Below are 72,089 nucleotides of genomic sequence, written 5' to 3'. Positions count from 1 at the left end.
GAACTAGATACATGCTGGTGGTGTAGTGCTTAATCCCAGAGGAGGGATGGTAATTTGACAGCTTGCTTTAACCCTAGTCAATAATGTTGACTCTTCTGTCATCTGTTTGTTGAGAATGTGGCTTCTCACATTTTATAGTAAAAATAAGGATTTCTCTTCCTGGTTTGTTTTTCTTTTTTTCTGGCTCGGATTAGAAGAGAGAAGTATTTGAATGTAGCATTAGTGTGTTTGATTTCTAAGCTTTATTTGGAAACTTTGAAAAAGTGAAAATATATAAGCCTTATTGAAGGAAGGAAATATTATTGTTTGATGTATTAAACTGTTACCCTGTTTCTAAAAATCTGTGTTTTTAAAGATACCAGACCATACTTTTTCCTTTAGCAGTAACAAGTCCTGCTGCCTGTCTCAAGAGAAGGCAAAAAAGGCAAGATAAGAGCTGTTCAGATAAAATAGGTGACATTTCTATCAGTTCTCAATAGCTGGAGAACCAGATGACGAGCTGCACAAAACTGAAAACAAACAAGCAGTGTTGCTCTGTCCCTGTCCCCCAAGTCCAAAAAATCTTCTCAATGCCCTCAAGCTGCTGTCTTTGTGAAGGAAATATTTTCTCTTGAGAGGAAATTTAGAAAATGTTTTGTTGTACTGGTTATGTTAATTAAAATGATCTTTGTTTCACAAGACAGGAATTCAGAGGGCTGTCCTGCTCTGCATAATTACCTGTCACAACAAAGAGAATCTATTAAGATGGAAAACTGAGATTGGTGTAATATTCTGTCTTATCTGATCTGCAAGGTATATCAGCAGTGCATTTCATGGAACTTAATTGTATCCAAGATTTCAGGGGGATCCTGGTGTCATGTGTGAAGATTTCTTTATGGACAGTACTCAGTCTTTTCCTCTTTGTATTGGTGAGCCAACAATGCTGCTTTTTGTTGCTTCCTGTAGCAAACCAAGTATGAAATGTGCATGTAAGAGTAGTGCCTAAGCCTCTCTGGCAGCCTCACACAGCAGCCTGCTTTTCATAGTGCTTGGTAAGGTGACAGCATTTTGCTGCCAGTCTGTCAGGAATCCATGTAAGGTCGGTTAGTTTGAACCCCATGGATGGGCCCTGATCTGGGTTATCTTTGCTGATGTACATGGATAGCTGTTACTGCAAGAGGTGCAAATCATGCATTCAAGAATTTGGGACATCTGGGGCATTTTATCTTGCTCCTGGGGAAAAAGGTCAACTGCTTCCAGCCTGTTTCTCTTAAACAGCAGGAAACCCCAGCCTGGACTGAAGATTTGACCCCCATTAAAATGCATCAATTGAGATCTAACATAGCTATGAAGTACATCAATACATAACTGTGGATAGATATTTAAGTACTCCTAGTGTAAATATCACACACACGCTACACACTATGTATGCATACCTACTGCTGCAGAGAAAATGTATAGCAGGCAAAGGACTTTCTGATACAGTGAGATGAATTATTAAGATCTTAGTTCCTTATTAAAAAAAATACTGAGAAGCAGAAGAACTTGTATGAAAGACTTGAGCTAGGATTTCAAATAAATGTGTATGGATAGTCAGTATGAACTCAATTCTGAAACACAAGAGTCTCTATCAAGAGCCACTGAACTTTGTTCATATATATCAGTTTTTTTCCCAGGTGTTTTTTTTTAATTAGGGCTTGTCATTGTGCAGTTTTAAGAAGGTTAGTATTTAATGCAATTTAGAAGTCTTAAGGAAAATAGTTTTTTTAATAGAAGGGATTTTTTTTCCATTCTTTTAGAGGAAAAAATTGTCTTGCATCAATGGTATGGACTCTAATGCTCCTTCTTCATTATCCAATTATTTTGGTTTTTCTGAATCTTCAGCATCACTTGCATGTGAATTGTTTTCTTAAATTAAGTGATAGATACTATTTTGAGTTTTTTATTTTTAAGTAATATTTATCATTCAGCTTCTGTTGGCTTGGCTGGGTCTGTATACAAGTGCATGAACTGAAGTGTTGTTATTATTAGCAAGTTCTTGTTCAGTTTTCCCCTTTCTAGTGTTCGTGGCCTCTGAGTTTGGCTTGCCTGCTGTCTTCACAAACGAGTTTTTCTGCAGGATCACATTAAATCACCCAGCACCAAAACCTGAGTATTACAAATGTATGCACTGAGGAATGTGTCTTGCTTGTTGTGGCCATCAAAGTAGATTTCATGTATTAGAAATTGAACAGTATATCTACAGTTCTCAAATCTTGCTTTTGCCAGTGTCCTTGAGTTCAGTTTTTCAAAGTCACAATGAGTTACTGACTAGCTGCCTTTTGATAAATGTGACCCTTTATCCTCACAGGCCACTGTAGGCTTTGTTTTGATAAATACTTGTCCAAACATCCCCATTATTTATTCTTCCAGTCATTAAATGTGACACAGGATGCTGTGCCTATTATATCTCAGACTTGTTTGGTTTTTTCCTTTGACCATTTTATTCTCTGATCTGGTAAACACTTTATCATTGTATTAAAGTCCTTTTATTTGTGGTTTTTTTTTTTATTTCAAATCAATGATTTATATGTTTGATACTACTTTAGAAGAAAGCTTAATTGTTGAATAAATTTTTGAGTTGCAGTTTTCTGATTTTTGAGTGGTCTTGCTAAGTCTTGAGCAGAAACTTGCTGAAGAGCTGCAGGATTGAAGAAGGGCAGAACTGACACAGTAAAGCTCTCTTGGGAGATCTTACTGTAGTTAAGCAAGTGCTGCAGGATTGGAGCAATGCTGCTTGTCCATTTGTTTGTGTTTGGATCTCAGGGTACATGAGATTGGACCTGATTTTTTAGATTGTTTAGAGATGTGTCTGTAAGAGAAGCCAACTTCAGTTTTCTGGTGACTTTAAAGGTACCTGGTTCAGTGTTAGCCCTGTCTTGTACTAAAGCAAACTATCAGTTAGCCAAAAACATGTTGCTGCTTTGAAGAACTCCAAATTTCAGGGAATAGTGAGACTGTCATTAAGAAAAAGATGCAATGTGCTATTGCAAGTACTTTATCTTGGTTTTAAGTGCTGATTTCATGTGGGCCTTTTTTGGCTAAGAGTAGGAGAGTTTCATCTAAGTCTTGAAACTGCTGGTGGTTGATAGGCTTTTGTTTGTTTAATCAGGGCAGTGCACGGTTCAGAGCTGATAGCAGAGGGATCAGGGCTGGGAATTTTTTTACTGGAGCTCAACAGGCTGCTGTACTGTTGGGACAAAGTGGAGATTGCTTTGCCAGCACCATCTGGGAACATCTGCTTGGCTATATAGCAGACAGACCTTTTGTGAATCAGGGGAGAACTGCCTGTATAATAAAGCCTCTTGGTGGCAGGTTTTTTTAATCTACTGCACTGACAGAATTGCTCCATCTTGTCCTCTTAATGCAACTGTGTGTGCCAAAACTGCCTGAAGGGATTTGTATCCAGTAGAGAAGGAAATGGTGATGCCTCTGAAAGGTGCTTACTGTGTTTTGTGAGACTAAATAAACCTTTCGTGGCTTTGTGGGGCTGAAGCTGGCAATCTTGGGTTATGTATTCTTGTTATATAAATGTAATGCACACTTGGAATTTATCATTAGAGAAAATAATGGAAATCTTGGCTATAAATTGCAGAGTCAAATGGTGTGTGTATAATTGTTGGTTAATGTTTTAGAGTCTGTTGCTCTTAAAGATGATGGCAGAGATACCAGAACCCTCCTGGTGGGCTTCAGGGGTGGAGGGATGAATGCCACGTTTTCCTGTGGTCTGACACCCACCAGAAAAGGTGGGGTGATGAATGTACTGAATTGCATGAAATAGCATTTACAGAACTTGCAAAGAGGAGCTTAAGTTGTCATTTAGTCTCTCTCTTCTCTGTAGAGTTCTTAAGTGCTTTTTTTCCTGTGTGGGGAAAGATGTTGAAGAAAGGAGATATGAAGGGGGCAAATTGAGCAGCCAATATTGCCAATGGCAAGTAACATCTTCAAAGTTTACTTGCAGCTTGTAAATTAAAAATGCCAACTCTTCCTTGTGCTGAAGTCAAGCAAGCAACCACTAAACATAAACCTGGTGACTGTAAGGAGAGATGGCAAACATTCTGACTTTGTCTTGAATTAATATATTTTGAATGGTCCAGGAATGTTTGTACACAAGCCCTGAAGACAATCTGCAGTTGCTTAAAGTATTTCCAGTGTTTTTCTTCACCACAGCTCCAAGTTGGTTGGAACTGGTATTCTATCTGCCTCTGAAAAAAATGTAGTGGATTCTAGAATAAACTAAATTTCTCTATGGAAATATGAGTGAGGAAATTGAGGCCTGAAAACACTCAGATTCAATTGTGAAATTCAGTCACAATCTGAGCAATTAGTAACACACTGGAATGTTCACATCTAAGCAGAGTCTGATCCTGGAGTGCATGAAACATGTCAGGTAACATGTTAGGGAAGACTTGAGTGGAATCCAAATATTAAACATTTTTGGACACTGACATTATTCGGAGGGAGTTTTAGAGTCTCTTAGCCACCAGTAGTACCCTAGTAAAGTTCCTGCAGGCAGTGGTCTTGTTTCGAACACATCAGAACTTCATTTGCCCTACTGAATATAGAGCAGTGTACTATGAAAATAAGTGGGTGTTTTTTGAAATATTCTTCTTGTATTTGTGGAAGTTAAGCATTGTGCTGTGGAAGACCCACCAAAAGAACTGTTGGACAAATACTGAAAATAAGCAATGAGATGAGGTGTAGATTTTTGCTGTAGGTTGTCTCCCTTTTGAGGTAGAGAAATATTTTCAGATAATGTGGAGATTCTCTTGCTGCTGAACTGCTCTATGCCTGCAATTGCCTTCAGAGCACAGTTCTGACCCAGATCATCAGTGCTATCTTTGTAGCCTCTAGTTGGTAATCCAAGTTTCTTGTTTCCAAGTGATTGCTGAGGAAAGTGTGCCTGAATTCCTTTAAATATTCATGGTGACCAGTAGTTAAACAGGAGACTGTGCACTGAAAAACAGCTGAAGAAAATCAATTGTATGATGATGGTGGGTGTGTTGTGAATATTGTGGAGTACAGTAAGTCACTGGCAAGAAGACCAGGTTCTGTGATACATGGGCCAAAACTTTACTTGTATTTCTAAATTCTAGCTTGTGCCAGCTGTTGTTTAGTGTCCTGTGGCCTTCCCCAAAGGGTGTTTGGCACAGCTTATAATTTCATGGAGCTTCTGCTGAGACCAAGTGGGGAGGTAAACAATAGCTTCTCTTGAGGTTTTATATAATTTCCAGTGCTTATTATTAGAAAGATGTAATTCTATGCATTGTCTTTTGTTTAGACTAAAGGCAGGATAGATAGAGATAAGTGTGCAAGCAATTTAAAGCAAGTTGCTGAGGAGCAGTATTGCTTTAAGCAGGTTCAGGTGAGGCAGGCATTCATGTTCCCATTATATTTTGGAAGAAGGGCAAAGATGATGCTGATAACTGGGGGCAAATCAGCTGTGTTATGCACTGTGAAGTGTAGAGAAAATAAAACTGAAATGTAGCAAGTAGTTTTCAATTTACAGTTCCACAAAATGACATGAGATGGCTGTAGGTCCATCAGTCATGTGGCTGTTATGGTGTTAATGATTTTTCAATTGCATTGCTCTACAACTTCAGTCAATGAGACAAAAACTAAGCTGGAGCAGGTAGTGAACATCCCATAAAGGTGCTCTGTACTTTACAAATGTGCTTTAGAGAGCAGCTATGGAAAATTTCTTAGAAATAATACAAAGATTATATGCCTCTTTATTCTGCCCTTTCTCCTAATTTTTTTTAGGCTGCTTTTATGTGTACATGCCTAAATATAAATTGTCTTGTGCATATGTATTATACAGGTGATATGGTCTTGGGTTCCTCATGGTAAATGGAATTAGTGGGTATCTTATTCAAAATTTTTTTATGTATGTACACGATCCCAGAGCTTTTTATGCTCTCTGTACTTTCAAGAAAGATAGTGAGTTGATGCAGGTGTAAATTGCACATGAATATAGCAATGGATTTAAAGAGTGCTTTATGCATGATATGCTTGAGAAGTCTTAGGCTGAGTGAAAATTTGTCATTTAACTCCTACTAGAGGGTTTTAACTTGTATTTTAACTGAGGATTGGATTTGGATGGCTGAAAAATTTGTGTTGCAGCATCACCCCTCTCAAGGCATTAGGAACAGGGAGAGCAGACTGCACTGTGTGTCCATCTCAAGAAGTTCAAGTTCAATGCTAATCTATTAAACTTGGGTTTGCCTCACAGTCACCCAAATTTATGGCTCCAGGCTGAATGTGTCCTGTTTAGACCATTTGGCTGAGTTTAGTGGTACTCTCAGCTGGGCTATCAAGAACAATTAGTAACTTCCTGGAGTTCTTTTTAGCCTTGTGCATTTTGGTTTCTTTTTTTTCCCTGGACCATCTTTGCTAGATTATACACGTGTAATACCATTGCTTGTAAATCCATGTTAACTGCAGGGTGAAAGGAGTTTAAATACTACTGTCTTAACTTCTTCTGTATTTTGCATTGACTGTTTAATTTTAAAAGAGATATATATCTCTGTTCTAGGAACAAAAGTTCTGACTCTCCTTTATGTGTACATACAAACTTCTACAGAAAGCAAATGCTTTTCTGAAAGTGTTTGATTCATGTGTTCCTGTATTTACTGATGTGAGTGAGCATCTGAAGTATGACTTGTGTTGGTGTGAACGAATTAGGGGTTTGTTGGCTCTTTTGCAGTTCAAGAGAGACCCAGTCCCACTCTGTGTCATCCCAGTGAAAGAAAAGAATCAAAGACTGAAACTTTCTGGAGGTGTGGCACAAAGGGTTTTGTGGTTTGGTTTCTTGTTAAGCTTACTGAGTTCCACTGCTTTCAAGAGAGGTTGGAAACATGTATATATGGATGTGTCAACTGGAAAAACTCGATATTAAGGAAATTGAAAATAAATACAAATATGGAGCTTGGAACTTGAAGTGCTGCAAAAAGCATTAAATGTTGGGAGTATTTAGAAGACATGAATGTGTTGGGAGTTAGGAGCAGTGGAAAATGTCCCTGTGGCTTGTGAGAGCCTCAACAATGAACAGGAATGTATAGGGGATGACTGAATATTATGAGTGATGGGGAGGTATTGTACCTTGTGTGCTTTGTTTTAATAGCCATGAGAACACTATCAGTACTAAGGAAATATTCAAGTTGGAATAGCTGTTCCAGCTGAAAGCACTACTGGAATAGTTTCAGAAATTAATAGTCAGAACAGATGATGATCCTTAACCTTTCAAATCCCATTTGTTGTACGATACCTCTTTGCTTGTTTGGACAGGTTTTGTTACTTTTGTGTAGTTAAGAGCAATTTTAATACACTTGCATCCAAACTCCATGTATTTTATGAAAAAAACATCCCCCTATAAATAGAAGCCTCCCATCAAAGGGGTGAGAATGTTAGGATGAAGAATTCTCCCATGTGGAATAGCATTTCCAGTAACAAGAACTAATTGCTTAGAGCACCAAACAAATAATTAGTTTGTAAACAGAATCTAGAAATTCAGATCATTATGTGCTGTGTCTTTGAAGCTGAGTAGGATTATCTGATCATTAAAAGCATATACACAAGCTATTTATACAGCTGGTACTAATGACTTAACCTAAACTTGTAATCAGTCAGACTTTTCTTTGGCAGTGTATCTGGTTTGAGGATAAATGAGTACAGGTGGTTTCAGAGTTAGAGCTGAAGGAGCAGAGCATTAATAAGTGTGCAGCTGGTCCTGATTGAGCCACAGTCAGCAACAAAAGACCCCTATGACTAATTGCAGAAGTATTGTTTAATAATTTAGAATCACTAAATTAATCCTAACTCTGGTAGATAAACTGTGCTTAACTGTTTATGGTAACACAGAATTGGTTCTGTTGTCTGTGATTGGGTAGCCTTAAAATATAATCCAGAAGCTTTGTAAAATTTAGGTTTTTTTGTTGACTGTGACCTCTGTAAACCTTGTTTATGGGTCAACTTCTGTAAGAAGCCTTCTTAAATGGTTATAAGTTTGTCCAGACTATATGAAGGATAATGTTAGACTTAAAAAATTCATACAAATAGCATTTCAAGTGAATTTAATATTTTAAATATGTGTACAGAACCACATCAAGTTTGTGTGGGATTTCTTTTTAGGCGTGATAAATTTATTCAGCGTACATTTTACCTGGTGAATGAGGTTTCTCTTTTTAGTGATGGACCTCATTAGTGCTCAATGAGCAATTTTAGAGCAAGGTCACCCTAGTAGCAAAGTTTAAATTTTTCCATGATTTGTCCTTTCTGTGCTGTTCCTCCATTTTTGTGTGCACTGGGTTGAGTCCTGTGTATGTTGCTGCTGCACCAGCTGTCCATAACATAAGAAGTGTCAAGTTCTACATGGGTATTAAATCTTTTGGGCAGCCTACTCTCCCTTCTGATTGCTGATTTGTTATCTTTGGATTTCCAGCCCCTGGTTTTCTCTTTTTTGAGAGCATTCCATCTCCATCCTAGGTCCATGAAGAAATCAAAACATGTTAAATGCCAGAGAACTGAAAAGCAAAGGACAAAAATGTTCATGGGCACATCTAACTCCTGCAACAGAAGATCATGATATAGTTGCTTTTCTGTTTTGAATGAGACTAGAAATGGGGTGGATAGCAATCCCCTGTACTCCAAAATGTTGTCTTAGTGTTGTATTGATAAGGGTGAATTTTGCTGTATCAAAGGGTTATGTACTAGAGTTCTTCCTGATTTTTCTGACTTTTCCTGTGACTGAAAGCACAAGTAGGTGGTATGTTTGCCAAATAATTTCCTGGTCTCTTAAACAAGTGAAACAGAAAACAATTCTGTAACACAGGTTATAGAACTGTGAGTCAAATTAGGGTGTTCATGTGGTGAACAGACTCTGCTTAACTTCAGAACAAATACTGAAGTATCTCTGCCTTGCTGTTTTTGTGTCTGAGGAAGGGTTCATAGGTTGTAGTTCTCAAGCAGAGAAATGTGTTTTTAAGAAGTCTAGACAATGTCTGAGTAGACTGAAGCCTGACAGAATCCATGATCTCCTTGGTGACTGACAGTAAGAGTGACAATTAACTCCAGCTGTGTCTGCTTTTGTGAAATTGATACCTTCTCACTAAAGACTGAGAATGAGATCATCACTGTATTTTCTTAGGCTTTCAAATAGCAACTACTAAAGGTCAGTACTGTGCTGGATTATGTTTGAATCACTCATGATCTAATGCCTTGCATCCAATTCCCAATTTCTTAAAAACCTTTTCCATGCAGTCCTGAATTACTCTGTTTTTATAAGCACTGCTATTAAATGCTTATGCTGCTTGCAGGGAGCACTACTATGAAAAGATTAATTTTTCTTCTCTGTACCCTGGTTCATGTAGTCCTATTTAGAGTCCTGGAAGACTTGGCTTTTGCCTAATCAATAACTACTTCCAATTTTCTAAGTGCCTAAAAATCTGTCAGCATCCACTGTGACTTGTGCATGAACTCTTTGAGAGGGCTGGTATGCAATAATAAATGTTTCTAGGGTTACTTAGTAATTAAAATTTGGTGGAAAACCCCACCCAAACCAGCAAACAGTAGCAGTAGAATGTTGGTTGATTTTTACTTTTTAATTAATCAAAAATTAATTCTCCCTTGTTCTGTGGCTAAAGATCTCTGAAAAATTGGGCAGTGATGATGTAGAACACCAAGAGTAATTAAATCAAAGTAAAATTCAGAAATTGAGGAAAGGAATGGTTTAAACTGACAAGAATTATTCTCTTGTGCTCCTGATTACAGGAGAATTTCCAGAGGATATTAAAATGTAATGCACTCTCTTCAGCATAGTGGCAACTCAATTTCAAATCAACAGTGATGGACGGGGGAATACTAAAAGGTATTTTAGTCTTAGTTTCTAAGTGATGGTAGATTGGAACACTGGATTAGTTGCCCCAAGTAGGAATTGAATTAGAGGACATGGAAAGTTGGTTTTTGGCTTGCTGAGGCTTTTTTCTGTTTACCTTGTGCCTGATGTGACTCCTCTCTTCCAGTTTTTAATGTGGCTGCTTTAAATATGCTACTGGCAAGACCACTGCAGGATTCAAATGTAGTGATTTTACAAGTGCTTTTACCTTTTAGCTGTCCCTTATCATACTGCTTGTGTTTTTGGAAGACATGATTTTTTTAAATGAAATTTTTCATGTTCTTATTTCTCTGGCTCTTATGTGTCTCTCTTGCTGTGAGTAGATTTGGTTTGCTGTTTGAGTTTGGGATGTAGAGAAGTTAAGGGTGTGTTTTTAAAAACTATTCATTTTTACAGATGTCTAATTCTGTGGGATGCCTTGCATGCTTGCACTACTTTACTGTTTCCAAACTTCACATTAGTTATAAGCTTTGATGGAAGTCTCTTCCTTTTTTTACTGATCAATAAGCCATGAGCTGATGCAAAATGCTTGTTCAGCTGTATTTCTAGCTCGAAATGGTACAATGGTGCTTTGAATGTAAATTGAATTTTACTGTGGAGAAAGCTAGTGGATTGACAACTATCCTTCATTGAGACTATAGATTAAATAACATAGTTTTTAGAGAGTTTTTTATTTCTTTCTACAGTTGACCTTGCACAATTATGTTGCTGTACTCAATTAGACAATAACAGAAGAATTTGGGACAGCTTTTTATACTGCTTGACTATCATAAAAGTGCTGATGTATCTGTGAGAGAGAGGATTTCAGTGCACAGAAAGGAAAAGCTTTTAACTTCTCAGCTTTCTGGTACAATTTATCTATCTTGATAGCATTGTAAAAAAGGAGGATGGGATTCTTTTGATAAAGACAAATATTGAGGGAGTGCTGATGCCTGGCATGTACCTTTGTACCTTTATCCAGTGGCAATCTTTCTTCTCCCCACACTTTACCTGGTCTCTAGGCCAGGTGGTTATTCAGAAGGGCTCATATGCATTACAATGGAAAGGCTGGTTTTCCCCTATTCCAGTGTGTTTTGAATCCCAGTGGCAGCACTCAAAGTATGTGCCTCCATACAAGACCTGCTATTGTGCATGGAGGTTTTGATTCTGATTAGCTTTTCATGGCTTAAACATAGCTGTTTAAGGTGAGCAGCCTTTTGACTAACATTTCTCTTCTGTCACATTTTATTCTGAGAATTTTTTTGCCCAGTAAACTTTACTTTTGTCAAATCATTTCATTGCCCTGTGAGTGTCAGGTGCCAGAGTGGAGCTATTGTCATCTTTTACATTGATGCTGTTGGCAAAGTGTAACTTGAAGTAGAAAATGTATCAATTGAAACTTGTAAGGTCTGAACTTGAAACAGAAAGTAGTTATTTGGAAAGAAGAAATTTGCATTTACCAGCTACGAAATATTCCCTAGCTTTAGAGGGATTAGGATATTGCACTGATTTTTTTTCTTTTTTTTTAGGAAAATGGTCTGCTCTTAACTATTGTTAACTGTGTAACTATTGTCTGCTTTAAGCGCTCAAGTCTGAGCAGATACCTAAACTGGGTAATCTCCAGAACTGCTCTGTGATTCTGTGGCTGCCAGGTACAGAGACTGTCTGCTTATAGTTCTATATGGATTTATTATTCATAGCTTAATAAGCCAATGAATGCATTTCTCAGTTCTCAAACTTCCAATGTCTGGCAGGCTTTCAAGTAGGAATAAAGCTGGAGTTTGTGGCAGTTTTCTTGCCAGTAAGTTAATCCCTAGTTCTGCTTAATGAAATACTTCTCTAGACCCCATTTTTCAGTGGCCTGGTAAACTAAAGTGACTAGGAGGGGACAACAGATATTCAGAAGAGGGTCAACCTCACCTAGTACTGTTGATGGCTTGAAATTTAAACTCCTCTAAATTCTTTGGTCATCCTATTCCAGTGTCTCTTGCTTCTGGGTCTCTGCTAGGCACTTGGTCATCAGTGTCTCTTGGAATACTGGTACAGTGCTGTGGCTTTCTTTCAGCCCCAAACCAAATCAGGAGAACTGAAGAAGTCAAACTGCATCTTGCCAGAAGATGTCAGCCTTGTGTGTGTAATGTGTGCAAGAGACAGTGGCAGTAAATCTCCCACAGATTTGTTGTTTCTCTGCTAACCCCACAGAGTTGTTTCTGGTGCTCTGTGAAAGGCAACACTTGGATGAAGCTTTGTCTTGAGGCTGCCAGGCACTGGGGAATGACTCCAGGCATTGGCCTAGATGTTGCTGCCTCTTTGTGCTGCCTGAAACAGAAAATGCAAACTCCCTGGCAAGGTACTTAGATAAACTGCCTTGTGTGGTCCTAACAGTGGGCTGATAATCTGATACAAAATCTTTGTCATGTCCTGATCTGTTGCGTGTCACCAGTGACCTTTTAATAGTCATAATTTAAGAGAAAGCAAATTATTCCTCCTTAGCACTTCCAGAGGCTTAATAATTTCTCATAAAGCTGAGACAGAAATGTGCACCAAGCAACTTAATTTTTCGATACTGAATTTGTTGCTTGTAGTAAAATTCTTCTTGGAGGGGAGGGTAAGATTTTGTTTGGAGTCTCTGTCAGCTTGAGTGACAAAGCAGCTGGCATTTGTGTCAGGAGGGGGATCTCTAAAAAGTTACAGATGCTGAACCTTGTAGAGTTTGATTACTCAAACAGCATTATTTTATGGTACTCTGTCTGAAAATGTTAATTTTTGGTGAATATAAGATTTCTTAATATAACCTTGATCTGAGAGATAAAACAACCTCTCCCTGAAAAATATGCCTGCCTATGCAGTCTGCCCTTTATGCATGTAATAATAAATTGAAGGTCATTTTACAGCAGTGTGGTTCATCCCTTTGATCTTCACATTTTCTGGTAATGGCAGATTCAGAGGGGTGGCTGTCACTGCATGGCAGGCTGAACAAAATGGATGTGTACCATGTGATATGGCAAAAATATGGCTACAAAAGCATCTATTGACCTCCAAGTTGAGCAGGTTCTGTATTTTATGACCTATGCAATCATTAGCTTCGAAGATGCATTATGGTATGGAGAAGCACTTCAGAATATTAACCACTAGGACCCAGGATATCCTGTGCTCTCTATTGCTCTCTTGATGTACATGAGTGACTCTGGTGAGCATTAGCTTTTGGGGAAGGAGAAAATTGTGTGTTGAGGAAACTTGAGCAACTTAAAAACTCGTGGGCTGTTAGTTGCCTTTTTTTTTTTTTTTAACCTTAAAAGCTGTCTTGTCAAAATCACACAAAATTGAGATTTATTTTCTTTAGTTGCATATGTAACAAACTCTGGACTGACTGATGTTTGCATGACTTTGAGGGAGAAAGGGAAAGAGAGAGGGCAAAGAGGAAAAATCTCTCAGGGGGCACAAAGGGGTCTGTGCACTAATGAAAAATGATGTAAAACACAGTCTAACCTCCCTATAGTAAAATGGGAGATCCTTGCTTGCAATTTGTTAATATATAAATTTTAAAACAGGAAGCTATAATTAGGCTTCTCTGCAGTTCAAGTGACAAACTCTTGCAGTTCATTTTAAGCACTTTAAGCACTCTAGAACTAAGATTTAGGAGTAACAAGGGCTAATAAGAAGAGAAGGCATAAATGATTCTGTTTCTTTTTTGTCTGATTTCTCTGAGTCTCTGTTGGATACAAGATGATAGGCCAGACTTGCCAACTGTGAAATCTAGGCTGAGACTGAATTATAAACTGTTGTGCTTGTAGTGCCAGAACCTTCTTAGAGCATCTCTACCTTGTGATTGGGTAATAACATTTGTGCTGGGCACCCTCATGGCCAAGTTACTGAGGGAAAAATGAAACACTAACAAAGTGGATGTGGCTCTGCAGGCATTTTCTCAGTGTAATTATACCATTTTCATTCAAGGCATGTCACTTGAGGATGGTGACCTCAACTAAAGCTTCTCAAGAACTTTATTTTCAGCACAAACTTTCATCCAAGAGCAGAGGGACTTTGGAGAGGTGGGAGGCTGATCACTCCTGATTTTTATACTCTTTGCTACTAGCTTTTCCTTCCCAAATAACCAGATCCAATTGAGGTTGCTGTCATTTGCTGCCTCCATGCCACAGGTTTATATTGTATCCAATTTTGTGAAAATTGCCCTTGTGCTCTCTGTGTCAATGATTAAGTTCTCCCTCAAGTTTGCTGTATTACTCCTTTATTCCTTGCTAAATGACACAAGGACTACCAAGTGGGTCTGTGTGACACAAGGTCAGTCAGTGCCTTGTTACAACAGTTGTTTTAAATGAGTGAAGCAGTGATAGTGTAGGCTCTGTTCAAGTTCTGCTGCTGCTTGAAATGGGATGTTATCCTGCCTCTAGATGTTACTCCTCCTCTACTTAAATTCTTCTGTATAAGATCTGCGACAAATTTCATTCTATTTCTGAAGACTATTGGTATTTCTGCAAAACAAATACTTTTTCTCCAAAGCACACCCGTTGTACCAGGGTCATGGCTTCCTGTTGCCCATAAAGAGCTATAGGGATGCTGTGTGGTTTAAAGGATTTGTGTTGCTTCATGTGGTATTCTTGTTTTCCAGCATAAGTGGTGTAAGAAATGGACTGTCCTTCTATTTAATCCCAATGCACGTGGTGTATTTTGAGCCACTGTATTGGCTGAATTCTCTGGTGGGGTAAACCTGAATTAAGTTGGTATTAGGAAGGCATGTAGACTTGACATAATGGGTTAGACCTTTGATCTTCTCTATTAGATGACAATGTCTCTAGCTATAGCTGAGACTTCACAGGGCAGTGATGTCAGACAGGTTCTTTAAAGTCTTTTGCAACCCCAATGCATGCTTTACTGCCATTGGTATGGGAAATGGAATATGCCAGTTGCTCAGAATTTAAAAGAAATAGATGAGAAATACTTGTTTGAGATTTCCAATAATTTTTATTTAGTGGTATTGGAGATGTACTTGAACAAAACTTAACTGTAGCCTATGTAAAGCTGTAAAATAAGTACTACACATTTCTGGCAACTATTGCAGATATTTTTGCTGTCTCGTGATTGCATTTGGAATTTACTGTATTCATTCATTTAATCAATTATTCTTCAGTTATTTTGAGTATTATTCTGCACTGGTAACATTGTACTTTCTTCAGTAAGTTTGTCTAATTTGTCTTATTTACATTGTCTACTGAAACATTCTGTTTTGGGTTTTTTAGAGAAATGGGACAGAATGGTGCTAATGGCAAAACATTGATTTTCAGAGCAGTTTTAATTTTTTTTAAAAATTGGTTTATGTACAGTAATCGATATGGTTGGAAAGATTTAATGTATAATGGCTAGACTGCTCTGAATGTGTTCTTAGTCTTGGATTAAATGCAAATGTGTACACAGAATGTATGCAGATACAGAACTATAGAATTTATAATTTAAGTAGAAAGTGGGAGATGATGGTGAACTCTGAATAGTATTTGTTTGTCCTGGCAACATAAGCATAATTTTGGAGCAAAATAAATTAAGATTAATGAATTTTACCTTTTTGTTTCCTTCTGTAGTAATTGAATACATTGCACTTTCATAGGATAAATGCAGTCATTCAGTATAAATTTGGGTTTATCCAATGAAAGCTACTTTAAGAAATAACTGTATTAGGCAGTTTTAAGCAGTTTGCTATATGGGTGTACTTATGTAAATCCCTAAGTTAGAAAAATACAGTTATTCTAGTTCTCATGAATTGGAACTGAAGTAGCTTCCATTGGGTAGAAAGAATTACTGTGTGCTCTCAACAGTCACATGTAGGGGTAAGCAGCTGTGTTTTGAGGAAATCACACATATTGTTGACTAATGTAACAGTAGGAGGCACTTGAAAGTAGAATTGTGATTTTAGGCGAATAAATTTGCAGAAAAGTGATTTGCATTAGAGACAAATGATATTCAGTTGGATTTTGAGTGGCTAATGGTAGTTTTCCTTTGTTTGAACACCATGGTCTTGCTTAGTGAATGTGCTTCATCAGTTGGCTGGACAGCAAGCCATTCCTTCAGAAATGGCATTGTATTTGAAACATGAGGGGAAAATCCATTGGAAGTGATGGTACTTGAATAGATGCTCAACTATCCTTGTTTGCAGCAACCTTTCATCACATTTCACCGAAAGGAGTGAAACTGAAAAGATGGGTTGCTGCCACTGAAATCAAGATGCCAGTTTCCATTCAGTCAACAGTAGCAATCCTATTTGCTTTCTTTTTACTTTGTCCTTCATAGCTCCCTTCCTGTCATCAAGAATGAAAGGCCCAGGGAAAAATGTTCTTTCCTTTTTCTTGGAGATTTGAGTTCAATGTGCGAATAAGTTGAAGCTTGAACTTTTAAACTTACCTTTGGACTTCTGTGCTTTTTGTAGATTGTTCTTAACAGCAAATGTTAAGCAGAAATATCACCACGTGATGAATGAAACAAGACTCGAATAATAAAGAAGGATCAGATTGTGAAATTTTTAATAGCTCTGCTGAACTCTGAGAATAAACTAGATATATGTTTTCTCTTGTTATATACAAGAAAGTAAAAATATGTTGAAGTCATTATAGAAAGACTAGATAAGTAATCACTAATGAATACATCCTTTATTTCCTGTTTGACTTGTTCAAAGGATAACTTTGTATTTACTTTTTCCTTGAATTAATTATCTTCAAGCTGTTGACTAAGCTTTTATGAACACCTTGCAATGCAGAGTTTACTGTGAGCAGTTGGCTGGGACTCCATTTGTTATGCATTACACAGGCTGGGTTGATTTAAAATGTAGCAGATTATGTAACTTTCACCAGAAACCTGAGAATTGCTGTCTGCAGAGTTGGTAGACTGAGTAGGGAAAAGATGCTTCAATCAAGTCACCAGGGTGCACCATATCAAACATGGCTTGTTATGATGCTCAGAAAAGTAGCCCTTATAATATTAAGTATGTAGGGTTACCTGCTTACCACAGCTCTTCTACTGGACAGGATTGCAATGTGCCTGATTGCTACCTGGCTGTGGAAAATAGAAATCTTCAACCAGAGCAGTTCTTGCGGCTTTGATTCTTAAATGCTGCTTCAGTACAATGTGAGTCATGGGGGAGAAGCTCCTCGCTCTGTTGTCTCTGGTTTCTCTAGGAGATAGGGTGTGTACATTGTGATCTGTCACTGTGGGCATTTCCTGCCTGTAATAACAGAAAATTCTATCCCTGTTTCTTCCCCTTCCCCCATTTTATGACATTGTGCCATGTCTTAGGCCATTCTCCTCTGAGATTATGTAAGTTATCTCACCTTAAAGCTGGAGTTTGAATGTAATCTCTTGTTTAGACTGTCCTTGCTTGGATGCTTTTATTTTTGCCAACCCCCTTAATTTTTACATGGAAACAGAATGCAACCTTAAAACTGGCCAATGTGTCTTAATCATATCTGGTTTACCCTGTGATCATCAGTGTAACCACTAACTGAGGTATTTCAGCTTCTAAGCAGATTTATGCAAACTTCTTTAGAAGGAAAATCCTCATGAGGTGGAAATCTTCCCAGGATAAATTATGTCACAGCTAATGGAACAGACAGCTGGGAGAAGTCAGTGAGTCTCAAACAAATGGCAGAATTCTAAAGCTCTGAAATGGTCTGGAGGGCCTTGAACCACACAGACTTTTTGCAGGAGAAAGCAAGATGTGGCAACTACTCTGACAACTTGTGTATTGCTTTTTCTCATTTCTCTAATTGTGAAATAATGCAAGATAGGAGAGAAAAGTAGTTCCTTTCAATTATATGAAAAGGTTGCCACCCTTGACATTTTTCTGTCTTTGAAATGTTGGTTGAATGGATTATGTAATCAATGTTTTGTATTAGTCATCAACTAGGATATTAAGTTTGTTTGTGCTGTAGGATATGTAACTCAATGCAAAGACTAGTGATGAGAAACAGTAACTCAGTTGTGGTAACATGCACTTTTTCATTTCAATCCCTGTTTGTCTTTCATTGCAGTAATCCTCAGTATTGTTTCCAATAATCTTCTTTCCAATGGCAGAGTATTGCTTTCAGTCTGAGTGCAATTCTTGCTATCATATTTGATCAGGGATTGGCCTCCTGTTATTTTCTATTACCAACCACATTCTGTCCAGAAGATGTACTGGCAATGTGCACTTTGTGTGTCTGGCAGAAAAAAACAGCCAAGCATTTGTTAAGCTTTGTGGTTACTCAGTTGTACTTCATAGTTTTAATGGAATAACCAAGCAGATTGTGGGTAAAGATACATTTGGTTTGAGGTTGTTATACAATTTAATGAAAAAAATGTGATACTTCCTTATTTCTAATATATTAAAAGCTTAGAGCTTTTTTTAGTAGAAATTTAATTAAATCCATAAGACACTCCTGGCTGAATTAACAAAGTCAAAGTTATGCATCACCACTACTGCTGTCCATTTATGTCTTATAATAAATGCAAAAAGAAAGTGGTCACTATTATTCAGAATGCTATGAATAGAAATATAACAATAACCTGGCTGGTGTAAGCATTTATAGTTCTAAAATAGTGGAAATAAATTTAAATCCTACTACAGATTTAATTACCAGGGAAATATAGGGTAAAGTAAAGCTTAGAAAGTTGTCATAAGTTGAGCTTTGTTGGATCTTTTTAGGTCCTGAATGCCTTTTAAAGATTAAATCACAGGTAGTTATGGTTTCTTGTAGCTGAAGCACATGCAATAAGAAAATAAGTTTGTTTTTTGGTTTTTGTTTTTTTCGTTTTTTGGTTTTTTGGTTTTTTTTTGTTTTGTTTTTTGCTTGTTTGGAACTATGTAGGTTAAGAGATATCTGTTGCTAATGGGAGATGTTAATTGCTGCTTTTTGCTGGCTTGCCCACATACTCTTGCAATGGTGTGGGTAAATAGAAAGTAATGGTTCTGTTCTATGAGCTCAGAACTCTGAGACTGCTTGTAGCTATACGCCCTTAAATCCTGTCTGCTGACTCCCAAATTCAAACCTTACATTTGTGTGGACTGGCTTAACCCATGAATAGCACAGTAAATGAGCATTCAGGCTCAAATACTGTCTGCTTTTCTCTAGCTCTAGGGGCAGATTAGGCAGCACTGAAAGTAATTTCTCTGGTTCCAGTCCTTCCACTCCTCTGAAATTCACTCTCTGTTCAAGCTGGCCACTTTGTTAACGATTATATTGGAATTAAAGCTGTCTTGTGGCTGCAATGAATTACAGTATCTTCAAAGCATGGAATATGGGTTTTTTTTGTCTTGATAAGTGTTTCAGAAAACACATTGACCCAAGTAAACTTATTGCCATCAGTGAGATGAGAGATAATGGTAAGCTTGCAAAAGTAAACAGTGCTCAAATTTGGTACTTTTTAGTAGGTGCTTTCTGCAATTGCCTTCTCCCAACTGGCCAAGGATCAGAAGAGAGTTCCTGACCTTGTGCAGTTTTGCAATTCATGGATGTCCAGCATGATTTAGATTTTTGGAATTAAATGGCATGAGTTTGCTAAGTTGTAATTGAGCTGTTAGATTTCATTCACTAAACATAGTCTGGTCAAACAACTGACCCGTATTTTGGTGGGTTATTTGATGTTCTGAATAACAACCTGCCTTGTGAAATGGAAAATTGAGGTCAAGCCTTTTATGTGCCTCATTCAAAGGAACTTTTCACTCAGAATCACTTGAATTGAGCCATGTCTTGGTACTGTGGGGGTTTTGTCTAGAGCTAAGGGTTAGGTTTATCATCTTTGAAACTTATTTGAAATATATTTTACTGTTAAAATATCATTGAATACCCTAATCTGAAAGTGTTTGTGGTAGCGGTATTTACTGTAAAATTTCTACTACTTTTTCAAAAGGTCTGCCTTGCCTGAACTTCTCTATCTGGCTTTGACAAAGTTTGCCTTTTTGTCTGAAAAGATCCTTCATAGCATTTGGTTAGGTATTGTCTCTTCCCCATTCCAATACAAGCTTGCAAAAAAAAAAAAGTCTGTTTGCCATACCACCTCTCAGGAGGTCACAGAAAGCTTTTGGAGCTGTACTGATATTTCTTCTCCCTTGTACTACAACCTTGAGAGCAGTTTTGCATGTTTTGCTTCATTGCAAAGAGATACTCCTTTGGGTAGGCAGGGGGTTACTTACAGTGTGTAAAACCTTCCTTCACTTCCAGTTGTAACTATGTAAGGAAAGAACAATGAAAGCAGCCCTGTTCAGCTCATGTTTTGGAGTGTTAATCAGCACTGACAGTGTGCCTCATGCAGATACTCACTGAGCTGATGGGTTTGGGTACCAAAGCACTGCATCTCTCATCCTTAAACTGATGGTGTGACTGAACTGCTCCCTGCTCTGGCTGTGCATTTGCTTGCTTGATAAATATCCCCTGCTCAGGAAAATGGGTACTTGTGATGGAGCTGCTGCTGAAAAAATAACTTCAATTGCTTGTCTTTTTGAAGTAAGATTTCTTTAGAACTTTAAGAAAACAGTCTAATTTTTATCTCATTGTCGACAGTAATGTTTAGTGGAGAGAAATATTTCAGCCAGATGCCCAGGTGGTAGTTTAGCCTGTAAATTCATGCACATCATGCCAAAACATGTGCTCTGTATTGGTCATGTTGATACAATTGCTGGTTTCTAAAAAAATATTTGTATTTCTTCATAAAGAAATACCTTCTATGAAAGTTGACTTAGCTGATTTAGAAACGTTGTTTTGCTTCCTTTTGGATTCCCTGGGTGTTTTAGAAGCTCTTAGGAAGGGTTATGGTACCAACTGGTCATGCTTCTAAATAAATAGTCACTATAGTTCAGGTATAGAAGCTGGAGAATCATGTCCCTCTTTGAAGAGTTCACCTGATTTTTGTATCAGGAGGTAAAAATATTCTGATGAGTGTGTTGCTTATATTAAAATGAAGTGTGTAGCCCTGTAATGGAAAGATTGCTGTTACAACATCTTCAGATCAGCCTTCCATATTTCTGGGTGAGATAAAGCAATTTAATAGTGATTTATGCACCTTGAGAAAAAGTAGATGTTGAAAAAGTACCAGTAATATTATGTTACCTAGCAATCAGCAGTAATGAGGTAGAAAACCAATTTGTGGTGCATTTTGTGGTCACAGTTTTTTGCAAATGAGCCTTCAGTAAAAGAGCTAGGACCATTTCTGTCAGTGTCTTGGGCTTGGGATTTGTGAAGTTTTATCTTTGGTGGTTTTTGTTACTGTTTTCTTACTGCCTCTGGTAACTTTTGTTGAGATTCTGTGGTACTCTAGAAGAGAGCACGGTTATCCCTATGTTTTCCAATGAACCAAGGGGCTTTTAGTTCATTTTTGAAGGGTTACAGTAAAATGAATTTAATAAGATTTTTCAGGTTTTGTTTGTATGCCTGATTCACTAAAAAAGCTCTTGGTAATTAATTGCTATTTCTGATCCACAGGCTGTTTTTCTCAAGGCAGACAGTAGATCAATACATGCTTTAGATGTGTACAAATCACTATATTAATGACACTCAATTGTGCATTTACTCTCACTGGAGCAGTGACTATTCCTACAGAAATGCCCAGGAGAAATACTCAGCACAGAGCAAGCAAGACTAAATGTCACTGGTCAGAAAAGAGGAACGCTTGAGAAACTGCTCAAGGCATTCTCTCCTGTGCCTTAAAGTGTGGGAGCTGCCTTCCTGTCCTTTCCCAAATTCCTTGGCTGTTTCAGATGTTATTGGAATCACTGATTTGGATTTCGTGGTGAGTGATGGATTTAAACCTCCTGCAAACTAAACCTAAATGTCAGTCTCAGGTAATGCAAAGAACAAAGCAAGTAAATTGGAGGGACAGCCTCAAATTGCTGATGCCCAACAACAGAACTAGCCAGAGGGAGTGTTCATTAGTGAAAAATAAGTAATTCTAAAAATGTCTAATTCTAAAGCCAGCCTTTGAGATAGGACAATTACTAGGATGCACAACAAAAACAACACTAGAAATAATTGTCTAATGTAGCAATTGCACTTAGGGTAAAATGCAGTTTTCTCTCATCCTGTCAGCATACCGAATTTAGGAGGAACAGTGAAATGTGGGAAATTTTAAGTTATTCACATTAGCAAAGATAGTTTTTTTTTACACCCAAACAGAGGAATTTGCAATGCTGCATGAAATACATGAGGGATTTTGCTACCAAGTACTTCCTCTTCTTGAAATGGATGTAGATATTGGGCAATATGGATATTTAAAATACTGCCTGGGTAAATCAACACACTCTGCACAGAGCAGTTGTCTCGTGGGAAGGGTCAATGAGAATCTACTGCCCTTTGTTCTTCATAGTTTCTGTGCTCTGGAGCTGCTGATGTGCAGATCAGCTTGTCTAGTTTTCTGTGAAATTCTTGGGATCTTAGACATGGATCTTGTGGGTTGGGATTACAAAAATAGCTCGTTCCTTAAAGCCATGGCACAGCTGATTTAAAACTTGACTGCTATCCTACATTAACATGATTGTAAGGAAGCTGTATAGAGTACACTGAGCAGGCAGAAGTGACACCCAACTACAAAACTGCCATTGCTATGCCCAATGTCATGCATGTTCAGATGCATAAATATAGACAGGGTACAGCAGATAGTTTTCCATCTTGCTTTCCTATGGTATGAAAAATATAGTTTCTGGTTGTGACTGAGACACTTGAAAGCATACATGTGATTGCTGGAAATCAACAGTAGCTTTAATGATTAAACTACTTGGATACTTTACTAACATTTTATAACCATTTTGAGTCCACTCCTCTTTATGAGAGTTGGGAAGGAAAGTAAAATTCAGGTGTATATTTTTCCTCAGTAAATGCCTTTTACAAACATCAAACCAGGAGTGTTTCAGATGGAGTATGAAATAACTCAGTCACAATTATGTGCTGGTAAATTAATGTCTCATCTTCAAAAAAGGAGCAGTTGGCTTTTGTCATTTATTTATTGGTAGCACTTGAGCACTGTGTAATCCTGAAGTTGTGACACCATTTGGAAATCAATCTTTAGTGGACCTAGAGGTAGGACAGACTGCATGAATTGTAGGACAGATTAGCTCAACTGAAAATAATTTTTTTTTTTTTTTTTTAATTATGTAACATGACCAAAGTTTTCTAGTTTTTGCACTAGGTCACCTGGAGATATCTTGCTTGCAGCCATAATCACAGAAATAAATTGTGATTTAACTGAAGGGGGAGCAGCTTTTAGTGTAGCTTAAAGGTACCTGCAATTCTTGTGTTTGGTAAAAATACACAGGTACAACCAAGCCCCTTTCAAGTTACTGCAAATTGCACTGCATAATTCTGTGTCTGTGGCTCTGCTATACTATCCTACCACTTGTCATGTTAGTCTTGAAATAAAAAATACTTGTGAAATGGATGTAGAAAAGTTGTCTTATCACTGAATTTGTTTTCTCTTTAAGCCTTTGACCTTTGGCACTGATATTTTATCATAGGGGAAGGTGTTTTCCAGTAGGCAGTGCTGGTGTGGCTGTGCATGTAGGTGTGTGCACACAGCCTGGTGTGGACCCTGGCTTGTTTTGCAGGTTCCTCTTAGGTTGGCTCTTTCATCCTTCTTCAACTGTAGGGCTGAATTCTCCTGTTGGTTTGTTCCCCCCTTGAACTGTCTTTCTCCCTCCTTTGAGATGTTACTTCTTCCAACCACTGTGCTGCAGTCTCCTTGTTTAGATTTGACAGTCTATAACTAGCCCAGGCACAGAAATCGGAGTTTTCTGGGGCAGCATGATTTCCATGATGAAAAGGCACAATAATTCCTCCTCAGTTTATCTGCACTTAGTGCTGTTTGATCCTGAGACTCAACCAAGAGTGTATAACATAGCTGTGTTTTCCTGTTCACTTTGCTTGATTAAAGACTGATCTGATTTCCCCCATGTTGTAATTAAATTTTGCACAAAAATGTGCTTAGGTTTATAGCTTAAAGAATAAGTGATGGTGACTTGTGTTACTGTTTACATGTTTTAATCCTTTTCCATGTCTAGGTGGACTAAACAAATATAGTTCTTGCATGTGCCCTGCTGTGATGATTACTGCAGTGAAGCCACAATTTTTTTTCTTTTTATAAGCTGCTGTTTTATTTTGCAATAAGTTATTGTATTAATCCTCCGGAAGGCTACTAAGTAAGAGGTTTATGGCTTGTGTTGTCCTTCTGTTATAAGAACAGTTTATGGAAAAGTAAGCACAAAGCATTGAAAACTTGGGTTCTAATGTAAAAATGGCATCAAACGCAGCCTTTTCTGAATACAATTATTAAAAAAAAAAAAAATTAAACAAGCATTAAAACCCAAAGCAAAATCCCCCAAGTCACAAGTAGATACAGAAGATAGAAGTGAAGGCAGTTAATATTTGGGAAAGCCAGTGAATGCAGCATGATGAGTGTGACAAAGTCTCCTGGGCAATTAGGGGTGTGTGTGCCAAATCTGTGCCAGTGATTTATACTCTGAGTTTTTTGGATGAACTGGGAAAGAAAGAAGACATTCTTGTTGGGAAATGTTAATTGCTGTATTTCATTTCTCTCCAAGGGAAAACTTGTCTCTCAGGAATTTCCCACTCAGTATTTACAGCTGATTCTATCACTTCTGAGTCAAGTTACTTTCCAAATTGTCTTAATATTGAATATTTTTTTATAAAGTTGGCTTTTTGCTATAGTAATTGAAAATATGATGCTGTTTTGTCTGGTCAAAGACAATTATAGTTATGCTTGTACTAGAAATTATTTCATTTCCAAGGAAAACTTGTTGCAGGAGTATTTGAGAGTGAAATGGTTCTTTAAAGTTACTTGTCACAGGAGGAATTAACTAGAGATTAACCTGTTGGGATAACACCTTGTGTTTTTTTTCTTTTTTTATTTTTCAACTTCCATTTAGACCTCAATTTTATTATTCCTTTTTTTGGCATGACTTCATTTTCTTGTGTGCTTGCAGATAATAGTGATGTCTGATTTCTTTCAAGGCACTTAACCTGCTGTGTTAGAAGGAAAGATAAAGCTCTCCTGTTTCCACAAATATTGTATAGCTGATGAAGAAAGAACAGTGGATATGCTATATTGGGAATACGTATTTTTGTTTATCGGGGATAATTTGATTGGCACAAATACTGAACACTGCTTTGGTGGCTCCTCTACCTCCCAATGGGTTTCTGTACCTTGTCATATAAACAAGGTCAAGCTGTGAGTTACCCTGGTATATCTGGAGTGCTGATCAAACTTAACAGGCTTCAGTCACAGCATTTGAGTTGAAAATAATTATTTCTTTCTTAAAATGCCCCATTCCATTTCATAAGTGGTGAGAACAAGTCTGATTAAAAATATATAGTACTTAAAACTCTGGAAAGAAGTTCCTTTGGAAGTTGAGTTCTTTTATGTGGATCAGGATTTACAAAATCAGGATTTACCTGCTCCCTTTTTTGATTTATTTTTCTGTGTTTAGAAATTATCCTGATTTTGTCACTTTAGTCAACACAGTGCAGTATTGTGGGTTAGGTGCTTTTGCTATTAAAATCTTGGTTTTAATGTGTTGTATTTAATAAAATAAAGTAGCTGGCTTTCAGCAGTAATGTCAATAACAAATAATATAGATAAAGAAAGTACAAGTTCATGAATATTTTTAGGGACCTCTCATCCTTTATAATCCATTGTAACTAAGCAGTTTTCGAATCATTTCAAAAATTGAATTTTTAAAATGCTGCAGTAATTAATGATTATTAAAACACCAGCGCTGCTTGGTTTTCAGCATTCTCCTTTCCTCGGGAAGCTTTTCATGTTGGAACTAGAGGCAACCAGTTTCCAGATGAAACAAAGCATCCTCTCTAAAGCTGCTGCACTGGGGGGGATGGCAGGATAAGATGCAGTTTGGAAAGAGCCATTTGACAGGAGCAAGCAGAGCGTGTGGCTTGTGCTGCAGCTGGCCATGGGGCTCAGGAGCGATCCTCCCAGCCGTGGCAGCCCTGGCAGCAGGGCTGCAGCACATTCCTGCTGCTCATTTCCTGCAGGGCCATGTTTATGTTGGAGGCGGGCATCACATTATTCTATTGGTTTGAGGATTAATGAGGTTAAATTAGCTCAGTCATTTGCTGCACATTTTATTGAAGTTCAAGCTGTTTGGGCTGTTGCAGTTAATATAAGCAGCCCAGAATGTTGCCGGTTAAATGTAAGTTACTCACCAGGGATCCAGAGCTCATTATTGGAAGGAATAGGACAAGTTTACTTGTGATAAAGTTAAACTTGTTGGGAATAGTCTTCCCTGTGTTATTTGAGAGGCACAATTGATCAGCAGCATGGCAAGATGCCTCGATGATACATTTTGGGGGGATGCATTGCTCTCTTTATACCTGTTGTACAGAAGTTCACTAATGAAAGAATATTCAGAGCTAGAGGGAAGTGAAGAGCTAGGAATGAGCATCTGTGCTCAAAAAAACTAAATCCACCAGGCAAAAGAGTTGCTGTGAGGGCCCTGGCCCCATCTTGGCTTCAGATTTAAGATTGGTCTATCTTAGAGGTTTTTTCTGCCAAAGCACAATTTTAGGAGAGGTAAGGGAAGAAAATAATGAGTAAAACTTTTGATCTAAAATAAACTCTTGTGTTTTTACTTTGGGTTTCTAAAATTCCATCTAACTTTCAATGGGTTTTGGTACCTTGTCAGAAGGGGTAATGCTGTGTGTCCCATGGTATGTGTGGGATACCACTGAAAGGTAAAAGCAAGCAGGCTTGGCTCATGGAATTCATGCTCTGAAGGGAGCCTGCTCTTCACCTGCCTGGTTTGCAGTGCTTTCCATTTTGAAGAATTGCCCTGTCACTGATGAGATGTCATGTAAATGTTTGGGGTAGTTTTGGAAAGTGTGGAATCGTTTTCCTTATTGAGGAAAATTTCTAGTGGGCTGTGGGTCTTGCAGCAGTACTAAAGGTGTACCTGTTGGGGATCATGGGGAAAAATCAGGTCTAACTTAGAATACTAGTTAGTAACTATTTGCCATGCTTAACTAAGACAAAGAATTGTTTTCTCCTAAAGTCAACAGATTCTTTAAAATAATCCTTATAAATTAAAAAACAAAGGTTTTGAGAGAAGCAGGAGTGCAATTTTAGATCCAGAGGCTGAATGTGTGTGGTTTTTCAGAAACCAAATTCAATATATCAATTACTTTCTTTTGGTGGGTGAAGGGGACAGCTGCTTTGGTGGCACCACAGCAGTGTACAGCAATCCTCTTGAAAACTGTAGGCAGAATTGGATTTTGCTGAAACTTGGCCTGATCCTGAATGCAGGCATGCCCTTCCTTGGGTCACAGAAGCAGTGAGTTTGAGCAGTAGACAGCAGGACAATGCAGGTATTTCTGTGGCCATGGCTGCAAGCAAGGTATCTCCAGGTGACCTAGTACAAAGGAGGGAGAACTTCAATTGTGTTACACATTATGAAAAAAATCAAGATAAATTATTTTGAGTTGAGCTAATCTGTAAACGTGTTTAACCAACACTATAGTGTATTTTCACAGACTAGTAAGCTAAGTAAATTTCTAATAAATAGAAACAGCAAAAGTCTTGGGGCTCTTGCATGCAGCCAAATCTAATGAATTTTACTTGAATTTCTCAGTCTGTAGTTCTATGCCTTTCAGTAGGGCAAGTAATTTCAAGTGAGGAAGATTTGCCTCACTTAGGCATGAGGCAAATATGAATATGAGAAATAAATATATATTCACAAATACAGAGTACTACCTTACAGCAGTCAAGAAGGTACTACAAAGTGAATTTGAAGAGCCAGACCATGTGTTGTAAGATACTTAAAAATGCTTGATAGTGACTGAAAGTCTAGAGTAACTGTTAGTTGTCTTTTCTGAGCATGGTATTTCTTTTTTACCCTATTCCCATCAGTTAGGATAGCTTGAGGGATTTCTCTTTCTTCATGTTATGCAAGCTGCAGAATCCCTCACCCTCAAGTTTCACTGCATTTTGACTCTATAGCATTTGCTGCATTCTTCCTGAGAGCTTCAGGATCTCTTTCCCTGCTTGTTTTTGTGCTGAAGGCAGCCTGCTGAAATGTCTGTCAGAAGAGCTGGTTCCTCTTTGGGAACACTTGGAAGACACAGTCTTTTTGTGTTCATCTTCTTACTTTCTATTCAGAAATACTATTTCAGAGCTATCCTGATAATGCTTCTTAAGCAAAAGTGCATTATATAACACATGGCATAAGTGATGAGAACATAGGCTATGGAGCTGGTTAAATATTAAGGAGAGATTCTTGAATATCCCATATTGGGCAATTTCTTCCATTTCTGGATCCTTGGCTTTTGTAAGATGGCAGTGCTATACTTGAGTGCAATTATGTTGGATATGTCAAATACACTCATTGACTCTGTCTTTAACACAGGAAACCAGAATAATACTGTATTTCAGACTTTGTCAGCTTTCCTAAGCATTATTTTGGTTGGCACTGGGTGCTTGCTGTGTTTTTTTTTATAACAATTTGCCATCTTTTTATTTTATTTTTTTTTTAAGTTCAAAGAATCTTCATTGGTTGCATTCAATTTTTTTTAATTGAAGTTTATTTGCATTCCCATTTATGTGCATATTAAAAAACTCTCTGTAGTTCCTGGGGAGCTCAGTAGTCATGAGGACAGCTGATGCAGTCTGTGACAATGAGACCAGCACATTTGCAGGTCAGACAGTTTGAATTAAGTGAGTTCATGAAGCAACTTTGAATATAAATTGTCTTCCTCATGAAAATTATGTTTGTGAGCCTAACAGGGCTGAGAGGCAAGGTCTGCTCAAGGCTTTTTCTCAGGTATTCTCCCTTTGGCACTTCTTACTTGATGCTCATGGGAAGATGTTAGTTATGTCTAACTTCAAATTGCTTGGGAGGAAGGGTTATCCTTAATTAAGTCTTCGTGATTTCCTCTCTTACCTTATACTTCATCCAGAGTGCTTCTGGGCCAGAGAGCAGATAGCTCATGGAATAGATGTACCAAAGGAGCTGACTGGGGGCTTTCTGATGAAACAGGATTTATCTGGGGTGGGGAAATGTCATTTCATCAGAATGAGAGCTTGTTTTACATTCTCTATTTCACTGAAACTTCAAACAGGGCGACCCTGCCACTCTCCCATTTCCACACTGTCAAATGTAGAAGGAGGAGTGAAAGGGGAAGAGATCAAATCTTGCATGTCATACTTCTAGTTAATGCTCTGGCTGATTAAACCAGACTCTTGCATATTGCCTGGGTATACATGAGATGCAGCCTAAAAAATCTTGGCTATTTTGGGAGTAGTGGCCTTTCTGTGACTCTTGTAACAGCTTCTGATCTTCATGGGTTTCTTCCCATATAAATGAGGACAAGATAAAATCTTGGGTAAAAACTTATGGAATGTTAGAACATCTCTGTCAAAAGCTCAGTAATGCTTGAGAGCTTTGGTTACAGGTTTCAAAAGCTGCTTAACGCTTATATTTTAATTTATAATAATTTTAGAGGAAATGTTTTCTGAATAAAACTGCACATTCTTAATTTTTGCATAATTCTGTTGCACAGTTCCCCCTCTCTAAAATTCTTGCATTTCTTCTGCTCCAGCTTGAGGGAGATGGCCATTTATTTATCTGAGTGGGGTATATGGAAAAAATTGTTGTGCTTGTGCTAATGGCCCCATGAACATGAAATTTTCTTAAGTAGTTGGACCTAGGGAGTAGTAGAGCTACTGTGACTTCCTGGTTTTTGGAGCCTGACCAGAAATTGTCTTCTGCATGTGCTCCAAGCCAAGCAGATGTCATTTATATGCAGTTAATTAGTGCAATATCAAGCTGGAGGTGACATCTCAGCAGTGCTTTCCATTTTCCTGTGGCTCCTGGCTGCCTTTAGGTCTGGATAATGTTCATGTTTTGCCCATTACACTAATGTCATCCTGGGATTTTTGACCCAAAATTTGTGATGGCTGGAATGGTGGTTGTTACTCTGCTAGAAAATGCAATGTGTAAATATTGCAGGGGTTGTTGAAACTTGAAGTGTAGGAAAAGTGGTCTTGGGGGAAATTTGCATCACTCTTCAATGCAGCAGATCAAAAGAGCTGCTAAACCTTGTGTTCTTCTTTTTGTTTGCCTGTTGGTATCAAAATTGAGCTTGCTTTAGACTCTGCACCTCTAATTATGGTGTCATCAATCTGTAGTGCCTGGCTGGGTATATCAGTACCTTGAAGGAGATTTTGGAACTATTTGTAGCTTGCTGGGAAAAGGTCTAGAGTAAAGAAAAAGATGTGCCAACACTGAGTCCTTTACCATGTGCTGTTTATCCTCTCTCAAAGCTTGTTTTTCTGTCAGCAAGCCAGAACTTAGAATTGCGGAGGGTTCCATACTTGGTTTATCAGTTGGATATCCACTTGGAATTATGGCTTATAACAAACATACTAAATAAGTTAATAATTTTGGAGCATTTTGACTTTGGACATAGCCATAACTGGTTAGAATGATCTACCTGTCACCACTGAGAGTAGGCATGTCCATGTAACAGAATGGCTGAGTTTTCCAACTAAAATTAATTTAGCTTCAGGAGGGATGCACGTGGAGCACTGGGGGAGGAAGGGCACATCCACCTAACCAGCCAGATCAGCTGAATCAACCCTGCAGATCAGTGGGGTGACAGATGTCACAGCCAGATCACTCTCACATCCAACTTGTGATAGTATCCTTTGTTTCTGTAGTACAGAAAAGCATGGACATGTCATTTGTGTCTCTCATTGTTTTAGTACATAAAAATCATCCTGTTTTCATCCTATATTGCATAAACTTTTATTCTTGACTGCTACAAAAGGCCATCTAAGTTTTAGATGGAAGTTTCTTGGGATTTTTTGCAGGTCGTGCCCTGTGTGTAGTGTCACTCATACAGCAGGATGCAGAATAAGGTTTGATGCTGTTCTGCATGCACAATATGATTTTGCTGATTGTCAGTGATGGTGCTGTAGAATTTTTATACACTTGACTGTGATTGTAGTAGAGAACTTGCTCTCTACTGAACAGAGAAGTTTGAGGCCTTCCTACCTTAGACCTATAAGGAGAGGGATGAGGTGGAAAAACTGTCAAACCTATCACATGTATATTTAGAAATTATGAACTCTGATTTCATACATTTTCCTTTTGGAATATGTCAGCTACACCTAATGGCAAGTGGATTTTCTGGAGGTTTCTGCCATATGGTGACAGGAAGTCTGAGTTACATCCTGGGCATAAAGACATGGGAGAGAGAAAGCAACAAGATCCTGACAATGTGGTAGGAAAAGGAGTGGGCAGAACTGACACAAACCAAATAAGAGTTTAGCTGTGTAGTACCACTAAATAGGAGCAGAGAGTGAAAGATGGACAGTAATTAGGGGACCAGAAAAGTCATGGTTTCCTACAGATGCAAGGTGTTTGTGGCATTAGAGAATGGAGCTGCATAGGATTTGCAGGGAAGCTGTAGGTGTGGCACTAATAATGCATGATTTTGTAGAATGTTTGCTTTCAAAGGAAAAGGCTAAATAAATTTAGGAAAAGGAGGGCAAGACAAGCCCTACTTTTACTTTAAACTAATCCAGCATTTCTCTGACATCAAACATGCGTCAAGGAAAAAAGTAATTTTAGCCAGAAATGGAAATTATAAGTTTTCAGACATCAGTGGAAGATCTACAAATAGTCCTTGTATGTAGGAAGGTGTGAACATTGTGTTTAGGTGAAAGTTCCCTTTTTGACTTAAAGATTGCTAATGTGACTGACTTGTCAAGTAGATCTTGCTCTAGTTTGAGGGAACTGTTTTTTGCCCTTTGCATTTGAATTTTTCATTGGGCAAAAAGTGATTTGTGGCAAAGTCATTGTAATAAAAGTTAGCCTATTGTCAATTTTTGTGTCCTGGAGAGCACTTGTTTGTTAAACACTCTTGTGGTATTTTCATAGCTTGATACACTAAATGAGAACAGACAGGTGTTAGTGCATATGGTATTCTTTGTATTAGAGCTTAATTTGAAATGTTTGCCACTTTGGAAAAGAGAAAGTGAAGGAAACTGGCTGCAGATATGGGAGTGACTCATGAGCTTTATCTTTATATTAAAAATAAAGAATTGCACATCTGGTAAATCAGCAGAAAAAAAACTGGTATTTTGTAACACTGAACAAAATCCTGTATCTTATCCAGGTGGCAGTTCTTCACTGGGTTGGCTTAAATATGGCTCTCTTTAATGAGCTTTGAGTTTTGTTAGTTGACTTTTAACTTCCCTCTGTCTGCTTTTCTATTCCATGCTGAGTTGGATTGAGATAGTTCTGTCTTCACTGCAGTTGTTTGTGTGTGTAATACTTAGACACTCATCTAAAAAAAACCACTTATGTAGTGGTGGATGGTTATGAAGAAGTTCTCCTCCCTTTGAAAAACTTGTGTCTTAACATAGAAATGTCAAATTTAGATGCTATCATACAAGTGAAAAACCTTTCATACTAGAAGTAGTATTAGCACTAAAACAATTTATAGAGAAACCATCTTGCTTTACAGTCCTTGCCTTGTTCTCTTAATCTTGTTTATTTTCCCTGTTAATGTGCAGAGGTTTGTATGTAAAGATTTTTTCATAATGCAGGGTCTCTGCTTTTTGGGTGATGAGAAAGAAAGAAGGTGCTTTATTTATATGTCTTGAAAAGTATCTCAAATCTTCCAATTGTTGGCTGTGTCTGCAAAAGCACTCCTTTTCCCACCTCTGCTGAGTTGCAGCTAAAAATGATTGAAGACCTGTTTATTTGGGAGCACAGGACACTGCAGCAATACTGCAGAAAAGCTGGGGAAACTTGTGATAATTTAAGTATTTTCCTGGATTTGAGGTTTTATGGACTTATGTTTTCAGATTGCCCTGATAGTCTTCAAGTGATTCTGCTCACCTGCTACTTCAAGAGACAGCAAACTTGGGCATCTAGTGTTTTGTCCAAACTATGGATTAATGCTTTGAATGAGTATCTTTAAAAACATATTTTCCAGACTGTAGAGACTTAGCAACCAGATGTAACTGTCCTATAGTCCTTCATTGCTCTGTAGGAAATAGTACTTTTTGTTACATACTTCAGCTTGTAGCGAGATTTAATATCAATGTTTTCAATAGATTCAAAATAAATTTCTGGCTCTGGTGATACATTCCTCTTCAGAGGTTTTGTGTCAGTGTTCTGCCTAACTCTGTTCTGAAGAAATGAATTGTTAATAGGAACTGAGAAGTTGTGTTTTTGAATCCTATTTCAAGAAGGCATCTCCAGGGATAAAGTTGAAGTGCATTACACTGGTTTGTTTCCATATCTGCATTAGTATTTGGACAAATATGAAGACAATTGGAAACATAGAAATAGATTTTTTCTTTTTGTATTGCTACGAATTTAATTATTTTAAGGAACCAGATTTTGCTCTAAGTTTAGTTTTTCCTGTCTATTCTTTCTAATAAGCGTCTTTCACTTTTTAAAGGGCAGCTGTTTCTTAATGTTTAATTGTAGTGTGCCTCTTACTTGGCAATATTTTGCTCAGGGGCGATTTGCAGACTAAAGTAGCTTGCTCATGAAAGTTAATTTTTTATCAGGTCTGTACAGCCGTGTGCTTGTGTGTGGGGGTGAGAAAAGGGCAGGGAAAGGGAAGAAGGCAAGGATTATGTGAGTCTCCATATGAGTGCAGAAGTTCACCTAAACTGCAGAGAGATGAAACAAACCAAATAAGGGATCTGCCTGAAATGGGGAATTAAATATATTTGTGACAAATGTGAACATCTATCTCTCATTTTTGTTTACTCAGGAACTAGACCCTTAGAAACTCGTGAAATCTGTTGGCAAACATCATGACAACATTTAAGAGACAAAAAATGTGTAAAAGGAAGGACAAAAAAAAAGGGGGAGGGATAGGGGCAAGAGAATTAGTCTGATCTGAAGAGGGTGGATGAATTTCTAGAGCCCATTTTCAAAAAGTATGCAAATGGCAAGTGGATGAGAGGTGTTTTTCCAAAGTAATTGGTGCCAGATGTAGCCTGTCCTTTAACTTGATGAAATAATAGTTTAGGTGTAGGAAATTAGTTATCTACACTTACTGAACGTGTCTGTGTGGAACTCTATGGTTTATTGCACAATAAGGTGTTAAAATGGTGGTCAGTAAACTGGGCAGGGAATGACTTAAGGGGAGAAGCAAGAAGCTGTACTTAGAAGGAAAGAATTGGTCTTAATACATATCCTCATGGTTTGTGTTGAGATTGCTCATCAGGATGAATGAAATGCTGTGGCACAGGATTAAGAGATTTTGGTAGGATGGAGGAGTGGGTAATTATTGGAAGAACTGGATGGTCTCAGCAGCCTGGAATGCAAGGCAGGGCAAAACCCAGTAACATGGAGGGAAGCTCATGTGCTAATGAGAACTGTTGTGGAGGAGAAGGTCTTTAAAAAACCACCACCCAACAACCAGCTGTGGAGATCTTGGGTCACAGCAGGCTGGCCATAAGCAAGGATTGTGTTGAGGCTGTGGAAAAGGTTTGGTTTCAGTGGAAAGGAAAACTAAGCTGGTTTGAGATGGAGAGCTGACAACACTGCAAGCTGTAAGTCGTGTAGAATTGTCAGGAAAATGGCAGGTTTGACTTAGTCCTGTTGATTTTCTCACTAGCTGAAACTGTAGTATTTACCTCAATTTTATAGCTGCTAGAAGGTTCTGGAAAAGATGTCCAATACTACTGTATTTAAAGACTTGGTAGTTTCTATTCAAGAAAATAATATTTGTAGTCGTTCTGAGAAGAAGTAGCTTGCTTTTATTCTGAATCATACATTTTAGTGTCACAAACATTACATACAAGAAAATGGATTGAAGTTGAGAAACAGCATGGAGTCTTATTCTGAATGGGATGTCACAATGAAGTGAGATAATCTGCAATGTGTTACTTAGAACATCATGGAGGCATAAATCCACTTAGTGGAGGCATTTACCATGACTTATTTTACTTTCCATTTAAGTATGATATGTGAAGACTTTCTGAAATGAGTGTTTTCCCATAGTTATGGAGTCCAGTGTAGGATTTTTTCCAAGAAAAGTGGATTATTAATGTAATTATGGAATCTCTGGCAACCATTGAATACAGATGCCTTGAAACATTCTCTGAATTGTGTCAGAAGTCAGGATGTCTGTCTGCTTTTTCTTGTTTCCATTCGTCGAGAGTTTCCATTTGGTGTGGTGGAAACCTTGGTCTGGCACCTGATCACCTGTTTTCACACTATTATAGAAGAGACGAGATCTTTTAATTTTACCCTGGTCTTGGTATGTATAAAATGGACTAGGAGGCTGTACTTGTTTTATACAGTTGCATTCCTTTTCCTGTGCACTTTTCATTTTGAAATCTGGATTGTTCAAACTACTTTTCTTCTGTTAAATTGTCTTTGCTTCATTGGCATGTATTAGGGAAAATATTAACACAAGTGTTATTTAACTAAAGAAAAAACTAGAAAGAAGTGTTGTGAAATTAGATCATATATAAAGAAATTATTCTCATCCTCAGAGTATATTTGTCATTGCTTGGTTAGAAAGTATGAGAAGTATGAGAGAGTTAAAATTTCTGTCCCTAAGATATCTTGTATTTATCTCCATAACAGGCAGGTTTTCTAGAGAATCCCAGTTAATCTAATATTGGATCATTGGTGAAAATCTCCAAATAATAAAATAGGTAAAAGCTTTAAAATCCTTATCAGTGTGTGTGCACAGTGGAGGATTTGTATTTTTCTTATAAACAGAGTTTAGGAATCAGGAGAACATGTTGGACTCAACAATGTTTCAAGTAGAAGCAATAATAGGATGGTTTGAAGATTGGGGATACTTTAAAGGAATCTCTTCATCTTTCGTGTGAAATATAATCCTGAAGGCATGTATTTTCTTTTATGCTTTGATGTAAATTTGACTTATCTCTTTCTCCCAGATAAACATGGGTGATCTCTGAGGCAATTGGGTATCAGTTCTTGGATTCTGCAGGCAGTGTCATTCTCATTCCTTGAAGGAGAAGAAAAAGGGATGAGGCATGAGGTTATAAAGTAGTATTAGCTCAGCCTTATGTAGATCTTCTTACAATACTAAAAAAAAAAATCAAACCCAAATCTTCTGTTGTTCCATTTATTGTATTTTTCTATGATTTCTATCTCTTTGTGTGATTTGTATTAGCCTAAATCCCTCTGCATGAAGCATGTAATGCTTTAATAACAAAAAATGCCCTGTGGGGTTGTTCCTTTGGGGACCTTGTCCTGGAGGTGAGCTCCCAGCACCTGACAGGGATGGATCTGATGATCCAAGTGCTGTCTCACTGAGGTGCTGGGCTGTCTCAGCTTCTCCTCCCAAGCTCCATGATGATAGCTCTGTTTGCATTCCGTGCCTTTTCGTACATCCTGGCTGTGACAGGCATCAGGGGAATCACAAAGGCAGCAGATGGTCTGTGCACAGTTCCCTCAAGCATAAAACAACATTTCTGTACTTGTTGTCAGGACCTTAAATTGCACACTGTTCTGTTTGATTATTTTCAAACCCTGCATTGGCCATAGGGGCTCAGATGAGAAATATTTGCATATCACAAAGTGGGAGCTAGGGGTGAATTAAAGTGGCAAGCAACTGGATTGAAACTAAATTCTTAGTGGAAGTTGTATGTGCTCATTTTAACAATTCTTGTTTATTTTTTTATTTTTAAGGAAAGCAATGACCTCTACTAGAATTGAACAAGACACAGGTTGTTTATGGGGTTTTTTTCTGTTTTCCCCCTCACTCACCAAATATACTGAGTTGTTCATTTATGCACAAAATCTAGACTGAAAAAAACCCTATAATACTGTAACATGTGCACCTAAAATATATATTCAAATCTAGGCTAAAGAATATAAGTTCCAAATGAGTTTATTATCCTTAATGCTATTCTGCTGCAGTTCAAGTAAATATAATGTATTAGTTACTCATTGAATGCTGTGCCACTTTTAAAAATTCAATTTGCTGTGCAGGATTTTTCCCAAGATACATTAGATAATGTCAAGTTTAAATCTGTATGTGAGTCTACAGAGATCGCCATGCAGATGGAGCTGTGGAAAGCCAAAGGAAAGATTTTCATAAGCACACTGGGCTTAAACAAATCTGTTTAATTTGTTTTCCTCCCAGCCCCTGTTTTCAACAACTTGAATTCCTGAGATATTCAAGGTTATTTTGGATGTGTTTAACATAGAGAAAGTGGAAATGCAGCCTGAACAAAAGGATTGTTATTTTAAGGGAGAAATGTTTTGCAAGTGGTGGCAAAAAACAAAGGTACAAGTTCATTATGGCATGAATTTAGTCTCAGACTGAATGGTTTTCTCTTGTGTCCATGCTAGGACAAAGAGATTGTTTCCCCCAATTTGTCCTCCCCTTGCTGCATGAGGTAACTGCAGTAACACAATATAGGATCTTGTGCATCTTCATATGTTTTGGTACATAATAGCAGTTTAAACACTTTGCCTTGTATAATTTTGTCAGTAGATAGGACAGGGAAAAAATCTGATTAAGACGATTCCTGGATGTTTTTATTAGGTCAGGACTGTAATATTGGCCCCTGGTGAGTGGTAATTGGTGTTAGAGGCAATTTCTGGTGTTTAATTGTTCCCCCAGATTAGTGTACTGAGGATACTGAGAAGTGCTTGGGCTGAGGTTGGCCAGGGTCTCATGGTCAGTCATGAGCTGTTTCCAAGGTCTTTTTAAGCTCCTGTTGCCTCAATGCAAGGAATTAATTGATAACCAGTCAGGATAATCAACTTCAAAGTCTAGAAATGCTTTGGTGGATAAATACATAATGTGCATTTTATCTGTCCAAGCACTGATGAAAAGCAGGATCTGAGTTGATATTTTGCTAGCATAAACCAGTTCTTGTATTTGGTAAAGGTACTTTCTGAAAGCTTAAAAAAAAAACCAAACAAAACAGCTCAAATTTGTCTCTTCAAAGGGCTTTAGTCATGGTAATAAATGCATCAACAAATATTGGTTTTGGGTTATTTTGGAATAGTTCTTAAAAATCCTCCCAGATCTTGATTGTTCATTGGAGCCTTCCTAATTATTTGTGATTTCAGTGTGTAGGCAGTAGAATATGTGAGCAGTTGTGACCATGTTCATGCAGTCAATTTTGCAAATATTTGGATAAAGTTGCTTATGGGAGAGTCACACCCCACTTGTGTTTACAATCTGAGGCTGGTACAGTGAGTAGAAACAATCTGGAATACTTGCAGGAACAACAAAAATCAATCAAACCTTGAGGAAATATTTGGAATGAAAATTGTGTTTTCATGGCCAATGCAGTGCTGACAGAGCCAGGACATGTGGCATGTTAGTGTTTGGGTTTTGTTTTTTAATGTACACTTAAAATTAGTGACATGGCTCAGATTTTTCAATACATATCTCTTAGGTACTGGAGGTAGTTAACAGTGTCATACTAAACTCTTAGAGTTGAAAATGTTGTTTAACATGAGTGTTTATATATTCTGAAACTCAACTGTGCATGCTTTTTGTTTGCCACTGAAATACTGTAACCACAATTGGAATGAAATTGGTTAGTTCAAAGTTTTGTCTGTTTACTCAGCTGTAACTCACAGCAAGAGGTAGGCACAGACTCTGGGCAGAAGAATGTTCCACTAATATGTTTGGAAATTTGTGTTTGATAATTGAAGCTAAGTATCATGAGAGAACCTCATAAACAGAGATGGAATTCAATATGTAAAATACTTGTTAGGTTTTCTTTTGTGGCCTTTTGTGAACTGTCATGCAGATCAAGCTTTTCTAAATCCTTATATGTGAGTTGATTAGCATTAGGAATAACTGGCCAAGTTCCATACTGTTCAGGGTAAATCCACCTTTTTACCTATTAGTTGGATTCTCTTCTTACCATTTCTGTAATCATCAAAGACTGAGGAAATTGCAGCAAATTCCCAATAGAATTTTGTGATGCTACCACACTTGCAATTTTGTGTGTGTACATAAATATGTGTAAAATGATACTAAATGAGCTTAGTAGAGGTTATAGCTTGAGTTCTTCTCTCTAGGGAGACAAGAAAACTGAGAAAAATATGTGGCCTGGTGTTAGGATTGTGGATCATAGGAATCAGTCCATGACCTCAGTTATAAAACACCAGTCTGATTGCATTTAGTCTGCTCTGCTCTCATTTGCAATCTCTGCTGTCAAGCAACTACAAAATCATGGTTTATAAATTCACTTGAAATATTGTAAGTCTCATACTGATGTAAGACTGCTCCTCCAGGGAAGGGTTTATTAAACAAACAAATCTTACATGAGAAGACTGCAGAAAAGATACGTGTTTTGCCATACTTGTGTGACAGAACCTATGGGGATGATAGGAGCTCTGAATCTTTTCTTCCAGCACCTATCTTGAGGAATTATAAGGTTGGAATCCTGTAGTTTTCTGAAGTAGTGTCTTGGAAGAGAGAGGAATTATGCCAGACTATCCTTCCTTTAGGAGAACCCCAGGTCTTGAAGTGGATGTCTGGAAAGAATTTTAGTAGTGTTACTATACAGGATACATATATTTTAAAACAAATATATCTGTTTTCCAATGGATTCAGTGTATAATACTTCCCAGGTGTTGATGTTATTGTTCATAATCTGGACATGTGCAACTGAAGTTGCTTTTCTTGGTGATCTGAGTTCCAGTTCTGTGTTAGTGGCTTCTACAGCAACTGGAGAGGGCCAAGTGGCAGAGCTGTTAACTGTGGATGGATGCTGAAAATGTCTGAGAATAGATTCTTAGTTGTGTTTGAGTTCTTTTTATTTTATTGTGTAGAAATGATCTCCTTTGAAAAATGCAGCTGGATGAGTGGAGTTACTCCAGAGTGAGCTGGCCTGGGCTTTGGCTGTGGGTCAGTGCTTATACCTGCTCCAGCTGCTCAGAGCACAGAGGGTTATTTAGGGTTCAGGTTGGCAGCAGGGAGGGCTGGAGTAAAATTTCTGGCATTTTCTCATCTTCTGCCTGATAACTGGTGTATTGAGTCTTCAGGCCTCTCCTGCTCAGAATATGAACTTGGAGTATGAAATATTGTCAAGTGGGGCATTCCACACCACAGCCATCACACTTGTCTGCTTCTCCTCTTTATTGCAGAGAGCAAATACAGCTGCTATTTACAGATGGCTTTGCTACTATCCTTCATATTAGGCCATGATCTGTTCATTCATTGGTATTGGTAGAGGTTTGGTTGTGAGAGGACAATTATTGAGAACAATTGTTGTTTTGAGAAAAATTATCCCCAATTACAGATGAAAAACAATTCTTCCACAAAATTTTTGTAGGTAATAAGGTCACATGTACCTCTAACATAACTATAAAATGCAGTGATTACTAGTGCTGCTCACTCAGTGACTTGTGTGAAAGCTGGATGCTGGCTCATGGGGCACAGTCTTGTTCAAAGTATATTGGGAGTTATGGCAAAGTTCTATGGGGTTACATGTGGATTTTTTTTCTTTTATTTATTTGTTTTCCAGTAACGGTGATTTTAGTCTTTGAAGGATCTGGGAAGCTTAAGTTGTCAGATGCATTTAACTGGGTTAATCCTCTCTGGCTGGAACAGCTAGGCTCTGAGAATCCCAAATGGTATTGGTTACTGTACTTCTGAAGTACTCATAACACTGCTTTATGTCCACGGAGAGGAAATGAAAAGTGAAAACCTTTTTTTCTTCTCTGTCCATTGCTGAAGTTTTTGCAGATTTGACAGTGTTTTGAAGAGGCCAGAAAGGTGAACATGCACACCCTCTTCACTGTGTTTGGTTGAGCTTTGTTAAAAAATTAGTTATTGAGGTCAGTATTTGGATTAATAGCTGTTTATCCAGGAGCAGAACCCTTAAATATATGAATTCTCTTCTTTGTATGGATGCTTTTCTAAAGATGTTTGCTGGATAAATATTGCTTGTGTTTTATTTTAATTAAGATGAAATTATGGAATGAAATTTAGAAGAAGGAAGACAATTTGCTCAAGTTAGTCTCATTTTCTTTTTAGAATGGTACTTGGGCATTATTTGCAATGGTATTTTTTAAATACTTTCTGGATAAAATATGGTGTTAAGGAGGTAGCAGTGGTACTGTCTTGTAGCAGTGTGCCAAACTCATGAAAAATCTACACTTAAGGGAAAGAGGAAACAATAGGCAGGCTGAGATCAAAGGTTATTGATCCCTTTGATCTCACCAGAATCAGTGGGGGTTTTGACTCATATGCTATTAGTAGCAGGAATTGACTTTAGCTAAATAAAATTATCTGTTCTTCAGGGGAAAACTGACAATGGTGAAAACTGGTAGAGTGAAGAATAAAGTGTAAGGTATTCTGGCTTAAAAACAGAGGGCTTTTGGTCAGAGGGAGCAATGAACTAACCTTCAGTTTTTCCTTCTGAGAAGTGCCTTTTCCAGTGCTAGTGCAGATGCTCTACCTTGAGATCTGACCTTTGCGGTGAGCAGCTTTCTGAAATGTCTTTCATGTGATGTGCCCAGTGGCACTGGCAATGAAAATACAGCATATTTTTAAATACCCTTAAAATAGAAATTGCTAAACTACTTCTTTGAAAGCATCTTCCCTTCAGTTCACCATAAATTACCTGTTTGAACAGTTGTACTATATTTCTGGTTCCACTTCGTATTTGTATTTCTCCAAACTGAAATTCCTTTTGAAGGGGTTGTGTGTTGCTCAGTAATGCAACTGTTGTTCAAATGTTGTAATCTCTATGTAGAAAGCAAGAAATGGCTAAACTGTAGATAACTTGTCTAATACATAGCAGAAATTCGACCTCCACAACTCAGTATTCACCTTCCACATATTTGGCTTATTTTTGTTCCTATTGTGCAGCCACTGCAATCAAGTTGTATCAAGCTGCTGTGGTCAAGCTTCTTTTTTGTTTAGGGCTCACCTGGTTACCTGACATCAAAGCAGTTTTCTTCTAGGATGTGGGCTGTTGGTTTTTTAGGTATGTGGAATACCAAGCTCCACAGGAGCTGCAGAAGTGAACTCCTTTGAAGCAAAGCATTGAATCCCAATCATGCAGACAAGTAAGTACACTCAATTTCAGCTCCTTTGGTTCAGAAACATTGATTCTGTCAAAATTTCTGCCCATTGTTCTGATACTTGGATTATCTATGTAGAGAGCTCTGGTCTTGGAATGGGTTATTCCATTTTCCTTTAGGTATTGCTGGATTTCTACTCGAGGAACTGGAACTGTTAGAAATGACACTGTAACAGTATAAAACTGATTCATAACACAGGTAACCCTGCATCCTTTGAGACAAAGTAATAAAGGAAAACACAGAATTCCTGTGCTCAAGATCATTGGATTCTAGAGTTTAGTGGAGTTCTCGCATCTGCAGTGCTGATTTATAGACATCATCTATGGCAAAAGGCAAAGTCATCACGGACGTTAAGTGCAGCATATGGTTCTGTATAATAAAATTCATCTTGTGCTCAACCCTTTAGCCTCTACCATATGGTTTTGACTTAATTTGTATCCATTTGTTATGCCAGATAAGTTTAAGAATGAGTTATACAGTGATTTATTATTCAAAGTGCTAGAAAACCTCCATGTTTCCTATACTGTCATTGATGAACTTGAATTAATTATCTCTGATTCAGTCTACAGAACAAAGTTGTTTGGGTTTGCCTACTAGCTATTAAACAGTGCTGTAAAAGGTGATAATAGTGTAAATAAGCAAATAATTTAGCTAGCAAGAGAATCTGATATAGAAAACTTTGTATGTGATACTTGTTGTGACAGGATGAAAGGGTAACTTTGGTAGTAAAAGTACTTAATATTTTTTAGAACGACTGTATGGGGATTGAGTGTGTGTGTAAATACTTATATATGTGTACTCTGAGAAATGAAGGGTCAGACCTCTCTCTCCAGGGCTTTGAACATAATTCAGGTAATAGCTCAGGTGATAATGTTTTACCCCATCTTCATTTGAATGTATAGGTCAATGTGAATCTTTCAGTTCTGTGATGTAGATGGTGACATTTGAGTATTTTTCTTAACTATCATGCATGAAAATGCAATATTGAAGAAGTAAGAGTTGCTTCATAATGCAGGTTGAAATATGGGACTCTCCACCAGTCTAGCAAATTTTTTGTGCTTAGGAAATATAGGAAAATGTATTTCATATTTCTCACATTAGCAAGAGATGCTGTTAGTGATTCCTTCATGGATCTTTAGGGAAGGGCGTGTAGTCCTGACTGCTCTATTTTCTGGCAAATTAATTTGGTGTGCTTTACCTTTCATGTAAGATTAAATGGAAAATATCCTGGTACATTGGATTTTCCTTGGAGACTACCTGTGACTTAGTAATTTGAAACAAATGCTTTCCATGTGGAATAAGCAGTAGATAGTTTCTTCTGTAACTGTGAATGATAGTGAAGGTGTGCTTGTCACCTGATGCTTCGTTGCTTTAAGTATTGTGCATTTAGGATATTTTGTTATGTGTAAAGTGTTTACAGAAATGCTTTTAAAAGTTGGTGCTTGTGTGAGCCTGAAAGTCCTTATCTTGTGTAAATTTGGTGTCTGTCAGTGGCTCTCTCAGGCAACACAGCTGGTTAGATTCTACTTATTTCATTTATTTCATTTAGAGTCTTCCTGATTGACAAGACAGCATTTATTCACCATGGCTTTTTATTTAGTATATAGTTACATATTGACTAGCATTTTTCCACTTAGAGCAATGGTGTTAACTGGCCCCTTGTAACTGTAGGAGATGAGTTGAATCCAGTGCTTTGAACAGATAGAGCACTGAGTGCCAGAGGTTGTGCTCATGTGGGCAATGACTTCCTGTATGCCTGGAGCCAATTTTATCTTTATACTTTGCATAGGGATTTATAAAATATGATTGAGCAGTGCTTTGCTGGGTTTGATGCATTTGGAAGGCAATTTTTCTTCTGGGCATATCTAGGTGTGTTATTTTTGGAATTTTAAGATATCTGTTCTGGTGGGAAAGTCAGTAATAAGCATAATAAGAGAAAAAAGCAAGCCCTGTTCTTCAAATTAATTCACAAGCCCACTGGAACTTCTTGAGTTTGATGGAGAAGTGACATTAGTCAACAAAAATGACATTCCAGTCTCACAGCTCATGTGTTTTTTGGCACACTGCCATGTGCGTCCTGCCTGCTGCACAGCAATATTGGGAACATCTGGAAATAAATGTGTGGGTAAAAGTGAGAATTAATTATGTGCCTAACTCATCTCCACATGCAGTAAATGATGATATGGAAGTATTCACTCTGTTAAATGCCAGGCAGATATTGGATTAGGTGAAAATTCAGGGAAATTAATTGTTTTGATACTACCAAGGAGCTTGAGCTCAAACAATTGCCAGTCCTGGGAATGTATAAACATCAGCATCAAGGCTTCTCCAGTACGTAAGTGCTTACCAGGAGTAGAAATACTGAAAACCATACTTGGAACCTTGAAAGGGGAATATCAAGCTGATGTGAATTCTCTTCTTTGTTTGTAGATTAATATGCCTGAGTAGTCCCAGGGGTGATTTAAATAGGATGATTGAAGTATGGGGTTGCATGGGGGCTGTTGGAATACCATTTAAGTGCCATGGTTAGCTGTATTCTGTGTTTAGCTGTATTTGCTTCCTTCAATAACAAATATTCCCTGTGGTCTGATGAAATGCTTCTGTCCTAACTTCCCTGTGTTTGCTGTTGAATAATATTTTCATTCTCATCATTTCAATGAAGAAAGATGTAGAGAAGAAAAAAATGACTTCAAAATGAACAGTATGAGCTTTTTTTGTATTAAGTTCGTGTTGTGCAGTTAATATTACTCATTCTGTGTGCTCCAACTGTGCTTGTAATATTGTATGATAGTGAAGTATTACACATGAGACTACTGCAGTGTGAGAGCATGAGCTGTCCTGGGACCAAGTCAGGGTATGGAGTTTCTGGTGAGTTTTTGTTTGGGGTTTTTTTTGATATGTGGAATTTCAGATAAGTTTCTGGTGACTTTTTTTGAGCTCTGACTGAAGAGGGAATAACTGGCTTTACTTCCAAGACAAGCAATAAACTTGAAATGTGTCTATGTACTTTAACAATACCTATTGAAATTTCCCCAAGTGCTTTGATTGAACATCAGATCTAGCAAACAACAGAAACAGAATGATTAATTACTTTTATTGCTTTTGACCAAAAAGGGGAGATACCAAAGGTTATATTTTATTCATTAATCACTGAGAATTATATTGGCATGGGTAGAACCATTTTTAATCTTTTGTCTCTGTTCCTTTATTTGGCAACAGCTGCAATCATTTGAAGCAAATTGTCCATTAAAGCACTCTTTTTGGCTTTTGACAAATTGCATCAAACTGCCTCCTTCAGGGAAACACAGCCCTGAGTAGTTGTGCAAGTTTATTCTTGTCAGAGGCTTAAATTGCCTGAATTTCTGGACTTGCATGCACAGAGGGCAGCAGAAATAAGCAGAGGGAAGATGTATTTCTGGTCAAGTGCAAATAGAGGCATAAAAAGCTTGTCTTTGTTTTGTTTGATGGCACAAAATTGCGTTTTCACTTATATTTGTTTCAAACACTTGCCAGTTTGTAATAATTTGAATAGCTGTTAGAACTATGGGAATATTCTTGTGTCAGTCCTTTGCTTGTGTGTCTCACAGGATAGTCCCTGTTACCTTGAAAATGAAGGGCTCAGAAAGGTGCAGCATTAGGAGGGAAGCTGGGATGAGATGGCTGAGAAATTTAGGGGTAGAACAGAGGCAGTCAGTTCTTTAAACTTAAGTTACCAAAAGTCACTGCTGATTTTTAAAGTCTGGATCTTGGGCACCTACAATAGAATACATAAAAAATATTCACATTGTTCCAACAATTAATTTACTGCAAGATGGATATCTCTTATAAGCTCAGAATGTAACTTTAATCAGCACAGGAAATTTAGTCTTACTATTCTATTATTATGAAAATTTAATTGTCTAATCTCTTTAGTCTGTTTTGTCTCATTTGTATGCTCATTTAATTGATTAGAAGTCTGTGTTTTCCCTAAATATGCTTTTAAGAGAAGGAATATCAGTTCAGCTCTTGTTTTTCCTACGGTTTATGCAGGGACAAGGACAAGGACCAGGGCATCTCAGCTCTGTGGAATGACTGAGTAGAAATTTCATGAGTGTTGGTAGGTAGTCAATGTGGTCATCTGTGATTAAGGCTGTAAGGAAGAAATGCAGAGGGGAGGAAAGACAACTTGAATGTGTGGCACAACTAGAGTTTGAGCTGAGAACACACTGCCAAATGAACAAGCCAGAATGAGTCAAATTGTAGGTTATGGAAGAGAACAGATTTGTGTCTGTACCTGGTGCAGTTACCAGTCATTGCTGTTAGCAGGGTCTTGGCTGCCATGAAACAATAGGTATTCCTTCAAGAAGAGTATCTTTCTTTGATATTTCAATTTTTCTTGTGCTTGGGGAAGAAGGTTGCTCCACCTTTTTGCAGGTAGTATCTTGTGTGCAGGTGGCTGAGCAAAACAATAAGAACAAGCTGAGTAACCATTTAAGGAGGTAGAGATGCAAAGGGTTTGGCACAGTTAAATGCCTCAGGCTTTCTTAGCCAAGAAAAACTTCCTGTGGGGGCCCTAGGGGCAAGTAACAGGAAAACAAACCCCAAACTCAACAAAATTGAAAAGCAAAACAAAACCAAAAAGAAACAACAGCAACAATAAAAAAAAACCAACCAGAAAAAACAAGTGTAGTTCATTCTCACAACAAAAATTTACAAAATACTTAGCCTTGAAAAAGTGGTTAGATGGGGGAATACTTTCTTATTTATGTTTGCTAAATTGCATGCAAAAGAGAGAAAGCCTTATTGCCCCTTAATATCCTTCCTTAAGAAATAATTTCATCATGTTGTTCAGTTTGAAGATCTACTGTGTGAGACAAGATGTGACAGTATGTTTTTTGTCAGATTTCTGTGCAAAACAGAAAATCTGTGGGGTTTTCTAAGTGGACTGTAATGAAAAAGTGTCTGTCCAAAAGCCAAAGGCAGCTGCATCATCAGGTGGTTGTGGCTGGAAGGCATTTCTGGAGGTGATTGAATCCAATTGCTCTGCTTGGGGCAAGTTAACTGGAGCAGGTTGCTCAATGCTGTGTCCAGTTGGGTTTTGAATATATCCATATATTGACCATCACCCTGATGCTTTAAGAAAGTTCTTTCTCTTGTGCAGTCTGTACTGGACACTTCTCCAGCCTGGAGAGGTATCTCTGAAAGGCAGCACAGCCATCTGTCCTATAAACTAATCTTTCTAGAGTGGTGTCTCCTAAGTGGTGAAGGCCTATGTGATCCCATCCTCAAGGTCTTTAGTGAAGGACAGCAATATTTTCCCCAGTATTGGCTCCTTGGCAGTACTACTGATGGCCTTTGTGCTGCTGACAGCAACACTCTGAACCCAGCAGTTCAGCCAGTTTTCAATCCAACTTACCCAGTTGGAACTTCAGCAATTTGTTTGTCATCTTTGCACATTTTACCTTGGCAGTAAAGATTTTTGTTGTGTAACTTCACTGTCAGCATCAAATTATAGAGGTTGAAATGCAGCCTCTACTTTTATCAAGTTAGATGTAGGTGCCATTGTATAACAGGATTTCTTCAACCCCTCTGGAAGGGAATTTTAATTAATGCTTTAGGTGATATTTAAAGAGTGTGAACTTTGGCAACTTCTTGAACATTTTCAAGTGGTTTAAACACATCCATACTGACTTGTGTTTTCAAAACTCACACTTGCAATGTAGTAAAATATAACTGTCTGAGAAGCACAAGTTGAGGATCAATAGTGATGAAATAATTTTAATAGGCAGGAGTATTTATTTAGCAGCAAACCTAGGGGCTGAGCAGTTACACTAATGTGTAGTGAAAAACCTCCATTCTTAGAATATCAGATGATGTTCAGAAGCTGACTGCCCTGAAATAGTTTCTTGAATGTAGAAGCACAGCACTGCTGAATATACTCTTCATATAGAAGATATAGTCTTTAAAGCTTGCAGTAGCCACAAATGATGCATTAAAGTACTTTTCCTCATACTTCTCAACACATTATTTTAAATTACTTGAAGCTGCATCTGAAGAGTACAAAGCTTGTAGTGGAAATTAGGAGGCTGGGAAATAGGGGCACAATTTTCAAGTCTTTGGTTTTTGTATCTTTCAGTCACTTTTTAAGCATTGGTTGATAATTCCATAACCATTTTACACAATGAAACACACAATCTTCCTGTTTATTGTAGCAGTAGTATTTTTTAGGCCAAGGAGCAAGTCAAATAAAGGCAAAGTTCTTTGCTAGAGGGCTTGAGTTGGGCAGCTGAAAGCTATTGGAAAGGATGGCTGTTTGGCTGTTCATTTTCTGGACTAGAAAATGGATTAAGGAAGGCTTGATAATACAGTGCATTGAATTACCATGAAAGAGCAAATGTAGGGAAGATCTAAAACAAGCAAAATTATGCACAGGAAGGAAGGGAATAAATCAAGATAATTTAATTGCTACATCAGTGTTGTTCTCTGTGTGTTAGCAGAAGCATGGGTGGATTTTCCAGTTGACTTGCTTTGATTGACTGCAAGCCAGTCACACTGGGGCTTAGTGACACTGCTGAGTCAAGATGGGAGTGAGGAGTGTTGCACTTATGTCAGTGTTGGCACTTAGCTATAACTCATTTTCACATGTTCTTGTTCGTAGTAAAGAGCAAAAATGGTGAACAGAAGGCTGATAAAGTATTTTCAAGACATTCAAGTGCTCAGTCTGACACAGAGTAGCATTGATTTGGTCTCTGTCCTTTTACTTTGGGCAGATGCTTTTGGGTTTTGTTTTACTTATCTTCTGATCAAGTGAAAAAATTCAATCTTTGCTAGCAAACATTTTTCCATGTCTCCATTAGACTTTGTGCTATGTGATTTCCAAACTGCTGTGCTGTATTTCAGTTTCCTCACTTAACTACTTAACTTTCAAGTTTATTATCAAATATTATCAAAGAAATATTTTATTTCTGAGGGGCTCTGGAGTTAGGGGGTTTTTTGTTTGTTTGTTTTTCTTTTTTTTTTTTTTTCCCCTCAAAACTCTTTTCTTTAGTAAGCATTGATAATGACAATTGGTAAAACTAATGAGATATTGTTTCATGTGGGTCCAGTAATATTTTTGTAACCCTTAATTGTTATGATTGGCATAAAAGCACCTTAGCTCTTCTCAGGCTAGGGTTCATACATTGGATGCACACAGCCCTGTAGTGGGAGTTGCTGTGCATGGTAAATCTACCCATTATACTTTGGTGGAAGAAACTTTCTTCCAAGTCCATCCTGGCAAAGATCTGTTATTAGAGAGTCTGCAGTGTTTAAGAGCATAAGGAAAAAAAGTAGGGTTTCTAGAAGAAGCAGTTTATCAGCAATCTACATTTTTGAACAAGTTGAGGTAAATATGGAGATCAGTTTTTGTAGTCTTCCAAATTATAATGATTGATCAGATGACATCTTCTTTCTTGTGTTCTTGAATATATTCTTACACTGAATAGTATTCAAATAATATTCTTAATTAGGCAAAGGCAGGCATGGCAGAGACAGTAATTGGCTGCTGGAATAGTGGAGAGAATGCACACAGTAGAAGTCTTGTATCTCTAACTACAGGATTGCTTTATTAAACCATTTCTCAAATATCTCCTTTAATTACAATTGTTATAGCAGGCTGTTTACTTAGATTTGGTATCTAATTGTGCTGTAATTGCTCATTTATATGAAAATTTTAAAAATGTATGTTTAAATCTGACCAAATAAAACAGTTGCAATTATTCTTATAAAACCCTTCAGCTAATGATGATCTTAACTTCCAAAGATGGGATCTTAAGCCTAATGTGTTCCAGTTTGTTTACTTAGATCTTTGTCTCCCTTTGTATATAACACTAGGGCACAGGAGAAAGTCAGATTAAAGACATGGAAATAACTCTGTGAAGTTCTGCTTTGCTGACTGTAGTGATGTGCTGCTTATTCATAGAATGGAAGGTCAAGGCAGATGTGGATATCTCCAGTGTCTGGGTTGTTTGTGCAAATAACTAGAATGCCATTTGTTGAAGTGCCAGCATCAAGGCTTGGAGAAATTCTGTTCTTGATATAAGCCATTTATTTGGTCTCCTAATATTTGGCCTAAAACAGCCATAGAAATATTTAATATAAAAACTTAAAGTTTTATATGTAATAACTTGGAAACCATCTGTATAGATAGGACAAGACACTTTAATGCTTCTTTTTTGTGTTACAAATCAGGTAAATAATGTACAGTCACCAGCCTTTTTGGTGTAAGAATGCTAATTTCAGGCTTATTGATATATTCTGTGACAGCTTCAATAAAATTATCTTTAGAAAGGCAGTTACTGGCACATTAATGGTGAATATTCAGGAACCAGTATGCTCCTTTATTGATACTGCATTTAGTCAAAATTTATTCACTTATTTCCTTCCTCAGTTTGAGAGATTCAATTGCCTGAACTTCCAGGGGGCTGAAATATATGTTGCAATGAAAGGTACTTTCTGAAAGTTGCAAAATATATAAGAAGCTGGATATTTTGGTTGTGGGGTATGAAACTGAAAACCTTGGGCATCTGCCTTCCTCTTTATTTACTCTAGTTAAGGATTTTGTGGGGTGTTGGCCTCAGGGTAAGGAGGCTGCAGCTGCCCTGGACTAGCACAAGCCCAGGCAGAAAGCTCCTTAATCAGCTGCAGGATCAGAACAGTGTTGTAGCTGTACCTAAAGAAATAAAAGAGCACACATGTTTCTTATTAGAGAATCAGGTTACTGTAAAGACTGTTTAGAAGACTGATAAATCATGCTAGTTTTAAATTTGCACTTTTATGAGATTAATTAGTTAATTTATATCCTCCATGAGTATCCAAATAATTTGGACATTGAGTTGAGGTCATACAGTCAGCACTAATGTCTCTGGTCATTAGTCCTTAGCCTGTGAGGTCAAAGCAATGAAGCCTGGTAGCAATTTTGCAAGAGAAACTTGAAATTAATCAGTTGTTTTCAGCTTTGTGCATGAAGAGTTGGTCCTGTCCTCTTGCATCCTCTGATGCTCACTTTGCCAGTAAACATGATGCAGTGGAATACACCTTTCTTCAGAGTGCTTAGTGCAGTTGGAAATAGTTCTGAAAGATGTTTTCGAAGCTAAGAGCTGAAGCAGGGTTTCACTTTTTTGAACACTCTTTAATGCTCATTTATATCATCTGATATGAGTGATGCTGCCATGCAGGCCAGAGCTTTTCCAGCCTGTGTTGTGTCTGGGCTTGGTCTACTTTGATAGGAGTAGTATTTAGCAGTAAAGGTGTTGTGAATTTCTGAATCTGACTTGATGCTACTATTTACAGGTACTAGTACTGAATCTGAAAAAAATACAATACCCAAATAAAATTTCTAAAACAACCAAACAAAAAAAAGCAAGATAAAAATCCCCCAAAACCACCCAGCCAAAAAAACTGACAAACCAATCACAACTGTCAAAACAATCAAAAACTAAACAACTGCAATCCCCAAAGCAACCAAAGGAAAAAAACCCCAAAATTCCCCTGCTCAACCAACCCTAAAACCAAGAAACCAAAAACCCAACAAAATAAAAACCCAATGAAGAAGCCAAAATTCCCCAAAGCAACCTATCAAGAAGTCAAAAAAACCCCAACCAACCAAGATCCCCTAAACAACCAAATGAAAAACCAAAGAAACTCCCTAAGCAGCTACAAAAAATCTCAACCAAACAATAAAAAAAGCAACCAAAATTCCCCCCCCCAAAAAAAAAACCTCACCAGACAAGAAGAAAATTTTCAATTAAGAAATTACCTTAAGGGATGAAGACTTATCTGTTAGTTCATCTTCCATTATGTAATGTTCTTCAAATTGATGATTTGTAATGAGTTAGGAAGGTGATGCTTGACCCTCCCTATTTTGACTGAGTTGAGAATATTCAAGCCTTTACATTTTTATTCACTAGAGCTAAGCCAGAAATAAGGCACATCACTCCTTGATAAGAAATTCATGTTAAGAGTCAGCACTGGATTGCACACTAGTGGTGAAGCTGAATGTTACTGTGTGTTCATGCTTTTTGCCTGGGAATCTGGAGATGGAACTTGATGCTTTTTCCAGTTTGTAAAGACTGGGGCCATGAAAAGGAGAAGTTTCAAAAAAGGAAAAGTTATGCCTATAAAATGTCTAATCAATTAAAACCTCAGAGGCCTTGTGGCAATTTATATGTAGAGAGGAGAAAAGTTTGCTTTCATAGTGCTAATTAACAGTGACCTAAAAGTACAGCCAAGATCAGTCCCTTTTATACAACCAGGTAAACATTGCAACTGGGCAGTCCCAGACTATGGTAAATGATGAGTGGCTGTCATATATCTTGCTGTCATCTCATTTAAAAAGACATTTTGTAGCTTGCAGGGAAGATGAATTTGAAGATATCATAAGGAGCTGAGAGGAAATTCATGCATATTGTTTATTGCAAATATCTGTATGCATGTATCACCCATTGTACTGAATGCTGGAGCATGATTCCCTGTGGTTATCCCCTAGTGGATTCCTCTGCTGACACTAAGTTTTAAAGAGAATATTCCAGCAATTTTGTGGTCCCCTGCCAATTTATTAATTTATGGAGTAAGCTTCCTGAGCTCACTGTAGGAGAGGAGTTGCCTTATTCCTTCCAAAGCTAACCAAATAGCCATCTGCCTATTGGTCTATTTGTATCTTTGGCAGCTCAGTTTTTAAAATGCAAGCATTTGTTCAGCTCTCATTTAAGATGATCTTTGAGTGAGGTGATCATGTTTGGTTAACATCATATTGGTGATGCTGGATGAAGACTTTGCAACACAGTTGTCCTAGTTTGAGAACAGATAAAAGCTTCTCAATAATGAGGAGCAATAACAAGGCTCAGTATGCTGAAGAGCCTCATATCAGCAGCAGCTGATAAATTATTAAACAATTGACCTTCTGTAATGTCTCTGGAGGGCCATGTACTGTGACTGACAGCTGGGAAACCCTCTTGGTAAAGCTTTCAAAGAATATGCTGGATAGTGTGGGACTTTTGTCTCCTGTGAAGAGAAACCCAACAAGAGAAATTATTTATTTATTCCACTGGTAGTACCTTCTTCCCTCTGACCTCAGTGCATTTTGCATTGAATGTAATGTTTTTTCTGGGGGAGCTGGAGCTGATTGCTTTATATGAGGCTTGGAATAAAGCTTTGCCAGTACTGTGTAGCTTGTTACAGCTGCATCTGGGCCCTTAGGCTGAGGAAGAAGAGATGGGGAGTGAAGTGGTTTTGAATATATAAAATGCATATCTTATTGTTTTTTCTAAGAAAGATTCATGAACTTGTTAGTGAATCATAGATAAAACACTTGTACAGTGTGGTATCCCTGACATGCTGTGTTTTCTGTAGCAGAATAGCAACAATCCTAAATATATTCAATGACAAAATTACATATATTTTCAAGAAAATATTCTTAATTATATTCTGCATACTTAGAGTAAAAAAAAAAACTAGCATAAACAAGGGCATTATTTTAAAGGGCTGCTAAACAGAGAGATGAGAATAATTAAATACTTAAGTACTAAACATATAGGTGTTTAAATAAACACATAACTGATGTACTTAGAGGGGAAAAACAAATATGAGGAACTTTGTACTTAGAGAGGGGAAAAACAAATATGAGAAACTTTAACATTGAGCAGAGGCAACATCTGAGACACAAATATGCTTCAAAATTTGGAACAGAATTTGGTAAATAGCACAAGTTATGTACATTAATCAGAGGAAAATTAAAAGGACATATTGCCATGGTTTTCAACTTCATTCATGGTTAAACTTTGCTAATTTTATCTACTTCATAAAAGCAGGGGTTGAATAATAGACTGCAGGAATAGCCTGGGGGATCAGGATGGGCAACCACCCCATACTGATTATGTGGAAAGAAGCATCTGGATTTTTTGTTTAGATCAGTCATAAACAATTCTGTTTCATGTCAGTGTTGATGGAGGAGGTGAAGAAGCTGATTCTGGTCTTCTGGACTGACACTAAGTGAAATTTTGATTTACTTTTCCTAGCTATCAATGTAAATGTCAGACTTTTCAATATTTATAAGCTACTCTTGAAGTTTGTGTTATGGAAGATGCTCTAGAAACTCTATTGTTTTATGACACTGTTTAATCAAATCCTAACTATTTGCAGGTGATGTTGAGGATTAATGGAATGATTAACTTATCCCTGTTGTACAGACATGTACAACAAAATATGAGGGGAAGAAGGAGAAGAAAAATAATCCCTGCTTGATCCTTTGCAGTCAGTAATTACATGTTCATTTTTCAGCTCTGATTTCTTTCCCCCACCCCATTATTTGGTTCATTGTTTCAGTGTATCCTATTTCCTTATATTTCCCCCTCAATGCAAACTGACAGGCTAAAATAATAACTAGGCAAGTAGATTACATTGAAAAAAATATTCTCATTACAGGATCTTGGTTAACTCCTAACCACAGTTCACATCATGGAAACATCACCAATAAAAGGAACTAATTCAGTTTGCCTCTGGAACAAACTGTCATATAAAATCCCAGGGGTATTTCTCATCCCCTGTAAAGCAGAAAGAATGCAGAGACACTCTCAGTGCAAAAATAGTTCTCTTGTCCCCCAACTTCCCCTTTACGTGTTATGTTCAAAGCACTTTGTACCTCCATGGACCAAAAGAATTTTGTACCAGCAACTTGCTATCAGTGCTGTTGTGCTTCAACTCCTGTGCAAGTGCAAATATAGATTTTAATGTGTAATAACTATGTAAACACATTTTAGTAGAGGTAAGGAGTAAGGCAAGGGAAGAGGATGTTGTAGCAAAAGCTATTGTCTTCCTGGTATATATCCTTGATTTGAGGAGGAAGTTGGGAAACAATGTGCTTCAATAGAGCTTGGACTCAAAATATTTGATAGTTCACATGTGAAGGGTCTTGGGTGTTGCCATGCTTTTCATTTTTCCCTCTGCCTTTTTCCTAAGTTTGACTTGCCTAAACAGAATTCAGGATTGGGAAAAAAACACCTCCATCCCAAAAAAGACATCTTTTTCCCAGCTGAAAACTAGACTGTAAAAGTTTTTTCTAAGTGTAGCAGAATTGCATTTGTTGTCATACATGACAGAATTTATAATCTTGTCTCTTCCTGTGAGGGTGAAGGAGTCTTCACCTTTCAAGGATGCACTGGTATATTGCAGATGGGGAAATGAATACCTGAAAATATCACAAGAAATCTATGACAACCTGAACCTCTAAGGTTAGAGAATTTTAAGACTCATTTATATGCTTGTAGATGAAAAGAAAAAAACAACCCAAGGCTTTTATTCCAGTTCAGTGGAAACACTGAGTGAGTTTTGTGGAGTTTGATACTCAGAGAAGTGCTTGGTTCACTTAATTTTTGTTACATTTGCTATTTGTGTTAGCAGCTACACTTGTGATGTTAAGAATAAGACATAATTTTATTATGCACTGGAAATGTTCTTTGAAATATAAATATCTGTAGTGAAAATTGTTGCTGAAATCAAGAATGAATAAGCAACTTATTGCATCTGTCTGAAATTAATTCTTGCCTGTTGTAATTATGCAGATTAATAGATATGTTTGAGAGTATTATGAGAACATAATGAACCTAAGATCCCAGTAGTAATAAAACAGTAGTTCTGTTTAAAGAATAATTTTATAGTTTATAGAGATGGCCTGTTAATTTGAAACATTACATTTAGCTGTGTTCATTTCCCTGCTGGCTGAATCCAAACTGTGAGCATTAATTAGTCATCAATGTTTTGAAAGGGAAGAGTAATACTTAGTTTATTACTAAATGCTTTTGAATATAGAATTAAATCTTCAAGCAGAGTGCCAAGTTTTCAATGTAATGTGAAGTTAGTACTTTTAAAATCATACTTTGAAATGAGCTTGGCACTTTGTTAACTGGCTTCACCTGAGCACCAGTTTTTCCTGACTGTACCTTCCTAAAGATCCAAGAACTAACTCTAAGATTTAAAGATCTTACCAATTTTTCCATGACCATCCTAACGTGTCTGTGAACCATTCTCTTATTGCACTGGTTTGGAAAACTGGAAAATATATGCAGTAGTAGGGTATTGAAGGTGAATAAAATCAGATTTTAATAACTGCACTACAAATCCTTTCTTTTCAGCCAGTGTGCTTGACTGGCTTTGCACAGTGATAAAACATGTTTGATTTTTATGCTTATAGATATTTTTGCATGTTCCTAAGTACCCTGCCCACAAGCATTTAGACTAATATTCAATTATTGCTGTACTTATCTGGTGCTAGAATATTCAGTGTTCTGTAGCCTACAGAAAAATGTCATAGAGAACTGGAAAAACACAGAATTAATTTAAAAATAACATGATGACTCATTAAATAGATTAAAGCTGTTTATATTCACAATTATGGAGTTTCAAAATGTAATAGGAATGGCCGAGATAAAAGCTAAAGAGTGTAAAAAGGCCAATTTAAGATGAAATAACTTCTTTTATTGAATCAAAAAAGTAGAGTTTTGTAGCTGTCAACTGGAAGGAGTTTATAAACCTCTAATTTCAGCATGCTGAACAATAGTCTACAAATACTGGAAAGGTATTTTCAAAGATTTTGAAATAGATCTCACTCTTGCTTAAAATATTGAAGAAGACTTGTGTGGTCTCAGGAACAGGTCTTGGTCTCCTGTGTCTGTGTCAGCAGATGTTTGCATGCTCACATGGTAGAGCACAGCTTCAGTTGCCTTTAAAAGAGGATTTAACAACTCTGCTCTGTCAGGATTGTTAAATCCTGAATTTGTCAGGAAGGGCACTGAGTCCTTCCTGTTACAGGGGCAACTTTGCTTCTGAAGCTTGGAAGGAAATGTGGGCTGGAGGAGACACTGGTCTGTGTTTACTTGAGAGTGCTGGGACACATGAGTGCACAAGTGTGTGGTGTTGAGATTAATAGTAATGTGGGCACTAATATGCTTAGTAAATGTAATTTTAATTTAGTTTTTTATCAGTTTGTCACTTAAAGTATGTGAAATGACTGCCATGTGGTAGAACTTTATTTTCTAGTGTATTAATATTTCCAGCATGTTAACCTTAGCAGGATGTGATTCAACAGAATTTGATATATTTTTTTTTTTCCTTTTCCATGCAGAACCAGTGTATAAGGTTTTTCAGGATCTCTGTTGGTCCTGCTCAGTGTGACATTGAGTCACTTGGATGTGGTGACCCATTGGACAGATATTCCTGGTCTCTGCTTTGATGCATTAGACTGGGGATGACAGAATGGATTGAGTGCCAGAAGTTTTTTTTGCATTTCTGATAACAGGGTTTTTTGAAATGTAGGAAAATCACCTGGACTTGAATTGTACCAGAGATTTTAGATTTAAGTATAGATGAATTGTATCTGCTGGGACCAAGTGCTGTTTCCTGTCTGTAGCAATTTTCCTTTAATTACACTTACATTCACTGTCTAAATAGAACCTATCTTCCTTCTAATCCACATTTGGCTTAAGCCTTATATAATGAAAGGGTATTTGACATAAAATGCTGATGTGAAAATCCCAAAACACAATTAATACATGCCTTCCTATGCAGAAAACAACCCCCTAAAAAACCCACAAACCCAACCCAGCAAACTAGCATGTTAACGTTAAAATCTAAAGTTTATTGGAGTCTTATCTGGTAATATGTTAGTAACGATTGTATTTACATATATTTTTTAAAATCTAATGCTGGATATGTGATGTGTGGACTTTCCCATGGGTCTGTTCTAAATGTTTAGGCTTTGCATTGACTTTTCAAAACTTCATTCCTATTGCTGTATCATTAATTATATACTCTTGGTGGTGAACAACAGTAAGAATCTAAATATAGAGGGGAAAATATGAAAGCTGCAGCTACAAAAGGATTTCTGTATCCAACAGTTAATGTGATTACAGTGTTATACATGGACTTGTGCTCCACTTGCCACATACAGCTGTCTGCCTTTGAAATGCAAATGTTCTGTCAGGTTTTCCCTTTATATTGAGTTAAGCTACTCTGTGATCTTCTGCACAAAACAATTTTCTTATGAACCTTACTGAAAAATCCAGCAAGTCAGACCTGTAGCCTGATACCTTTTTTCTCTTGTTCTATTAATTCCCACTGTGAGCCATTATAGGGTTCTTAATGCCTGGGAACAATTTCTTATTTAATGGTGGCTATCATCCTGCAACTAGCACTGGCACCTTTTTAACTTGATCTGACTTTGATGTTTTTATTGTTCAAGCATTTGGCTCCAGCTCTGCAGTGCCTGTTGCTTGGATGTGATGTGGCTGTGGTGGTTGCACAAAGGTGGCTTTCCATAGGGGCCAGTGGAAGTGACAGCCAGATGCTTCTGTAAAGGGACAATATTCTGCATATGTTGGAGTAGCTGAGACTTTACTAGTTTGTAATTAACTGGTAATCAGTTTTCTGAATGAAAAAAGAAATCAAGGTCCTTTTCTTGTTAACCCTCATGCCACAAGCTGTGTCAGGCATTAGATACAAATACAGGACTATCATACCATTGCTCTAGTTTGATTAATCTTATCTCTTTAGCTAGAATCTGCCTGAAATGGCATCTGCATGACATAACTCAGGTCAGATATTGAAAATTGCAGTAGTGTTGCCTGGGCTCTGAATCTAGCTCTGATATTGTGCAAAGCACTTGTGAGGAGCTTTTCTGAATGCAACCGTGTCCCTTGGTGCTGCAAATTGCAATTCCATTAGCTCTTCTGAGAAGTCTTATTCCCCTCTGTAGCAGGAGATATCTCTGGGGAGTACTTATAACAGTTTGATTTTAGGCTGATATCTGGAGTGTTGGGATTCTCCTGATGTGGATGTCTACTTCTGTCTTTAACTGTTACATTATTATTAATAATGTTTAACTATTATAAATTGCATTGGCTCCCAATTTTATTCAGGCTGAATGATGCCTAAATTAATAAACCAGCCTGGGAGCCTGGGGGCAGGGGAATGTAACATGTTAATAAAGTTGCCAATCATTTTTCTCCTGAAGTCCATTAAAAACAGGCAGAAGCATACCCTGTTTCTGTCAAATGTGCTGGCTCTCAGTTGTCTGTGATAATGGGCTAGAGGATATTCCCCATGGAGCAGAGGAAAAGCATGGGCAATCAAGGTGTTAGGAGAGTGGGTGTAGAGATTTAGGAGTGACTTGTGACTGCTGTCCTGACAGAGATCAACTACTCCAAGGAGCAGTATAGAAATATTGGTGTCATGCTGCATTTGTCCATCTTGTAGATCCATCTTGCTGTGTGTGTTAGCCCAGGGGTCTGCTGGCCTAATTTAGAAGGGTTTGTTCTGTTTTGGGAGATAACCAACTGATATAATGACTGAATAGTCTCAGTTACAAGAACATGTTAGCTGCTGGGGAATGCTTGCTTTCGTGTCATTTAGACTTATTAAAATACTTTGTAAATACTTTTAGTTCTTTGTTTTCATTACTGAAATGCTGGAAAACTGTTTTCGAAGTGAAGTGCTGGAGCTAAGAAAGCATTGACTTGTTTGCACAATCTAAATGAATTCAGTGCTGAAGGCCTTTGTAAATGGCTCTCAGTGATAAGGCCCTGTGACAGAACACAAGTGAAGTGGCTCACCAGGTCTGCAATCAGGCAGTAGGATGGCTTTCCAAGTCAGCTGTGTGAAAACAGTCTTGCTCTGCAGAAATGCTGGGTTTTGTAGCCTCAGTTAGTACTTTTTCAACAGCAATTTAAGTTCTCTGATTGATATGGCTCGTGTCTTGCCACTCATGTTCCTCTAGCTGTACAAACCCAGTGCCACAGTATTGCTGCTGTCTCTGCAGTGTGCTGCTCTAGTCCCATCTCTGAAGAGTGGGATGTATCCAGCTGGCAGTGCTGACTGTCAGCTGTACTCAACAGAAGCATGGCTTAGTTACTCTCCATTCAATTGCAAGGAATTCCTCTGCTGCACTCAGGTGTCAGAGGCAATAACAGTCCTGTACTGCTGATGCACTGGCTTCTCCAGGTTATTTAGTGATCTGTCAAAAAAAATTATCATAGGCTGATTTGAAAAGCAGCACGCTGAACAGATAGTTCAAGGTAGGAGGCTATTTCATGTTTGGGGGAATAAATGTGCTTTCAACATCACAGTTCTGAGGAAACTAAATATAAACATGTTTTCTTCTAGCTAGAAGGAATGTCACTCTCTATTTTCATATAGTTGATAATAGGTTGGAAAATCATTTGGTTTCCTAACGTTCAAGGAATGCCAGAAATTTGGCAGGATTTTCTATGGCTTTTAATGCTCATTTCTAGTGTAACTTGAATGTATTCTGAAATTACACATTGATGCTAGAATCAGGCCAACAATGATAGGACTGGATTGTGTTGGTCTATAGGTTTTTTTACATATTTACATTTAACTTTACATCTTCGCATATAACTTTTAAAAGAACAAAATTGTGTTTTCTGTGACTCTATGCAGAAATTAATAAATTCAGAGATTCCATAGGGCCTAAATGTCAGTCTGGGGAGCAGAGCTCTCTTAGCCTTGTGGCTTAGACTTAGCTGGCCATTGATCCTTCTGGTGTCCATGTCTGAGCCATAGCCTCTGCTTGCTGCAGGTTTGTCACAGCTCTTCATGGTCATGGTGGCCTTCACGAGGTGAACAATGCTGTATTGCTCATACCTTACTGGTTACACAGAAATTTATTAAAAATTAGTGTTTTCATTCTCTGATGGGGCCAAGTGGATCTATGGTCTGGTGGTACACTTACATTCTTACTGAACACTAATACCTGTTATCAATATATTAAATGTTAGTGTTGTTTCTTGCATATTGGCGATTGGTTTTATGGATTTTCTGTTGTTCAAATGACTTCTGCCTTTCAATATTTTTAAGATATATTAAGATGTTATCAAAATTTGTTGCTCCCATTCTTGTTTCTGTATCTGTGATATATATATATCTATATGTACACATATATACATAATTAAAACATAGTTCCTTAAAAAGGCAGCTGTTAATATTCCATTTTCCCTTAGCAACTGTTAGGATTTCCTGAATACATTTTTGAAGTCTGCTTTGTTTCCAATTATTCTTTTTCTTGCTGTATTTTCATTTTGATTTGTTGGCTGTGTCACCTAATTTACAAGAGCCTTCACATTCAATGTTCATAATTTTTGTGCCAGCTTTGTGTTTATTAAATTGCAGTTAACCTAAGAGAGAGGCAAATATTGCAGATATGCCTGGAAGACTAAATTTATTGTTGTACATTTGTATCCATGTCTTTGCTATGGTTCTTGCATTTAAAATATTTAATCTCTGCATTTAAATATTCTTTTAATGTGAGTTTAAAGGGACTAAATAGAAGGACTAAACTTGGATCACTACACAGTTTTGATGCTGAAAAAGTAATTTTTAGTCTAATATAAGTGCATAATATAAACTGTAATTTCTTAGGAAGTTGTGGAAAACAGCAGATAAATAATTCCTTTTAATGATGGAGTTCTTAAAAGCAGAAGATTAAATACTGCTTACTGTGTGCTTTTATTAAAAGACCTTTACATGAGGTAGCAGAAATAGACATCAAGAATCCAAGCTTCTAGAATATAAATTAATTGAATGTGTTTTGAAATATTTTATGAAATGGGTTTCTGTTGTCTTGCATGTCTTTGGTAGCATGTAAAAACTTGTACACACTTGCTAACAGAAGATAAAAAATGAAAGGTAGATTTTAGTGGCCCATCTCCATGGTGTTGTCACAAGGTACCTTAGGGTTGTGCTGAGGAACAAAAGTATTATATTTGAGTGTACACAGTCATTTAAATGCTCTTCTTCCTCATTTATCTTCTCAACTGGTTGAGGTTATGTTGGAAGATGTTATTTTCTTTGCTATACCGAAACAGAACATTTTATAGATTACTTCAGTTACCAAAACCATGTCTAGCTGAATGTATGTGTAGCTATATTCTCCAGCAAGCAGGAAAAAATGTGCATTTCCTTTCCTCTGGCAACTAATGAGTAAAAAGAGTACATGAAAAGGACTGAGGGTAGTATTTATTTGGCTCAGGTTTCTTCAGCATGACATTAGGGGACACTTGCCAGCCAGATCTATATATGGAATTTATTGCACTTAATTAGCTCTGTCCAAGACAAGAATCAGTTTCAATTGAAAAGTTTTACATCTGAATATGGGTAGCTTTGCATCTGATCTGATCCTGACATTAACTCTGGGGAGAAATGCAGTCTAAGAAAAACATTTCTGTATTTGGACATTGTCTTTTTGAAACTTTGGAAATGTAATCTAACAAAATAACAGAGAACATCAGAAAGTCTGCACTGCACATGCCATTTGAATGTACCCTTAAATCTCAGATCAGTGGTAAAATTCTCTGCTCTGTTTGGTACCTATCCCAGGCTGCTTATGTCCTATGCTGCCAGGTTGTACTGAAGGAGATGCCTCACAAGTATTTTGAGCAATCTTTGAACATTAGTGGTTTATATCCATTATGGTTATGGCTGATGTGTTTTCCAGATCAGCCACTGGAAGGTGTGAAAATTGCAAACTGATGAACGAAGAAAGGGTCTGACATTTTCTCCTGCAGAAGGCAGTTATACATTTCTCCTCCAGAAAATTCTGCATAATTCATACAATTTATTAGTGAATTGGGCCTTGAGCTCCAGAATTTCACTGGAGCTGAGCTGTTCAGGTGTCTAACATGCCCTGTAGAGTATCTCTGTATCCTTAGCAGTCCCATCTGTCTTTGCCGAGCCTCATCCATTGTGGAAATCAGTTCTTCCTCCTAATAGCAGCCATCTTCAGACTCTATTGGCTGTGTTGGGGATATCTTTTCAAGAGTTTGAAAAGGAAAGCTGCTTTTAAGGATCCTGATCTCCCAGTGTGATGCATAGATATCAGTCAACATGTGGAGTGATGACTGGCACAGACACTAGTATTGGCAACTGCTTAGAAAATAAACAAAATATCATGCAGTAGAGTAATTCTGTAAACAAGGAGCATAACAGTAACTTTTGCAAAGAACAAATGTCAGTATCACTTTCACTTACATGACAGGAAAAATGATAAAAGATATGGGTTTGACCCAGAATTTCCACAGCCAAGAGGATGTGTAAGTACCAGTTCAGCTGAAATTACTGTTATTTGTCATTCCCAGTGAGTTTGGAGAATCATCACAGGTTTTTTTAATGCATGAAGATCAATGTGTATAAGCCAGGTGTAGGCATATGTATTTCACACACTTTTCCTTTTTCCATTGCACAGCAAGTAATCAGAGTAGAAATGGCTGTGCTGAGGCAATATAAATAGTAATTTCTGTTTTTTTTCCAAATGATGTTTGATTGCCAGGTGATATCCTCAGCATCAGCCAAGTTAGACCCTCTCAATCCTACTCCTTGTAGCTGCTAAGATTGTAGAAGGCCTAACTGAAGCTGACAGAAGTAATTTTCACTGCCTTCAGTGACTTTTAAATCAGGCTGAAAATGCTGGTTAGTCTCAAAAAGGGTTAATACTTTGTGAGCTTCAACCTAGAGTGGAGACCAGTGGTAAATCAAAATGGAAGAAAGAGCTTTGTGGGCAAAATGCAGTAAAACTTTATTTTCTTTTTCAAATTCTTACCTATATTTTACATCAGAAGTTGTGGAAGTATGAATCCTTACTTACCACCCTAAGGTATATTTGCCTCATCATTGCTTGAGACACTGACTGAATTCACATAGTTTAATTTAAAGTTGATTGCATTTACAACAGAATTTTTGAAAGCCTTTAGTAATGTCATAATGATAGATAGCACTTAATTTAGTCAAGAATGACCTGATACAGTTATCTATAATTTGTATTAGCAATGTTGAACTGACAATAAATTCAATTAATTCTTCAGTTTTATGCTCTTAACTTTTAAAAGCCTAACCTCACTTGAAAATCAGTTGGAATTATTTTGAGGATGGGATTCTTAATGTTCAACCCCTATTTTCTCCCCTATAAGGTTGAATTTGAATTTTTTTGTGATGTTTTATAGAATGTTGGTCAATGAGAAGTTTTTGTGGGTGTAACAGGTGTTCTCATAGTGCAGACCAGGAGGTTGATTTGATATTTCCTCTTCCATGTTCACTGCTGTCAAGGAACACCCATGGCTGTTGGCAATAATTTATAACAACAGTGTTCATTGACTGGTTTTAGTTACTCTGGGGGTGTTTTTAGGAATGATAGATATGTATTTATCCTATCTTTAAAGAAATGCCTAGCACATGTGATTATTTGGATTAATTAGCATGGTTTTACATCACAGTTGGTAGAAAGCTGGAAGAAAAGGGCAAGAATAAAGGTTAAGGGAGGAAAACCCAATAACTGAGGGTGATAACTGAGGTTGAAATCCCTTCTGATTTCTGAGTGCTCCAGCACAGGTTTTCTGTGATCCACTCTGTGAAGCTGCATTATCATTTTGCTCTATATATATTCCAATATATGCAAGTCCTCTCAGACCCTAGAGAGAGCACTTCCAATGGGTAATTTCAGGTCAGACTGCTGAGCAAACTAGCCCCACCTTTGGTTTGGTGTTTCTGATGGTTTGAGCTGCAATCTCTTTCAGTCAAGCTGCTTTGTGCTGCAGCTCCTGTTCTTTAGTGATGCTGCACTCCCTGCTGCTTGGAACTTAATTGGAAAACAAAGAAATTGATGATGCAAACAGAAGCTGGGTGAAATTCCGGTGGAAGGGCTTCTGCTGCTTGAATTTTAAACACTGGGTTGCTAAACCTTGTACATAATCTATGTGTTAGTGGTTGTACCAACCAGCTGGGATAATCCATCCAGGCCCCATTGACACAAACATGTTTTTTATTGGTGCTGTTCCCTATCATTTTGGAGGGAAATGTAAGGTGAAAATAAGATGAGAGCAGGTATTGAAAAATTTAATTTTTACCTACATTTACCCCACTTGACTGCTATTTTAATTTTAAAGCAAGGTGTCAAACAGAAAATTAAAACCTGGGTTGAATTCTAGTCTTTGTGAAGGAAGTGTCAAACTGTCTCGCGGGAGCTTGACCCAGCTTTGTGCCTATTATTCATGTGTCAGTGAAATTAACTGTTAATGAATCCATTTAAAAAATGTAAGCATGAACAGGGAGGGGGGGGAAAAACATATAAATGCTGGGCAATTTCACAGATTTTCACCTGCTGTAACTCAGTGCACCTTCACAGAACAGAGAAGGGCACCTCACCTAACAGCACTGAAAAATGAAACCAGGGAAATGGCATAAGAATCGAGAAGGATTTTTAGAATTATAATCTGAGGAAAAGGAGTCAGGAAAAACATACAAATTTGGGCATTGCTTCGGTAAAAGGAGAATTTAAGTTGTACATCCATGTACCTTGCATTAAGGAAAAGCATTTCATATTCAAGCTGAACAATGTTATGGAAAAACTAGTTTGTTTTTTTTTTAAGCAATGCAAAACTTCTGTCAGTTGAAAGGGGGTAAGCTCAGCATATTAATATATTTCCCTTCTTACCTGTTGTTTTGTCAAGTGGTTAAGATTGCTGGCATTTTTCTATCTTGAATTTCATGCTAATGGCAGATCCCAACTGTGATGGTCCAAGTGCATCAGCTGGAATAGTGTTTCACTGTGAGAATGCCAAGTCTTTCAGACAGCTGCCTAATAATGCAATAGTTTGTTGTAACTATGAGTAAAGTATAATTTATCTAATATAATTATTTTATTAGATGTTTAGAGCCACTAATTTGAAATAGACTCCACTCCTCTGTTAGCTATTCACATAGGAAAGACTGTAATCATCTGGCAAACTATCAGCTCTTGGGTTAAAATTTTCAACCTACAGTGAGCTTCAAACTGCTTTGCATTTACCCTTAGAAGAAAAGGGAGGTTGAATAATTTTGTCATGTTAATTTATCATAGGAAACTGGATTGCAAGGTTCTAAATTAGTCATTAGGTAAGCATGTAAAGTATTACCACCTACAAGATTCATCTGGTGTGGTGTGGATGGATTAGTGCACGTACAATGACCATTTGAGAACATTTCAATTTTTGCTACATTTGCTAGGGCTAGTCGCATCCAGTTATAAAAGAGATTGGCTCTAAAATGGCAGTGGGTTATGTGTCCTAAATGTTAAGACTTTGGTTAAAACAAAAGGAACAAAATACTTTTCATTTTAGCTTCTTATGAGGTTTGTACTAAGGCTTTGAGTAGTACTTTATCATGACAGCTCATTTTCCTTTTCATTTGATGCCCTCATGTACACCTTGTTACTCTATTAAACTAGAAAGATTTACTTTCTTAAAGAGCCTTCAATGAAGCTGTTATAAAGCCTTTTTTCAAGACAAGCAAAATTGGAGCCTGAACACATGAGATTACTTTGAGTTTTAGTTTATGTTGCTTTTTTTTAGGAAATAAAAATAGGAGAGAGCAAGAGTTTATTGCTTAATAAGTATCAGCTATTATCATAAAAAGGATAATAATTTTGAGTTTCATTTTTATTTCGACCAAAACACTTTTAGATAATAAATGTTGCAATTGAATCTTGTCTTTTATAGAATGTTGTTAAAGCAAGCTAAATGCTTTCCATTTGTGGATAAACTGATGCTCTAAGTTTAAGAATTACTGTGCCAAAAATGTAGTATTTCCTCTTAGTCTATAAAATGGACTGTTTGTGATTATTTCTGGGACCTGTGAATTAAGGGAATTACCTCAGGTGGAATGCCAAAAAAAAAAAAACCAAAAAAAAACCAGATTGTGATGGGTTGCATCCATTACTAAGAACAGTTTTTGGTCTGGGCAAGTTCTGATTCAGATAATTAATTGCATCTTATATGTACACAAGAACTACTTTATAGTATTTTAAGCTGCAAATGAAATGTTAGTGTGTGTGGAAATGGAATTTAATTCACTTTGTGGAGCTGAAATATATCCCTAAGCAGTTATTGCAAAATCTTATCAAATTCTCGAGCAAGAAACAAAGCTTTTTCTAAATGGAATTTTTATGAACTGTTTTAAGGACTGTTTACTGGAAAGCTGCCTAATCACTGTATTCCCTGGGTAATAGCTGGGATATGTGTGCTGAATTAATAGTAGGAATATGCTCAACTGCACAGGCAGGCAACAATTGATACTGCTTTTGTTAATGCATGTAGATCACAGAACAAATTTTGAATGTGTAAAAAGTTTTTTTAAAATAGCCTCTTTTAATTGTATCAGCCTAGAAATGTGACAGATGTGTGTGACAAAATCAAACAATCCTGTAAATTCCTGTGCCGGGTGTTCAGCAGAGTTCTAGTGCTGTGTTTGGCTTTGGGGGCAAGTGAACTCCCTGTGAAGAAAGCCTAAAGTCTTTCAGAGGTTCTTCTTCCTCAGGGTTATGAGTTGCATTTGGTGTAGCCCATTCCTAGTCTGCAGAACACCAACATTTTTGTGAGAATAGCCTGATTTTTGAGGCATCAATAAATGTACCAGTGGTTGCTGCAGTCATGGGGAAATCAAGTTGCACAGGCTTCTCCTTCATTTGAAGTGTTTTGCTTCAGTGATTTTTAAGGAAATTGGTGAAACTGGTTTTTCAAGTTGTAGAAGTAATAATTAAAATCTGCCAGTTAAAAGGATTTGGGAATAGGTTTAATTTATAAAAAGATTAGGCATATCAGGGAAAAATCTACTTTGCTGGCATTCTTCTGTTTGGGTCATTGCAGAGGAACTAAAATGGGTTAAGGGGAAATTACTCTCTCCACAGTGTGCTGTGTGTGGCTTCGTGGGGATTTTACCTTTATGGTGAGTCTGTCTCTGAACACAATGAAGCTGCAGGCACCTGCTAAATCCAGTTAAGGAGATTTCCAGTTTAGTGTTTTGGCTCTGGAAAAGTCCCTAACTGTGCATCTGGGACATAAGCATGTCCAAAAGCAGCGTCCCCATTGCACATTGAGAGGAATCTTGGACTTCATTCTGCTGGTTTAATTTGATGTTTCCATATTCTTCTATAAAAGAATAATTGCTTTCTGTTCACCTTCTCAGTGCAGTGCCTGCATTCATAGCTGTCTGGTTTTTACCTTTTCTTCAGCTGCCTCTTTTCCACACTGAAGTGCCCTTGTCTACTTAGCCCTTTCTTTTATGGAAGCTGTTCAATAGCTGGAGTTAAACTTCTTGCCCTGCTCTGAATTTCCAATTTCCTGTTTGAGGATGAGGCAATCACCACTGCCTTCCCAGAGTGCACTGAAGGAGGGCACTCCTTTGCTTATACAGCCCTTTTGAGGTTTGAAAGGGACAGAGAAATGGAAGGGAATGGCTTTGGTTCATAAATATTTTTGCATTAATAATAATTGCAATTTAGATCAATGACTGTAGTATAGTAGGCACCCAATACTGCTTTATAGACTCTTCAGAAAGCAAGCTGATGTTAAATAATTCAGAATAACCTCCCTAGAATGGTTATTCTGTGAGAAGCACTAATTCTAAGACTGACATGGTGTGAGGATATCACTGGGCATGGGCAAAAATAATAGAAAAATGAGTGACCTGAAGCTACTGCCATCTGCAAGTGCTTGCATTCCACATTCAGTCTTCCTGAAAATATTTGTGTGTTTTCCTTCATTTAGACATTGCAAAGCAATGTTGTATCTTTATTTTGTGCCTTTTGTTGTTTTGGATGCAAATCCAAGCCAGTTGTAAAATCTCTTATTTGTTAATGGAGTTTAGCGTGGTGCTACCAAGTATTAAAGAGAATTCAACATGTTTTATTGTTATAAAAAGTGTTTCCAGGAGTGTGAGTGAGGGATAGGAATCCAGGACACAGGGAAGGTGGGTCCCTATTCTATCTCTGCAGTATTTCAGAGTGTGCTGCTGTGTATCCCTGAATCTTTTGTGCAAACATACTGAAAAGATAGTGCTTCCCAAAGCAAGAAATTAAGCCATGAAAAAAACTTCCAATTTTATCACAGAATGCTTTTTAATTCTTAAAAAAAGTTTCTACCCAGTAAATAAGAGACTTTGTTTAATTTTTAAAACTTATGAATACAGAAAATGAATTGATCACAGCTGAAAGAGGTTTGTAGTTATGCATGGCAGACTTATAAATTCCTTAGCAAACCTATTATTTTCTTTTTTTATAAAGTATGTCTCTGAAATGTTTTGGAGTTTTCTATCAGGAAATATTTTTCTGAAAAACAGAGTTTAATGGGAATAAAAAAACGTTGTCTCGTATAAAGATGGAATAATGTCTTTAGGCATTTATATTAGATTAATCTTGAGTCTAGAGGAAACTTGAATGTGGGGAGGAGAGTGGAGGTTTTGAAAGTCTGAGAGGGCTTTTGCTCCCACCTGTTGTGTTTTCATGCTGTTTACTTGGGGTAATGTAGTTCATGCTTCACTATAAAACTTTTAAATGCCTTCAGCATGTTGATTAAGAAGCTGTATTTTTATAAAATACCATTTATTTTATTGTGGACGTGCTGCTTTATCACCTACATGGAAGGACTTGCAATTACATACGTCGTATCTCAAGTGAAACAAGAACTTAAGAGAACTCCATGGAGTTCAATGAGCCTATTTCTAGCTGTGCTCACAGCAGATTTCTACCCAGAAGCAAGATAAGCATATTTGGTATTTTTAAAGTCTTTTCCAGACTCTGGCTCTTTTGAAGCAGGCACTTAATGAGTTTCTGTGTATTTAGCACATCATCAGATGGCTTTATATCAACTTTTGCAGGCTGCCTTTGGGCTCATATGAAAAATCAGGCATAGATTATAAAATGTGAGAATACTTTTTCTCTGTGAATGCTTGAGAAATCTCATGCTCTTTTAACACAATTTAGTACTTCAAGCCTGAGCAGCTCTAGTCCCAGGGAAAATCGATAGAGTTTTGTCATTACAGTCATGTCTGTCAATTATAGCTAGATTCATGTGGTCATGTAAGATTATAAATTTGTGCCAACCTCTCAGTCACAGATGTTCCAGCTGTGAAGACATGTGGCACTATTTATTCTACTCTTTTTTCATAAAGGCCACAGGGGGAAAACATTGTCCTTACCCAGAGACTGTAGCAGTTATTCTGAAAGTACCTTTCAATCTTCCTCTCCATGCTGAGATGATGGCATTAGGTCTTTTTAGCCCTCACATGTTTGCTTCAGACTCCCACAGCTCACAAAATTAATTTCTGTTGGGAACACAATGTCATGATGAGGCAAGTTATTCTGACTGGACTTTTTCTTGATCTGCTATAGAAAGCAACTGATTCACTTTGTATTAATTGCCACCAGCTATGGGGACTACCTGGTGCTTTTCCTTTGGAGCTTTCAGACATTTGAGCTCCTTCTCAGGTTTGCTGTGTGGAAAAGTAGAGATGACTGGAGGGGGAAGGAAGGATGTAGTAGAAAGAGGCTGAGAACCCAAAGCTTAAAGCACATCCCAGCTGTAGGATGGCAGGGAATGATTACTGTGTGTGAAGCAGTATATTTTACTTAAATACAGCACAATATTACTTGTCTAAACTTTGATTTTTTAATTTTTTTTCCCTAAACCCTATGAGCAAAGGAAATTCCAAAAAATTGCTTTTTAACTAATTATAAAAAATCCAATAACACTAGCAGCTTATTTCTTTCTGACTAAATATAATGAGATTGGAGCATTGCCTCATCAGGAGAATGACCTAATACAATAGCTTATTGAACCATGAAAGATTCATTAAAACTACCATGCAAGGGGTTTTTTTGGGCAATGTCTTATGCAGTAGACTTTTTTTCATTTAAAAACAACTCCAAAGTCTAAAGCAGCTACAGCATGTAGTTGTAATCCATTTTATAACACTAGGCAACATAACTCATTTTTAATTAACTAGTATGTTATAAACATGTTGCAGAAAAAATCCCCATAGCTGAGCTGCACTTCATTTGTTGGAGGCTGAGGTTTGCTGCCAGGTGACTTTGCAAAATAACAAAAACTCAACAAAGAATAAATTAGTGAGCTTCATTATTTCCTCTTGTATCTGTAGGATGGAGATGAAAATTACCTTGACTTGTAGTCAAGTTCTGTCCCTAAAAATCTGAGTGTTTAAGCCAGGACTTTTAAAGCCAGTGAGGTTTCCCGTTTTAAGACTTGTTTTTGCCTGGCATGCAGCTCATCCTGGCAGCCTGATGAGAAATCAATCCTAGCAAGGAGGAATTAAAGGAGGATGAAGTGATCCTGCCTCCCATGTAAATCCTGTGTTGTTACATGCCTCCCATGTACACTCCTTCTGTTTTTAGGGCATGGAATGCTTTTTTCAGATGTACCTCAGGAGGAAAGAGCATTTACCTCTCACCTGTGAGCACAGCCTGGGTTTGTGCACGTTGCCAGGACTAGCCAAACATGCACACAGGCTTTAGTGCCTGCTGCTTAAACACATGCTCTGGACATTTTCCTAGCTGGCAGCAGAAAGGAGATGAGGACAGTTCCATCAATTGAACTGAATTGTAGAATTTAATATTTCATTTTTTAGTTCATTTTATATGCTTTTGCAAACCATCATGTTATCTTGTGGTTGTGTGTGCCTTCTCTTGCTGTTATTGGGGTTCTGTATCATTCTGTGTAATGTTTGAGGGAAGCTCAAAAAAAATTTACAGTTTGAGATTTCCTTGCACCTTAATTATAGAGGCTCTTAAATTAGTTTTATTTTTTCTGGCAAAGAGATGCCTTATTTTTATACATCAAGCTTAGTGTATTCAAGACTCTACTGTTTCAGAACCCACAGTTATGTTATCATGGATACAAAGGACAATTTAAAATGTATCAATTTAATTGAAGACTAATGGATATAAAGCTGAGGGGTAAATGGACATCATGTCCATTTAGAACTTGTTTTTGATAAGTAAACTTGTTTAGAATTGTTTAAAAGACAAACAGACAAAGCTCTTGTCCAATAATAAATATATATTAATTTTTTTTACATTACTAGAAAATGCCATATTTTTATGGAGCCAGAAGCATCTCACTGCTGATGATACTTGGCCTGAGTGCAGATGTTATTTGACATGCTACTTGTGCTACACAATATGTGTACTGTAGGGCTGGACAGGTGTGATTATATGTTTTTATGTTGATATATTCAATAAACATTTTAACTGGAGGATATTTACAGCTCCCCCAGATAGCTAGATTG

The sequence above is a fragment of the Erithacus rubecula genome (assembly GCF_903797595.1).
Source record: "Erithacus rubecula genome assembly, chromosome: 8".
NCBI lineage: Eukaryota > Metazoa > Chordata > Aves > Passeriformes > Muscicapidae > Erithacus > Erithacus rubecula.
This window is presented reverse-complemented; position numbering follows the sequence as displayed.